The sequence below is a fragment of the Antechinus flavipes genome, chromosome 1 (genome assembly GCF_016432865.1).
Source record: "Antechinus flavipes isolate AdamAnt ecotype Samford, QLD, Australia chromosome 1, AdamAnt_v2, whole genome shotgun sequence".
NCBI classification, from domain to species: Eukaryota; Metazoa; Chordata; class Mammalia; order Dasyuromorphia; family Dasyuridae; genus Antechinus; species Antechinus flavipes.
The window spans coordinates 341,053,766-341,125,854 of NC_067398.1; the positions used below are offsets into that span (position 1 = coordinate 341,053,766).

Here is a 72,089-nt window from a genome sequence, read left to right on the forward strand (position 1 = left end):
TCAAAGTGCAGAATGATATACATGTATCTTTTCATATATGGCTACTGACTGTATTTGTTATAAGAGAGAGCAGAAAAATTAGTAAGATGTGATAGAATGCAAAAGGATGAAGGAGACCACAAAAAATATCCATTAAAAAACCAAGTTCACAAGGGCATGCAAATGATCACTATTACTTCTATGTCATATATAACATATTTTTAAAACAGGGAAAATTTGTCTTATGTGACTATACATGTTTGTAATAGATTTTGTTTTTCTTGCTCTCTCATTTTGATAGGGAAGAGAGAGAATTTGGAACTAAAGAGAATTACATGAAAAATTATGTAACAGTTCATGGTTTCATATGATACTCTTATTCTAAAGGTATTAGAATGTATTTGCTAATGATTGATTATTATAAAAAAGAAAGAAAATAAAAGGGGGAAAACAATTATGTGGTCTTCCCAAGGAAGCCTCTATTTTACCGGTCCCCATACAAGAATTTATGTTCCCTTGGGTTTGACATATCATGATTCCTACAGCTCCATCTCTGGGGAGATGGGAAAAGACAGGGCTTTATTCCAGGAAGGCCAAAGGTCAAGGAGAGGTCAATGTACTCTAAGTTTCCCCAAACTCAGTATGTTCTGACCCCTGTATAAGTGCACATGTGCACACATGCGCGCGCGCACACGCACACACACACACACAGTAACACTCATAAAGAGCTAAAAACAAAGAGATCATATTTCATAATGCCCACAGTAACAAAGAAAAAACGACACTGAAAGACTGCAAAATTCTGACCAATGAAGTAGTTGCAGGTCCAACAGTGATGAATGCTTCCCAGACAGTATCTATCTCTGCTGGGCTTAGAGTCAGAAAAGCTTGAGTTCAAGTATAGCCTCAAACACTTCCTAGCTGTGTGACCTGGATAAACCATTTGCCTGTTTCCTAATCTGTAAAATGGAGATACTATTACTATCTACTTCCTGGGGTTACTGAAAAATCTCAAATTAGATAACATTTATAAAGTGCTTAGCATAGTTCCTGGTCCACAGTATGAGCTACATTATTATGATTATTATCTTCCACTGACAGAGAGGTGGCATAAGATACACATCAGACATATTCTATCATTTTTGCTCAATTTCATTTCTTTGTTGCAAGGGTAGGTTTTATCTTTTTAAGAAATAAAGAATCTTTAGGACAATCTTCTCACTTGACAGATAAAGAAACTGAAGCCCCAAGAAGTTAAGGGATTTTCTTAATACTATATGGGGAAGGGGTCAAACCAAGATCTCCAATTGCAAATCATCCTACTGTGTGGAAAACATTCCACTGGAAGCAAGAGGACATACAAAAAAAATTATTATTCTTAGGATAAAGACTAAGAGACTTCACTAGGGCACATATTCACTACATATCAGAGACAGGACCTGAACCCCAGTATGTTTGCCTCTAGGGCCAACTTTCTATGCACTATACCATGTTATGCTCATTAGTAAATGATACCAAAGTAATTTCTATGGCACTTAAGAGTCAACTTTATGAATTAGGAACTGCAAGGATTATCATCATTTTTGGATGAGGCACTTTAGACACAAAGAATAATGGACTTGTCTGTTATAACATGGCCAATTTCAGTCTCTAGGCCAGACATCTCTCCAAGTGCAGGACTTTAAAAGCTGTACCATATTGCTCCTCGTGAAGTAAGACCTAATTGGAGTTCAGAACTGAAGAGTCTATGAACAGATGGAAAGTTGACCAGCCTCTTCTTGAGTGTTAACCCATATTCTTTTTGTTTCCTTTGCAGGACTAAAAATCTCATCTCTCTTTGCGCCTCTTATTCCTAAGACAGGCTGTACCATATGACACTGACTTTCTTTGAGCAGACTTCAACACATTTCATATTCCTGCAGATTAATTCTAATTTAGGGCCTGTTTTTTACAGGATATGGGAACTTCCCTCTGCTAAAGTCCTCAGGGAGTGTTGAGAGGCTTTCTTGGTCAATCCTCCTGAGGTATCTAGTTCTGTAACCTCCCTTCATTGAATTATGTCTCTGTCGGTCCCCAATCAACGCCAGAAAGCATCAATGACCTGTGATTTGACACTGGGCCAGGTTTTATCCTAGGGAGCTTTGTCTCATCGGGCACCAGCAAATTACCTGGATCTGTTCCCAGAAGCGTCACTCAGTCAGGTCAGCAATGACTGGGATGAAGGCTTAGATGGAATGTTTACCAGTTTTGTGGAAGGCATTCAGCTGAGAGGATTGGCTAATCCATTGCATGTCAGAATCAAGATCTTAAAATATCATAACAGACTAGAAGAATGGAATGAAATAAAAATATTTTAAAATCCACTGAATGGCAGGATGAAGGAAACTAAACAAAAAATTAATGTGGAAAAAGATCTTTTTTATTTTTTAGTGGCTTGTAAATTCATTAGAGGTCAATGCTGCAACATGGTAGATTAAAAACCTTCATGATACTATAGATTTAGAAACCATATTCAGAAAGGATATTACGATCCCAATTGTCCTCTGTTTAGGTCAGACTATACCTGAAGAATGTGTTCAGATCTGGTACCACATTTTAAGATATTAACAAGCTACAAGAAGATGGCCAGGATGACAAGGATACCTGAAACCAAGTCATATGAGGATACACTGAAGGAACTAGGGATGTTTAACATGGAAAAGAGAAGAGAAAGGGATATGATAGCTGGCTTCTTGTGTATGAAAGGTTGTCAAGTGGAAGAGAGATCAGGTAAATGTCTCCATTTTCAAAAGGAATGAGAATGGAGACTGCAAACTATAGGCTCTTGAGTTTGACTTTTGCTTTCTAAAAACAAAATTCCAAATAGTAGAAAAGGAAATGTTTATCACAAACAGCCTGGATTCAACAAGAGCATGTCATATATTTCTAATTATAAAAGTATAATCCAAGCATAACACCCAATGTCCCAGGAACACAATTTATGAGGGGAATTCAGAGTCAGAAACCTCAGAATCAACCAAGAAAAATTCCTCTGCCCTTCTTTTGGGAACAAAAGCAAAATAAAATGATAATAATAATCTTCCTGTAAGTCAGGGACCTTCTCCTATTGAAAGTGTCTGTTGGGGAAACAAACTTACAGAACCACATCAGGGAGATACATGCATAAAGAACTTATGATTGGGCTAATTCAATTTTTGACTCTGGGACATGTCTTTTATTGTCCTTGGGTTCTGCCCAAACAACAATTCACTTATGGGTGGGGGAGATCCACTCAGGCTATTCCTCTTTTGTACTAGTGTTACACACTTTCAGCAAAAGTAGAAACCTTAAGTGTGGAATCTGTAGAGCTTTTTTAGTTAGGATTCTTGACTGAGCTCTGAGAGATTTTACCTCTTAAGCAACAGATGGCAATGCAGAGAGAAAAGTAAAATTAACATCTTTTTTTCCTCTAGTAATCTCTTTCAAGCAGCAAAATCAAAATCTTTTCTTCCTATATCAAGTGACAGTACAAACTCTGGGCTTTCTATACAGTCCCAATTAGACATCTCTTCTGAGTCAGCTTTCCTTTGTGTTCTTCTCTGCCCTAAGCTCATCTATCTTATACCAAAGCAGGGTCTTTTCAATGAGATAATTCACCTCTATCTTCTAATGATAATCCAAAATCCACATTCTTGCCATTTATAACACAACTAAGCAATAGATATACACATGTGTGTGTATGTTCAAAATTACTAATAGTTCTAAAAATAAATTTCCCTACCTATATTAACTCTAAATCCTCATATCTATCATAGGCAAATTGAATACTAGGACGAATCATTTTTATGCTAAGTATCTTTTCTCTGAGAGCTTATTTTTTAAATGATTTCTCTCAAAACTATTCCTTTTTCTGCCCCCTTTCCATCAGCAAAACTACCCATATCTGAAAGGGATTCCTTCCTAAATGATGATATCATTAAAACTGTCCAAATACTTTGACTAGTGATCCCAATATTGTATACACACACACACACTTTTTATAGCAACACTTTGTGTTAGCAAGAAAAGAAAAGAAAATGGATGTTCACCAGTTGTTAAGTGGCTGAATTATAGTGTGCAATATAATATACCATAAGAAATGACAAATGAAAAATTCAGAGAAAAAATTGTGGACCATGCCTGGGATTTCATTGGTATAGAAGAAACTTCCAATAAAGAGATTCTCTCTTCAATACTCATTAGCACTTACTCTGTGACTTATAGTATTAGCATTGAAAATGACAACTATCAAAATACCAGAGAAACATGGGAAGAATTATATTCACAAAGTCCATAAGCAGAAAAAGGAGCATATATTCGACTATAATAATATAAACAAAGACAACACAAAAAGACATTGGAATTAAGATTACACTCTAGAAAACATACCATAAAATACTTCCCTTCTCTTACTCTCCAGAGAGTGGCCTGGAGCATTGAAAAGATTAATGGCTTGGACATGACCATAGCATGACAATATGTGTAAGATGAGACTTGAAAACAGGCTTCTTGATTCTTAAGGCTAGACTGTTATCCCATGTGTCATGCTATTTCATAAATGTAGTTCCAGTTTTGGCAGGATCCACAAAGGTCAGAGGTATATGGAACAAAAAAAAAACCCTGCTAGATAGGAAGTTACCTCAGACATCCAAGTTCCATTCATAGCCCTGACCTTAGAAGGAGGTTGGTGGGAAGGAAATGGAGAAGCTATTGAAAGAGAAGTCATTCAAAAGCAGCTGCTGAAAAATGAATCATGAGAACAAGTTAGAGGATCAGGCCAATATGAAACAAGTCCATAGCTGAAAAGACAAATACCCAGATGTTGGGGATGGGACTGATTTCCAGTGAAAGGAGGCGAGAAACCTGGTGGTTTCTTCTTTTCTGTTTATCCCCACTGCCATGCCCAAGGAAATTTCTTCTACCTTATTGAATAAGCTGCAAATTTCCTTTTCAGTTATCAGTGAAGATAGATCAGTATGAACAAACTTGTTCATATTGTTATTCCTTACTTGTTACTTTAAATTTAGATTTTATATGTTTAAAAGAATTACTCATGTTTAACCTATATTGGATTGCCTATCTTCTAGGAGAGGGGATAGAGGGAGAAAAATTTGGAATACAAGGTTTTACAAACTTGTTGAAATGCTGAATTGTTGAAAACTATCTTTGCATATATTTGAAAAAAATAAACTACGATTAAAATAAATACATTTAGATTTTAAAATTTTACTTACAAAATGCACTAGTCAGTGATTCTTATCCTGCCTGATTAGATAAACAACCTGGAAGGGACAGAGATCTAAATTACTGCTATTTTGTAAATAAGATCACAGTCAATCTGAGTCGGGTACTGCTATTGCAAACTGACTAGAGTTTTGAGCTATCATCACTTAATCGAGATAAGAATTTACTAAGTTGTTGTAACAAATGTCCTGAAAGAAAGAAAAATGGTTTCTCTGAGGAACATAACTATAAGAAACACAAGCCAGTATAGGTGCAGAGGCAGGAAAAACAATTGAGCTAGACATTTTCCTTCCCCCAGAAAGCAGAATACTTGGTTTTCCATAGAAGGGAAATGAGTTACGAGGGAAAACCAGTCACTTTGAAGGGAAAACAAGTGAGTACCTCCCCAGGTTCTCTGCTTCACAAGTGATTATAGTTGTCATCTTTGTCCACCAGTGCTACCTGGTGGTTGTGTGTAATAAACTGGATATGGATAAACTTAGCTTGGAAAAAAAAAAAGTACAAGATACAGTCAATGTATGAAAAATAAGTCTTGAGGTCTTGGAGAAATGTAATACTACAATTTAAAAAATTAATACAATCTTTTGTGAAAGAGCATCAAGAGACCATTCTGGCCACCAGCAGATACCATCAGCATGATTTCGATTTGTCCTCAAGTCCTCTAAGTACCACTTGTTATCTGGATGTAGGGATTATGTTAGCCAGACTATATGAGCTCTGCTTGAATGAGGCACTTACAGAATGTCCACTGGAGACTGGACAAAGATCTTTCAAAAGAAACAAGATAACAAGAGGAAAGACTAGAGCAGGGAAAAGAGGTGAAAAAAAATGAAAATGAAGCCAAGAGATTTCCCCTCACTAACTCATGTTAAAAAGACATTTCCCTTCCATTGTATTTAACTCATTTTAGAATTAACACAGCAGAAATGGCAGTGATGTCAGGACATGGAGATAGGGGTAGTTTGTTCATCTGTTCCCAAGTAAGAAGCCCATATACCTAAGGCAACAAAAGTCAACAATACCCCAAAAAGGAACTTCTGGTTCCTTTGCTAAGAAGTCCTTGAACCCAATACCACTTGCTGTGCACATGAATTCTAGCAACTTCTCATGGAGGAAGTGATATTTTTTTCTGGATGTTGAAGGTAGGATAGGAAGAAGAGAAGTAGATTTGGGACCTGGGATTTGGTGTTTTGGGAGTAAAAAGTATAGAGCGCATGCTGCAGGGTGTTAACTCTTTGTTATTTCCTTTGCCTTTTTTTAAAAAATCAACCATCTTTTACTTTATGTCATGTATTTCATTTGATGTTAATTGTGGTAAGTCAACAGAAATTCTTCTCCAGTGACCACTATCCTGTCCTGAGAACAGCCCAGAAACCTATTCAATCCCTGAGACAAGCCTATACAAGTTACATAGCAGTCCTGAAATAAAACTAATGTTGCCTTGAAGGAAGGAGAATTACATAGGTATTTATGTGATACATAAAAAGAAGATACAGTGTAACCTTGGAAAAAGGCAGGCACTCATTGCTGGGAGGAATGGGATGGCTAAGAGAGAGATCTGAAAAGTCTCCTGTAGAAATCAAGACCTGAACTTAATCTAGAAGAAAACCAGGATTTCCAGGAGGGGGAAACGAAGAGAGAGATAATTCCAGACTGAAGAACAACCAAAAGAAAGATATGGAGACAAGAGATGGGAGCAATGAGTAGCTAGATTGTGGAGGAAGTAGGTAATATGTTTAAAAAAAAAAGATTAGGAATTTAGGAAGGGGTCAGTTTTTAAAGAATTTAGGTTTCCCTAGTGCTAATAAGGAAGTTGGGGGCAGGAGAAACATCTTTTCTTTAGAAAAGTCACTTGGATAACTGTGTTTTGGATAGACTAGTGGAGAAAAGTTTAAGGCAAGGAGAACAACTAGGAGGTTATTGCAATAGCCTCCTGAGAACACATTCATGAAAGATACAGTGATTGAAATAACAAGGTTTGGCAATTGAACAAATATGTCAGTTACAGAGAGGAGTAATGGATGTCCCAAGTTTGCAAACCTAGGGACTACAAGGGGGATGATAACATAAAAAGAATTCTGTTTTGGATAGGTTGAGAGTGAAGGCCATCCAATTAAAGATGTCCAAAAAGCAACCAGTGATGCAGGATTGGAACCAACAGACCTTAGGCAGAAAGTTGTCCTGGGGGAAAGGCAGCAGGTACTCAGCAGGTAAGTCTGGGGCTATCACCTCAACCAACACATTCCCCTGGATCCAGGAGAGACAGTTCGGGATCCATGACCTAAGAGTCCTAGGAACTGCAGTGTCCCTTGATCACTTTTCCTGCTTTCTGTTCAGCTTTCACCACCAAAGGGGCAACTCTTGGGGGGGGGGGACAAGAATGTCTCAATACCTGCTGAGATGTAATACCTCTGAAGATCCAAAAAAGAAAGTTCTTGCCACCAAAGTCTGGAGCACTGGCAAAAAGTTTAATTTTATAAACAGATGTGGTTCATGTGCAAAAATGTTTGTGGCAGCCCTTTTTGTAGTGGTAAGAAACTGGAAAATGAGTGGATGCCCATCAATTGGAGAATGACTGAATAAGTTATTGAAGAAGGGACCCCAAAACTCTAAAACTTCTTGAAGGAGAAAATCATCTTTAACTTTGCCTCAGTGTAGCATCCTGCCCACCTGAAGGAAACAAGACAGTTTCATTCTGTTATCTAGGTAGGGCTGGTTCAGTTAAACAAACTCATTCTATTCAAATTCCAGCTCAAGCTGAAACCTAGCTAGTAGATGAGCCAACTTGGGACTCGCTCCCTTCAGCTTATAGCCAAAGCTCCTATTATAAAAGAGCCAATCTAGCCCTCTTTGTAATGGCCAGAAACTGGAAACTGAGTGGATGCCCCTCAATTGGAGAATGGCTGAATAAATTGTGGTATATGAATATTATGGAATATTATTGTTTTGTAAGAAATGACCAACAGGATGATTTCAGAAAGGCCTGGAGAGACTTACATGAACTGATGCTGAGTGAAATGAGCAGGACCAGAAGATCATTATTTACTTCAACAACAATACTATATGATGATCAATTCTGATAGACATGGCCCACTTCAACAATGAGATGAACCAAATCAGTATCAATAGAGCAGTAATGAACTAAATAAAGCAGGCTATACCCAGGGAAAGAACTCTGGGAAATGACTATGAACCACTACATAGAATTCCCAATCCCTCTATTTTTGTCCACCTGCATTTTTTATTTCCTTCATAAGCTAATTGTACACTCTTTCAAAGTCTGACACGCTTTAGACAGCAAAATAATTGTTTGGACATGTATACATATATTGTATTTAACTTAGACTTTAACATATTTAACATGTATTGGTCAATCTGCCATCTGGGGGAAGGGGTAAAGGGAAGGAAGGAAAAAGTTGGAACAAAAGGATTTGCAACTGTCAATGCTGAAAAATTACTTATGCAAATATTTGTAAATAAAAAGTTATAATAAAAAATGAGTCAATCTAAAATCCTCTCTTTGCAGAAGTTCTAAGCATGCCATGCTATGCCATGCCATGCCATGCCAAGGAGGCCTCTGCCCACTGGAATAATATTCTCTTCCACTGTTATTCTCTCTTTATCCTCACCTATTTCCCAAACAAGACTTTATGCCTCTCTGTTGGGGTTTCTAACATTTCTTCCCACTCTCTATAATAAACCTCTTTTATCAATCTAGGTCTTCAGGTCTGTAAATCCCTTTACAGAGAATCTCTGCACCACCAGAAGGGAGTTCTCCAAAACTTCCTACCCTTGCACCGAATCCCAAGGGAGTACAAGAGAGCCAAACCTCTCCATTTGGTTCCCTGAATCTTGAACTGGCCACTAGACCTTATCATTTAACTCCCTGACTACCAGAAACCTTAATCTCATTTTGGTTGCCTAAATCTAGACCTTATCATTTGGTTCCCTATGAAAGGAAACCCCAAAACCTAAACCTCATCATTATGGTATATGAATGTTATTATTCTGTAAGAAATGACCAACAGGATGATTTCAGAGAAAGTCTGGAGAAACTTACATGAACTGATGCTAAGTGAAATGAACAGAACCAGGAGATCATTGTACACGGCAAAAAGACTATACGATGATCGATTCTGATGGACATGGCTCTCTTCAACACTGAGATGATTCAAACCAGTTCCAATTATTGCTGATGAAGAGAGTCATCTACACTCAGAGAGAGGGCTGTGGGAACTGAGTGTAGTTCACAACATAGTATTTTTACTCTTTGTCCAGTGTAAGTAAACTTACATTTTATTTTGCTTCTCTTTATTTTCTTGTGTGGCACGATAATTGTATAAATATGTGCACATATATTGGATTTAACATATATTTCTATCATGTTTAACATAGATTGGACTACTTGCCATCTAGGGGAGAGCATGGGGGAAGGAGGGGAAATTGGAATACAGGGTTTTGCAAGGGCTAATGTTGAAGAATTGTCCACTGTTTTAAAAAATAAAAAGCTTTAATAATTTTTTTTAAAGTTTGACAAAATTTGCAAAAAAAAAAAATAGATGTGGTTTTATCAATGGAAAAGTATAGCAAATAATTTGTTACCACCTACTTTGCTTCTATACTCCCAAACTTCCTGTGCCTAATTGATTTATTTTTTTTAATAACTTTTTATTGACAGAGCATATGCATGGATAATTTTTTACAACATTATCCCTTGTACTCACTTCTGTTCTAACTTTTCCCTTCCCTCCCTCCACCCCTCCCCTAGATGGCAGGCAGTCTTAGACATGTTAAATGTTATAGCATATCTTAGATACAACATATGTGTACAGAACTATATATTTCTCTTGTTGTAAAAGAAGAACTGGATTCAGAAGGTAAAAATAACCTGAGAAGAAAAACAAAAATGCAAACAGTTTATACTCATTTCCCAGTATTCCTTCTCTGGATGTAGCTGATTCTGTCCATCACTGATCAACTGAAACTGAATTAGATCTTTTTTTTGTTGAAGATATCCACTTCCATCAGAATACATCCTCATATGGTATTATTGTTGAAGTGTATAATGATTTCCTGGTTCTGTTCATTTCACTCAGCATTAGTTCATGTAAATCTTTCCAAGCCTCTCTGTATTCATCCTGCTGGTCATTTCTTACAGAACAATAATATTCTATAACATTCATATACCACAATTTACCCAACCATTCTCCAATTGATGGGCATCCATTCATTTTCCAGTTTCTAGCCACTACAAAAAGGGCTGCCACAAATATTTTGTGTGCCTAATTGATTTAAAGCTGAAACTTCATTTGAACAAAAGGTTATATTCCCAGAACTTATTAAAGTGATTTGTTGAAGTAGGAACTTAATATTTTTCATTCATTCAAATAACTGGACAGCCATAGTGATGAGGTCCTAAGAAACTAGATGAGGTTGACAGAGAAAGCCTGAAGTACTTGATGGAATGACTCCCTCCAACAAGCCGGGAGAGCCACTGATGAGGATCAGTTCAATCTTATAGTCCCATCCTCTGAGGGGTCATGAGTAGACCAATCCTGCTATGTTCAGTCAAAAATCTGAATTATGTCAAACCCTAGAGGTTAAATTTCCCCTATAAATCTGTCATGAATATTTGCAGAACCACTTTTGGGTCATAGTTTGCCATGATACTCTGCCTCATGGTATCTTTCCTTTCCCTTTTCCCCATGCTACATGGTATCTTTCTTTTCATCCCTCAACATGCCTCTATTCTTTCTCCTTCTTATAGATAACTTTTTTAGGATGCTAAACTCCTCTAAAGATTTGCCTGCCAACTAAGAGCATATTCCAATCTCATGGTTAATTGTGAGTTCCAGTAGGGAACTTGTCTTTTCCGTCATTAATTGTTAAAACCACTTCCCTAGCTAACTATATGCTCTCCCAACTCTATTTCATATTTGCTACTCCTGGTATTGTCTATTGCATCTCCTAAATAAACCTACCTTTTGCCAAAGAGAATGGCCACTGTTAATTCTTCACATAACTGAACCCCAACACTTGATGCTATACCTCAAACATATCATTTGGAACCAGCAATTGCTCTCCCAATTCACATCATTGGGGAAAAGAGATTGTACCTATTCTGCTTACCTCTGGATGGCTGACCTAGGAGCCAGGAGTAGTTACCCATAGGTAAATTTTGACCTAGACTAAGAAAGAATTTCCCAAACTGATTTGGTTATGCAAAAGTAGGTTGCCTTAAGGGGATTGGAGGCAGGATTAATTAATTAGGAGTAAGTATAAGGAGAGTGAATGACTACTTCCTTGGGATGTTATCAATTGGATTCAAGGGCCAGATACAGGTTGCATCACTAGATGACCTATGTGATCCCCTTCAACCTGGAATATGTTCCACAATTCTAGGAAATAGTTATAGTACAAAATATACCTAGTCCTATAATGACTTTGCATATATTTTGTAATTCACTTATCTATGTACATATATTCTATACTTCTTTGCAAGAGAATGCAAAGTTCTCAAAGGCAGGGATAATTTTGCCTCTTACTTTTGTTTCCTCAGCATCCTGCTTATCGCAGAGCAGGTGCTGAATAAATATTTGTAGAATAAATACAGATTTATTTTTCAGGTATAACAAGGGAAGAATCACCTGTGAAATCATGAAAAAGTTAGAGGCAACAAGGAGGTGCTTTGGATGGAGAACTGGGCCTGGGGTCAGGAAGATCTGAGTTTAAATCTAGCTTCAGATTAAGAAGCTAGATTCAGATTAAGTCCTAGATATGTGACCCTAAGCAAGTTTTATAATCTCTGTTTGCTTTAGCTTCCTCTATAAAATGAAGATAATAACAGCACCTATTTCTGAGGGGTGTCGTGAGTCTCAAAGTAGATACTAAAAGTCCTAGCAAAGAAGCTATATAAATGCCAGCTATAATTATTATAAATTACTTATTCTTGCTAAATAAGAGATTTGTGAGGGTGGAAGGGTAGACCAGATTCAATGTTAATTCATTAAATGTTAATTAAGCAATGTGTACCACATAACATGCTAGGAATAGAAAGGTATTGGTAAATCTTGATTTGATATTGGCCCATACTCTGGACTCTCTCTTTCAACCCCTACGCAGATCAACAGACTGGATATTTACATTTAATATCAGGTTTTAGGGGGTAACCTCTGAGGAGTTTTGGAGTGACTTTTTAGTATTATTGCCATGCTTCTACCTAAAGTGTATAGGGTGTTCAGAGAAGACTACCACCTCTGGTATGAGTGCTTACCTCAGGGTTCCACATCCCTCTTTAGTGTCAACTTATCAGATAATGCAGCATGTGAAGTGGCCACCCTCTAAACTCTCTAGGCTGATGGACTAAAGCAGATTGAGAGTAACAAACAGGCCTTAGATCCACTGATGGTGTAAGGGAATATATATCTCAAGCAAGTGAAGTCCTAACCAAGTGGAATGGGCAGATGAGAACAATTTGTTCCAACAGTCATGAAGGTGGATGAAGCAGGCATTGAAGATGCTTAGAGCTTGGTCAGGCACTGAAGACATTGAAGGTCAATGACTGCCTATTGCATCTCAGGCCATTATACTCATCCTGACTTTTGCCTTCCTATGGGACTTTTTTGACTATAGAACTGACAGTAAGACTTGATACTTTGTGCAATTCTGCCTCACTTAAATCTAATCCATGCCCAAGTTAAGACATCACACAATGATGTCATTAATCCTCTTCCAAAATAAAGGAGGAACAACACACCATTGATTATTGGCTTAATTAAATTTGTATTTTAACTAAAAATAGATGTTTACTAAGTAGAATAAGGGCAGTTAGTATAAACACCTCATCTCACCCCAAACAAGGGCTATACTGCCACACAATAAGATCTGAGGAAAGTGGACTTAATCTTACAGAACATATGACAATGAGTTAACTCACAACTCTTGAAGGTTAGAAGACTTTTTCTTCCATTTGTGGAATCCACAGTAAGATCCTCTGAGGAAGGACGCACAGCTTTCTGCCAGGCTCCTTGTAAAGTTTTTTTCCCCAAAGAATCTAGTTTTTCCTCAGCTTCTGAGGAAGATACTAATAGCAACTGGTATTCCAGGAACACAGTTGGATACCTGAGAACTTCATGTCATCCAGCCTTTTGAAATTCAAAGAAAGGTAGAAAGAGACAGAGGCTTTTCCCAGACAAGCAATTCCCTCTTAGAGACTTACCAGGAACTCCTTGTATCCCTGAGCTAGACTGTAGTCAAATGCTCAAATCTGGCTAGCTCTTTTATGTAGACTCTAGTAAAAGCCACTTTGGCTAATCCCAAATACTTCTAGTTCAACATTTGATTTCACTCAATGACTTTCACTCCTTCCAAATTGCATAAGTACTTTGTTTACTTTAACACCTTTGGTTGACTGATTCAATAGAAGCAATTGGAACATAAGTAAAGTAGTTAACTTCAACTGATAGGGAAGTGACTGATCCAACCTCCACTCCACTCCCTAAAAATGGCTGAGTTAGAACTAGAAGGGACCAAGGTTCTGAAAACTCATAGTCTCCTCATAGGAAAGAAAAAGCCAAAGTTCTAAGGATTTCCCTTAACCTGATTACTGGGAACAGAAAGGACCTCTTTCTAAAAGAGCTGGACTATTTAGGCTTAAATTACAAGAGGAGCCAAGCCAGCTGTGCCAATTTTTTGTTTAAGAAGTGCATCTTAGTCCATCTAGGCTCCAGCTGGAATCAGTAAGTAAGCATGTCTATTAAGAGCCGGCTAAGAGTCTATATAAATCATAAACTCATTTCCAATTAACTCAACTGTGGTAGAAGCCACAAGCTAATCAGCAAAGTCAAGTGTAGTAATGCCTATCAACAGGGACTACACATCATGCTCAGAAACCCACCAAACCTTCCATACTTGGCAGAGATTGCATGCCTCACAATGCCAGTTGAGAGGAGGTCCAGCAGGAAAAGTGTTAGAACAGCACCAGAGAACATCAATAGTCCAAAAACTTGGTCCTGTATGTCCACTGGCCTCCGTGTGTCTATTCTTCCCAATCTTCATGTATATATTTGGGGGAGTGTGAATCAGATGTATGGAGAAAATGTTTTGGGTTTTTTGTTTGGATTTTTTCCCATGTAATTTCATTAAATGCCTTTGCTTTAAATTAGTTGTATGGCTGATTAGTAAACACACCAGTGAAGGCAGGAGAGTTATGATTCTGCATCTGCCTCAGAATAGATATAGACCTATAGAGTATCTTCGATGTGGAATACCAAGTTTGGGAGAACTTACTTAAGAAGTGGGAGGCACTACAAGATGATACCCAAAGACAGAAGGTGAAAAAACTCCTGACATCAAAAAGCTTACAATCTACTTGAGAAAAAGGTTGTGTTCTTAAATTGTGTGCATCTCTTCATGACCTCATTTGGGGCTTTGTTGGCAAAAGTGGAATGGTTCCTCATTTTCTTCTCCAGCTCCATCAGATGAGGAAACGGAGGCAGATAAGGTTAAATGACTTGCCCAGAGTCACACAGCTAATAAGCGTCTGAGACTGGGCAAGATGAGTCTTCCTGACTCAGAGTCCAATACTCTATTCACTGTGTCACCTAGCTGCCCCAGGGGAGATTGTGTCTACAAATAAGACAGATATAAAGTAGCCAATAATATAAGAGTAAAGGAATAACTCCAATTAAGCTGATATCAGAAAATTTGGGATACATCAATTAAGGCTTAATGGAAGAGGTGATTTGTGAGGTGAAGGAATAGATTCTGGCATATATAGAGAAAGATAAAATATATTCCAGTTATAGAGAAACAGCTTATGCTTATCTACATAGGGAACTGTAGTTATACTATGGACAATGGTTTGTATTTTATTGTATAGGCAACGGGGAGCCACAGATGTTTAAAAAAAAATTACCTCCAAGGTCTTTTCCAGCTCTAAAGGTCTATGACTTCCAAATGTGGGCATCAGAGGAAGTCTTCTTGGAGGAGACAGCATTGGAGCTGAGTCTTGAAAGACGATATGAGAAAGTTATTTATAAGGTCTCTTCCAATCTCTGAGATAAGACTGCTCAGTAGAAGTGTTCTACACCTTATGTAGCTTCTTAATAAATGCTGAATAGATGTGCCTTTTCAATCACCTAGGCGGAGGGTCCCCAGGCTAGTATTCTAATCTAATAAATTAAAAGACCCGGGTGCCCATAGGCGAGACCGAAGAGAGACCGTGGGGAGTCAGAGGAGCTGAATTCGAATGTGACTCAGCATCTCACAGCCCGGGTGACCTTGGGCAGGAGGCTTTGATCTCGCTGAGCCAGGGAGCCTCCACAGAGCAGAGGAAGGGATGCCTCCCAAGGTCCTTGGCAACTTCCAGGGCTACAAGCCTACAGTATAATTCTTAGGGCGAGTGGAAGGAGGAAGCCATGCCCGAGCTTTGTAGCCAGCACAGCCTGGCTCAGGCCTGGCCAGGCCAGTCCCGGGCTCTCGAAGCCTCGCCCCAGCCAGCTAGGGACTCCAGCGAAAAGGAGCTTACGCGACAAATTAGGAGGACCTCGACTTAAGCTCAAGCAGGAAGGCCGTACGAGGCTAGCCCACTAAATTCCTCCCCCGCCCAGGCCCCGGGTCCTTCGTTCTTGCCCCTCCCCCACCCTGTAGCCCGCCCCTCCCCCATTCCGTCTTGGCCCCTGCTGTCTCTTAGGGACTATCTACAATTCTCCTTCCGTCTGTCCGGCAAGAGCCGGAATTTTGTACCAAGCCCTCTCATTGGGTGAATCTGAGGTAAGCCCCGCCTATTCCTCAAAAATGACCAATCCGGAAAGGTTTCAGAGATTTCAGTGCTTTTGGGGGTCATATGGATACTGAGATGTTCACGTTGATCTGTAGGCCCCATTGCACTTTTCCCCGAGATCTTTGGTTTTATCTGACTAGGAGACCTCGGAGATTGACACTGTTGGTGTTCCCCTCCAAGCATCTGAAGAATCCTTGGGATTTCCTGCTCCCCCTTTTTGTTGTTCTTTCCACGCGTATCTTCAGATGAACGAACTCATTCCGAAAGGTAGTTTGCATATGGTCCCTAATATTAGGGACGCGGCTCCTTTAAGTGCACAGGTAGCTAAGTCCCTGCCTGTGGAAGAAATCGCTCCTCGGGGGTCCCTACGCCCGAAGTTCGTACCCCGTTGCACTCCCTGGGGAGGCGAACTGGTCCAGCTAGTGGGGCCAGTGGGACTGCGAAGGCACGGGCAAGAAGGGGAGGGGAAAGGGAAGCCGCGGGAGCAGCGGGGGTGGTGGCGGCGGCGGCGCGCGGGTGCAGGCGAGCGGCAGGGCAGCCCGCGGCTCCATCCCCCCTCCCCCCGCCCCGCCCCGCGCCGCGCCGCGCCGGGGTCCTGCCGTCTTGGGTCCGGCTGCGCGCGGAGCGGGCTCCGGAGGGAAAGTCCCGAGACAAAGGGAAGCGCCGCCGTAGCCACCGACCATCCGGGCATCTTCCGCCTCGATCCGGGACACTTGCCGGGGGCCGCGGCCGTGCTGAGGTGAGGCGACCCCCTCTGGGCCGGGTCGGGCCGAGCTGGGCCCGGCGGCGGCAGTGGCGGCGGCAGTAGCGGCGGCGGCGGCGGCGGCGGCAGCAGCAGCAGCAGCAGCAGCAGCAGCGCCGCTTCCCTCCTCCCTCTCCCTCCTCCTTTCTGTCGAGGCCGGGCTCGGCCCTGCTCCCTCCTCTTCTGGGTCCCCGCCTGAAGCTGCGGCCATCAGGCCGGACCATGGCCTGGAAAATGGAGCGGAGCTGATCGGGCTTCGCGGTCCGGGAGACCGGCTGGGAGCTAGGACGTTTTTCTCTCTGGGGACTGGGCCGGGCCACCTCGGCGCGTCCGTCCGCCCCTAAGGAGGCCGGGGTTGGGGGGGGGAGGGGAGGCAGTCCGGCCTCGGCTGCTCCATCCGTCTTTCCTGGGAAACTCCGAGACCCCCGACGGGCCCCCCAAAGTAGGTAGATGGGGAGGACATATCCCTCCCTTCATCTATGGAAACCCTCCCTTCATCTATGGAAAGGGAGAGTCATCCTCGGTGAGAGATCCACGATAGAAGGGGCCAAGAGTTCATCTCTTTCAAGGATCTCCTTTTAGCAAATAGGGAAACTGAGATTCGGGACGGTGGAAGCGACTTGTCCAAGGTCACTCATCCAGGTCGAGTCAGATCCATCCTTTGGCCTCCTGCTTCTTTGCATTAAATTCTGCTAATAGGGATTTGGAAGAGGGATTTCAGATATTTAGGGATTTTTTGGAACCGGGAAAGGCAGGTAAAAGTATCGCAGAGAACTGTCTTTATGAACATTGTGGCTTTCTTAAAAACAATATTAAAAGGCTTATCGAAATGTACGCCCTGAAATCTAGGTCTTTCAAAACACCCCTTTTCCCATCCCACCTTTTTTCATCAGTTTTGATTGATTAGACTTTGGAGTGATGGAACGGTTTATTGGCCCATTGCAGGGGTTGTGCACGATGCTGAGAAACTTTTAAGAATTGAGGTTTTTTCTCCCCAAGTCTGAACCCAGCTCAATGTACAATAATAGCAGTACAAACAAAATAATACCCATGTGAAACTTTAGTGAGAGGCTAAGGGATGGGTGAATTAAGTAGTCCAAAATTCCTCGTGATTTTACTGTTGTAACTTTTAAAATTATCTAGAGTTAAAAGAAAAACTTGAATTGGGCCACTTAGCTTCTCTATGCTAGCAGTGTAATTCTGACTGTTCTCTGTTTTTGCCCCACATCCGAAAAGAAAAAGTAACTATCCATCCAGGCTTTGAAAGGAATACACAACCAAAATGTGATTGGTTGGATTAAGAGAACATGGGACAGTATTTTTATTTTGGTTTTTGTTTTTTAACCATTCTTCTAATCTCTGGCTTGATTTTTATTGTCAACAACTCTTGGGTTTGCTAGACAAGTCTTGTCTGATATAGAGCAGAAATTGAGAAAAGTTAGCAAGAGGAAAAATTGGATTGCCATTTTGTCTCTTCAAAGTAAAATCCCATGTGGTGTATTGGCTACAAACCCTATCCTTTATACATTCATGCTTTTTTAAAAGTATGAACAATTAATATTTTCTACTTTTATCCTTGACTTCTTTTCACTTTTTAAAGAAAAATAACTATTCCTTCTTCCATTCTTGGCAGTTTTTCAGAGATGCCCTATCCCTTTAGGAAGAGTGAAAGGAAAGTCCAATTTTTCACTTGTGAGAGAAGACAAGTTGGCAAGAATACAAATATACAGTAACTCTACCAAAGAAATCTAAAATTATTTCTTTGGTTCATAGGCCCAGTTAGCATTTTTAAGCACACAGATAGAAGAATAAGCCTGAGTCTTTTTTTTTTTTTTTGGGGGGGGGGGGGTTGTTTTAGTGGTTTAAGATCAAAATAAAATACTGGATGATGGGACACATTAAATTTTTTTAAAATATTTTTTGCAGTATCACAGTTAATAGTATTACTTCTTATGGGAGTGATTGGAACAAAATTGCATTTAAAATGAGGTGAAATTAAAAAATCAGATCCATAATTTTAACTTTTCTTTTTTTAACTTAAGCTTTTATTGACTTAAAAAACATCTTAAATGTCTCATTACTAGGGATTGATATCAAAAAGGATGTTTCTAGAATTTAACTAAATTTTGAATTCATTACAAATTTATTTTGGTTCTGTTACAAAAATAGATCATGTCCCAGAGTCTAGAATGGTTAAGAAGTAGATGCTTTAGACTGGTTTCAGTTTCTAGTTCTGAATTGTTAAACAGTTGTACCAGAACTTAGTTTCACTAAGTGATGGATCTCAAAGTTACTATTATGTACCTGAGGATTATATAAGGTTTAATAAGAACATGAAGCATTTTAAGTGTGATTCATGCTATCAGGTAAGGCTCGAACTATTCATTCTAAGGGAGAAAAACTGAAACATTGCTATTTTGTAACTCAGCCTATGAATGAAGTATTTTTACCTTGTCTCTGAATGCTTGATAAGCTTATTATTTTTTCTTTAAGACTTAATGTTGTTGCTTTTAAACTACTAGGAACACTTGATTAGTCCATTAAGTGCTTAGTTTTAAAGCTAGATCTTGCTTTGGTGGTTACTTATAATCATAAAGTAATATCTAACATTTCCCTTGATAAATAGAGAATCCTAGAATTGGAAGAGATGTTCTAATTCTAACAGGTGTACATTTAAGCTCTCCTCAGTAGCATTTCTATAAAAGAAGGGGTGGGGGCAGGAAGCACTTTGTTTAGAGTCCAGTCAAATATATAACAGGGAATTTAAACTAAAACTAAGGATTGTAATTGACCTTGAGAGATTACTTTGTCCAGTAACCCCTAGCTTTCATTCAAGCTATAAATAATTTCTGGAAAAGCCATCACATAATTTGATTTTTTTGTATATAGGTATTTAGGTTTGTATTATAGAGCAGAAGTAGGCAGTTCTTGCTCAATATACCTGTGGAATAAATGACAGTTTTAACACTTCGATTCTCCTACTCCTCTTAAAAAATCATAGAATCTGTAGCAGAAAGGGACTTTAAAAATCATCTAATCCAGTGCTCTCATTTTACAGACAGTGAAATTGAGACCCGAACTGGTTGAGTGACTGGCTCAAAGTCCTTCAGGTAGTAAGCTGCAAAGCCTGGACTAAGCTCAGATCCTTTGATTTCAAAAGCCATTATTATTTGCCTTTTTCCTTTCTTTTCTCCATAATTATACTTTATACTTGCTTGTGGGTATTGCTTATTCCTATTATTAGTATTCAAAGCTATAAAGGATTGAATTCTATTCTACTGGATAAAACTGGTTTATGAATTAAAAGATCTGTTTTGATTTCAAGCTCTTGCTAGATGACCTTGAACATCACTTCAGTCTTTCTATATTTCATTATCTTTGAACTGGCTGTGTTGATTTTTTTTCTACCTCATCCCCTAGGGATGTTATAAAGATCATAGGAAATTTTTCTAAGATTATTGAACTCTTAGAGCTCTTGCAGGAGTTCATAGATCTAAGGTGGTTCAGGATTAATATTAAAACAGATGCTACTAAGTTGGAGGTTTTGTTTTTAATTGAGAACCCTCACTCATGGCCTTTCAAAAATAATGTGGTAAGTTCCTTGGTGATACTCCAACTGTATATTGCCTTCCTTAACTTTCTTTGAATCCAGTTATAAAAGACTAAATAATGATTTGTGAGAAAGGAGATAGGACAAAAAAAAAAAAAAATTGATCCATATGTGGGAAAGAAATGGACTGGCTGCAATTCTGAAGTAGTACTGTTTTTTTGATTTGTTGGGGCTTTTTTCTTAATAAACTTAATAAGCCTGTAATATATATAAAGCACTGTTAATTATTAAGGATGATCTAAAAATTACATGATTCTTTTCCTCAGTCTCTTTATCATTTAATTTTTATTTTTTCCTCAATTACTTACAAACAAAAATTTTAAACATTCATTTAAAAAAATTTTTAGTTTGAAATATTTTGATATAGATATATACATGTAGTCATGCAGAACATTTCCATATTAACAGAGTTTCGAAAGAAAATGAAGATCCAAAACAAAGAAAGGTTTAAATTGTGTGTGTGTGTGTGTGTGTGTGTGTGTGTGTGCACTTGCTACTTGCCTGTCTTAATCTGTATTTAAACTCCATCAATTCTTTCTCAGGAGGTTGATAGCTTTTTCCATCATGAGTCCTTAGAGTTTGTCTGGGATTATGATATTGATCAGAAGAGCTAAGTTATTCACAGCTGATCATCTTACAGTATTGCTGTTTCTGTGTACAGGGTTCCCCTGGTTCTGCTCACTTCATTTTTTGTATCAGTTCATGTACCAGTTTTTCTGAAACTATCCTCATCATTTCTTATAGTATTTTGTAACTCAGCCTATGAATGAAGGGTTTTTGGGTTTTTTTTTTTTTTTGACAAGGAAACTCTTTAAGTTTCATCCACAATTAATAGCCTTTTAAAGCTCTTCATCACAATCATATAGTACAACTTGTTCAGCCATTCCCCAATACATGAGCATCCTCTCAATAGCTTGAGTTCTTTGTCACCACAAAAAGTTGCTATAAATATTTTTATACTTACAAGTATGGAGGAGTACTGTTACCAAAAACGTTAATTCTGTTCAAGCTTGATGTTTTGTTATTTGAGTGCGTTTTTTAATGAAGAGGGAAAGATTAAAAATTAGCTTCAGGGTAAAGTTGTTCAGTCTATAATAAGCACACTAGCATATTCTTGAAATCTCCTTCTTTTGGTAATTTATTTGGAGATTTTTAATTGAAGGGTATTTTTTCCTCTGGTTTTTCTGGCCTAATGAGATGTATATATGAGTACCTTTCCTGCCACAAAATGGATATTGGACTATTTTGCTGTGTGTTAGCTGGGAGAGAGTGGTGAAATTCAAGAAATCATCATTGTTCTTTAAATAGCTCTTGTCAAGAGTAGATGGGAGGTGAGGGGGAGCTAGATGGCACAATGGATAGAGCACCAGCCCTGAATTGAGGAGAACCTGAGTTCAAATCTGGTCTCAGACACTTAACACTTAACTCAGACACTTGCTACCTGTGTGACCCTGGGCAAGTTATTTAACTCCAATTGCCTCAGGAAAAAAAAGTAGATGGAAGGGAGAGGGCTGGATCATAATTGGTTAGAGAGAAGTATTTAAGTCGCAAGGTGACAGTTTATAATATGTGAGTCTTTCACTTTTCTGTACTGAGCTTTCCTTCTGCTGTTAGTATTTATGCCCCAAATATCTGTAATTTACTCTAGCACTGATCTTAAAAAGATACATTGTGCTCTCCATGGGACACTTTTCACTTTCACGATGATGGGTGTTCTTTAACATTGCATGAAACTTAGAAGTAAGTAGACGATTGTACTAATTTACACTACAAAATTGACATTGCTACCTTTCTCTGAAGGAAACAACATATAATGCAAAAACTTGGACCATATTGCTAGGAATGTTCTTTTAATAGTACATCGAATACATAATACTACATTCTAGCTTTCAGTCTTTTAGGTAAAGGTTTGCATTGCCTTCCTAACCCTTGAGGCTATTACTTGGTAGATATTTGAATGTCTATCTGAGTAACTCTTTTATATATACCATAGAAACATCAACACCCTCTGAGATTGGTAGGGCTGATAGTTGTACTGTCTTATAGATAAGGAAAGTGGGGCGCGGGTTAAAAGTCACTTTTCTAAGTCAATCCATTTCTTTCCCCAACCACATCTCACAGAATATCTTTGTGGATTTGACAAATACACAAGAGTACAGAGGATGGTAGAAGCTTGAGTTTCATCTTTCCATTGTCTTTCCCACTTTGTAAAGTGATTAATGAGAAGGAAAAGGTCTGCCAGATGGGGGAAGAGAACAAGGTGTCTTGATAATCTAGTTAATTATAATTAGTGTTGCTATCTACTAACACAATTCTTTTTCATTCTCCTCCCCCACCTTTTTGGGGGGGAGGGGCAAGGGGACTCAAGTTTCATCCACAATTAATAGCCAAAAGCCCTTCATTCTTCGCTGTTTTTCATGCAGGATGTATATTTGAATTCTAAGCACCAGGACTGAGTTCACACACTCTTTTTGTTAACTATAAAATAAGCAGTTCTCCTTTCTGGAAATGAACTCCATAATGATATGGTTGGTATCAGAGCTATATAACTGCCAAAGTAGTTACTGACTAGCCTCAGCAACTTAAGAGCAAACACTGAAACCAGTGGCACAAGTTTTAAATTCATATGATCCCACAGGCCAACATCCATCTCTTCTATACTCTACCCTTCCCAACATCACTCCTTTGCTGTTTTGACCTTGTCATTATGGTATGATGGTGCTGCTGGCCAGCTTTAATTCTGATGGTTTAGATAGGGTTATATTTATTCAGTAATGATTTATTAAATTCTTACTATGTAGTAATGCCCTAGGCTCTGGGCTTAGAAGGACAAAAGTAAAAAAACAACTCCTGCCTTCAAGGAATTTACATCCCACTCATAAGGGCAAGATTCAGATTTGAGGAATAAGGGTAAGCATTATAACAGTACTTTTGTGCTTATGACCTTTTAGGGTAATAGGCATGGAGTGTGTGTGTGTAGAAGTAAGAGGATGGAATGAAAAGATCTGGAAATAATACTTAGAACTGATATCTTCATTCTTCTGTGAGGTCCTATTTTGGCCACTGGTAGTCTTGTCAACATAGTGAACACTAATTTCCTCCAAGTGTAGTGCAAACATCAAACACTGGGTGGCGTTATCTTGCCAGCACTACGGTCTCTTGAGTATTAATTTGATTCCTTTAATAATCTAATAATTATTTATATAAAAATATAAATCTGCTTGCTTGACGCAAAGAGTAATGGATGAGCATTGCCAGACTTCCACTGATTTCCTTTCCCCAAAAAATAAGTATTAGTAAGGAGTGGATAGAGAACCAAGTTAGTGTTTACAACAGAGTAGTCAGAAAAATGTTCTGACCTAACACTGTCTCTTTTGCATTTGTACTAGAGGGACTTTGAATATGTCTGGAATAGCCCTCAGCAGACTTGCACAGGAGAGGAAAGCTTGGAGAAAAGATCATCCTTTTGTAAGTATAATACAATTTCTGTGTAACAAGCAAAATGTGATTTAGCCTTTTCCCAACTGAATTACCAACTAGGAACAATTTATTCAGGTCTGACTATGGGCCAAACTGATTGATCTTTTTTTTTTTCCCCTAATATTCTTTTTTTTTTAAAATTTTTTTAATAAAGCTTTTTATTTTCAAAACATATGCATGGATAATTTTTCAACATTCATTCTTGCAAAACCTTGTGTTCCAAATTTTTCCCTCCTTCTCCCCACCCCCTCCTTTAGATGGCATGTAATCCAATATATTAAACATGTTAAAATGTATGTTAAATCCGAAATATGTATGCATATTTATGTAATTATCTTGATGCACAAGAAAAGTCATGTCAAAAAGAAAAAAGTGAGAAAGAAAACTGTGCAAGCAAACAGCAACAAAAAGAGTGAAAATGCTATGTTGTGATACACACTTAGTTCCCACAGTCCTCTCTCTGGGTGTAGATGGCTCTCTTCAGCACAAGATCATTAGAACTAGCCTCATTCATCTCATTGAGACTGATTGATCTTCTTAATAAGACTTATGTTTTCTGGAGTATTCTGAAGTAAGATCCTTCAGTTGATGCTTTTGTTTTTGTTTTTTAAACTTAGGGCTTTGTAGCAGTACCTACGAAAAATCCAGATGGCACAATGAATCTCATGAACTGGGAATGTGCCATTCCAGGAAAAAAAGGGGTAAGATTTCTCAGTAGCTTGCCATTTCCATAGGTCTCACAAGGTCAGCAGAAGCTGCATATAGGTCAGAATTGGTCTATGGAATGCAAACTAAGTGAAAACTTTCTGATATAAGCTTTTCCAAAACAAACTTGCTGCTTGTTTGTTTTCCCATTTGCTCATACTTTCAAGGTACTGCTAGTGTGCTGGTCCTACATCCACTTAAACTTCCAGATGTTTACATGTAAGTAGACCATCTTAGCTTTTGATTAGAATATAGGCACAGTAAGCTAGTTGAATGATTTTAATTCCTTTACTAGGCTAGAACACTATTGTTCCATTGCTAGAGACTGCACCTTTAATCCTATCAGCCATCTTCAAGATTGGTATAGATGGCTTGATATAATCCATTTTTGTGCTGGAAGTATAATACAAAATACATAATACAATGATCTAAGATTGCCATTGTCACATAGAATAGTGTTGGTAACCATGTCACTTTTTTTCTTTTATGGAAGTGAGTAGAAGGAGACACCATGGTATTCAACTGCTAATTTGTTTTCTTCAACAGAATTTCCAGAGTAAGGCCTTGGTGGATAATTTGGAGAGGAGCCTTATAAGTGAATAAAACAGTTCATCAGGACTTAGAAGGAAAGATTGCAAGAACTATTTAGCATGAAAAAACTCCAGGGATATAACAGTATTGGAATTTTTGTTTAAGTGTATTTACACACACACACACACACACACACACACACACACACACACACACACACTAAAAATTGGAGTACTTTTTAGCTTTTTAAAGATAAGACAAGGCAAAACATAAAGTACCAAAGAGACTTGTAAACTTTATCATCAGAAATAAGCAATAAGAACTTCTTTACTAGAAACTTTTGGAACTGGTACAAATTATGGTTTCTCTGGTCAAGTGGTAGATTTGTGGTAGATTTGAAGTGATATAATCCTCTGAATTCCATGAAGAGAATCAATCATGAGTAATCTCATTGACTTGCCGATATTTTGCTTCAGTCAATCAGCACACATTTATTAAATGCCTGTTCTGTGCCAGGTACCCATCTAGATGCTGGAGATACAAATTCAAAGCTTGAAAGAATTTGTGCTATCAGGGAACTTAAAGAAAGAAATCCTGTGATAACCAACATTTCTGACTCCTAAACTAAGGAATGTACTTACAAAAAAACTTTTTTGGCTAATCAAGAGTAGAATCAAGGCAGAAATCTTTGTTCAGGCATATAACATAAAGAAAATACTGCATTTCCCCCTAGTGAATTCAACCTTACCCCCCAAGTTATTTTGAATGGGATCTTCTTTGATTTGTCTTTCCAAAAAAGCAGCCTCTTATTCTTTTTGTGAATAATCATGAGAAAACTTCTATTTTAAAAATGTCTAATGCCTTTATTTTGACCTTTTAGCAGTCTGCCCTCCTCTGATACTGTTTACAAGATAAGGAAATGTATTTCCCAAAAAGCTGGCAAACTTTGTTGTATTTCATAAAGTAAAAAATGTAGTTGTGGGGTTTTTTTATACCAGAACCCTGAAATTCATCTGAATTGGAGCAAGAAGAACAGCTTCTGTTTTGACAGCCAAAAATCTCCTACTCACCTAAAATGAGCAACAAAAGAAACTGTATCTAATTGAAATCATGAAGAAAACTTGGCTAACAAAATGTATCCACATAGATTGTAATCTTTTATACTCCCTTACCTTTCTTTGCCAAAATACTCTGTGGTATTTATAACTATAAAGAACTTTCAAAGATGGTTTCACAGTCCAAGTTTTCTTTCATATTACTGCTTTTAGTGCTTTGCTTCTAGATAAATACAAAGCAGAGCACTCTAGATCCCAACATTTTCAAATCCTATCTATCCCCCCTCCCCCCGAAGTCTAAAACTCCTATAAAATCCAGTAACCTCCTATTAATTTCCAGGATCAAATATAAAATCCTTTGGTATTTAAACTTTTCATTACCTGTTCTGTTCCTCCCTTTTAACATCTTTTCATTCTACTTTATAATCCAGCCATATTGTCATTTGAATATCACTCTTAACTTGTACCTCCATGCCTAGAATTCATTCTTCCCAACTTCTGATTTCTAGAATCCCTAGATTCCTTCAAGCTTTAGTTCAGATATCACTTATTCTAGTAGACGTTTCTTGATTCCCTCCAATCACTGGTGCTATCTCCTCTAAGGTTACCTTCTATCTGCTCTGTATTTATTTTAGGTATGCTAATCAATATATGTTATCTTCCCTTGTTGGAATGTAAGCTTCAAGATCAGGGACTGTTTTTGGTTTACTTTTGTTTTGTATTCTTAGCCCTTAACACAGGACCTGGCACACAGTAAAGTGCCCTTAGTAAAGCCTATTGATTAATTGAAATTGTGGTCAGGTTACTGGCTACCTGTGTGTTTATTATGCTATTTTGTTTAAAGTGACTATGTGATAGACAGATCTGGAGTATAATAGACATTAGTAATTGCCCTCCCTTTTCCTACTTATCCTACACCAAAGGCAAATGACATGCCTAACTTTGGTTTAATTCCCTGGCAGACTCCATGGGAAGGAGGTTTATTTAAACTACGGATGCTTTTTAAGGATGATTATCCATCTTCACCACCAAAATGTAAGTACAGTAAAGTCCCAAGTAGGCAGATCTTCTTAATAGTTTCTACTATAGCAATAGCCAAAAGCTTCCTGAGAACACATGATTGCTGAAGCCCTGGAACTTACCAAAGGAGAATTATTTAGCCATTAAGAGAGGCTGATTGGATAATTGAGATGAATGTGACTAACTGGAGATTCACTCTGATTACTAGCTCATATACCTCATAGCCACAGTTTGAACCACAGAAGTTTATGTTCTGTGTTCACTAAGGCTGTCAAGTCTTAGCCTGAAAATAGCAGAGTAATACTTGTTCTAAATAGCCATTTTTTTGTGCCTGGAGGGGTTTCCACTAGCCAGATTGAGAAATTATTCTAAATTCAATGTAAAAATCTCATTTGTTGTCTTCTGTTGTTTGTGTCTTGGATAATGTACAGACTCCTAAACAGCAGGTAAGTTTGGGGGAAAATGCAACCACATTTGAATTCAGGATCCTTTAAAAAACCTCAGTATTTTGATGTAAAATTCATGGCAAATTTTTTTTAATAGCTTTTTATTTACGAGTTATATATATGGGTAATTTTGCAGCATTGACAATTGCCAAACCTTTTGTTCCAATTTTTCCCCTTCTTCCCCCCACCCCCTCCCCTAGATGGCAGGATGACCAGTAGATGTTAAATATATTAAAGTATAAATTATATACACAATAAGTATACATGACCAAACTGTTATTTTGCTGTACAAAAAGAATCAGATTCTGAAATATTGTACGATTAGCCTGTGAAGGAAATCCAAAATGCAGGCAGGCAAAAATATAGGGATTGGGAATTCAATGTAATTGTTCTTAATCATCTCCCCGAGTTCTTTTGCTGGGTGTAGCTGGTTCAGTTCATTACTGCTCCATTGGAACTGATTTGGTTCATCTCATTGCTAAAGATGGCCAGGTCCATCAAAATTGATCATCATATTGTATTGTTGTTGAAGTGTATATAATGATCTCCTGGCCCTGCTCATTTCACTCAGCATCAGTTCCTGTAAGTCTCTCCAGATGGCAAGTTGTTGATGTGAGTTTTCACATTTTCCTGAAATATTCTGGAAATATCCATAATTTTTATTCTAAATTGGTGTTACAATCCCCACCAGTTAAAAACCCAGACGATGTTTTTTTCATCAAAGAGATGGCCTTTAGATTATGGCCAAGTCCTATAAAGCCATTGTCAGTTCCATACTGCACTCTTAGTAATCACGGGAAATTTGAACTGAAAAAGGAAAGATCATCTAGTCCAGTCTTTTTCCAAAGATGAAGAAAATGAGAACAAAAGTGATATACCCCAAGGTAACACAAAATAGTAAATGGTAGAGCCAGGAGTTGAACATAGCCTGATTCCAAATCCATTATTATTTTTACCATACCCACACTTGGGGTCACCATGGTTTTTGGCTTCTTTGGGAAAGTATACCACATCTCAAAAAGTAGATTGTGGGAAGAGATGATCTGGGTTCCACTAATCCCCTTAGAAGAGAACAGATCAATGAGATTGCTAGTTTGTGTTGTCTTCTTTCCCAGAATCTCTGGACTACTTTCTAGCTTTGTTCTTCAAATTGGAAAAAAAATACAAAATTGGAAAATTTTTTCTCTTTTCCCTCTCTCTAGACCACAATTGTAGTTTGTAATTTTGTTAGCATTTTCCTCATAGTTTAGCAAGTCTTCTGGGAATTGACTGTTAGTGTTGAATTTCAGTTTTTATTTGGGGAATGGGGGGTTACTAAATCTCAAATAGAATCAAGATGTAGTTACCACTGGTAGGCCTTAGTTCTAGCACTAATATCTATTTCTTATAAAATGCAGTAGAACTCTACATTTTAATTTGGCTTGCCTTCCTTTCCCATCGTTAGGTAAATTTGAACCACCATTATTTCATCCAAATGTGTATCCTTCAGGCACAGTGTGCCTGTCCATCTTAGAAGAAGATAAAGATTGGAGGCCAGCAATCACAATTAAACAGGTAGGGAAATAATTTTTCCAATTGGAGAGTTGATAGAAAGAATTTGTAACAAACCATGTGAAGGTGCCTTTGTAAAAAACTACAGGGATTTTTTTTTTTTTTTTTTGAAAAGTCTTGATTCAACATTTTTTCTCTCTCACACAGATCTTGTTAGGAATACAAGAACTTCTAAATGAACCAAATATTCAAGACCCAGCTCAAGCAGAGGCTTACACAATTTACTGGTTAGTATTTCATTCTAACACTTGTTTTTATTACATGATTTGTTTATTTTGACTTCTGTGCTTTTAACAAAAAACTTGTTCCTTAAAATATGTGCCATATTTGGCAGGATTGACTATAGAGAGTTAGATTTTAGTGTAGTATGCTTGAAACAAAAATAAGCTATTTGAATTGATTACAAATTATTCTCCTTTTGGAGTTTTACTTTGAGACACTATAGAAACCTGGGAATAGGTGGGGCTTTGTTGGATGGTGGTGAATAATAGTAATACCAATCCTTTTGCTACTTCTGTAGCCTTCTTTAAATTTAGAGGGAAGGGGACTTGATTACTAAATGTATTGACCTGCAGACATGTCTACCATATCGTGTATAAGAGCCATTATATGCATAAGGGACTTTGATGAGGGCAGAGTAGCTATGTGACAAAAAGGTGCCTGCATAACTGTCATCTTTTTGTGGACATAGCAGCAGATGATGGCTATGCAACTTTAGTTCCTCACTCACTTTCATCTTCTTAACTTGCCAATTAATCTCCTTAGTCATCCTCCCCTTTGACTACATTATGTCAACTTTTAATTACAATTGGGTCAATTTTCCACCACCCTAAGTTTATAGAGCACTGGTATGATTTATTCAAAATCCTGAATAAGGTAATAAGCTTATTTTATCAAGCAAGATGAAAAGAAAAGCCCATCTTGTACAGAGAGGTAATCTGCTCAATCTCTGCCTGGATTGAGTGTCTCAATATCTTTCCAGTCGGCTTCTCTGTTTGCAGAAGTATTGCGTCTTCAGGCATTCTGGGGGGAGGCAGGTGATAAAAAATTTTTTTCTTAATTCTCAGCTTTTCGTGCCTTTTGGGTTTGAATATCCATCTGTCTTTTTCTCCTTCTCACAAGGCCATGTATAGAACTTATCTGGGTTTGAGAGGAAGCCAAAACAGGAGGAAGGGAACGAGTAATATAGAAAAAACAGCCAATTGTTTCAATCTTGATATGAGTGATTTAATAAATTGCCCCATCCCTTAAATGTTCTCCTTAGGAGGAGGCAAAGATGGGTTCATTCTCTGTGCTAAAATTAGATAAACGATATGCCCATACTTGTTACAATGTGAAGCCTTGTACATCCAGATTGAAATGGGATTGTCATTGATGAGTAATGTGATATATTAATTTCCCCCTCCCCCAAATTGGAAGAAAAAAAAGACTTCTGTGCCAGTAGCCTAACTCTTAGGGCAGTGGGGTAGAGCAGATAAAGTTTGTTTAGAATTCATTTTTTGGAGGTAAAGAGGCAATTTGAGAGTTGAGATTGATAAGCTGGAGTTATTTATAAATATTAATAGGATTTGGAAATCTAACACAAAAATTCTTGGGTAAAGGGAGTCATGTGAAGGAAGAAAAGTAAATCTTTCTAAAATGGGTCATGGTTCACATTTGGGAATCAGGTATAGGTGTACCCCTCAACCAAATATATTAAGGTATTTTTGGAGCTATAAAAATGATTGGACAATGAGGTTACTTATGTAATTTTGCAAGAATATTCACCATGAGATTTCTTTAAAAAATAAGCTCCCTTTTTGTATTTACTCAATTTAAAGAATTTAAAATTCAAGAGGTATATCTTTAAGGTAGTATTTCAATAGAGTTATGACTCTATTCTAGGGAGAGGCTATAAATACTGAAGTAGAGCCAGATGAACACATGACCTTTTATACGCATGGAACAGGTGAGCTGGGGTAGAATTAGTGCTGGCACATCACAAAATGTTGTTCATTCAACTTGGCAAGGGTGTGTCTTCTTTTGAAAAATCAACTTTGTTGAAAACAGAAACATGTTTTTATTTGGAAGCTAAACTTAAGCTCGGGCTCTTAGATTTTATTTAAAAGTTATTAATTTGGAAAATCTGGCCCCCTTGTTACTCTTTCATGAAAAGCTAAACTTAACTGTGATTAGTTCTAAGTCGTGGGCATTACCCAGATAATTTTGTATCTCTTAAAACAGCCTCTTGAAGGGCTAGTACAGCAGCCTGCCAAGTTTCTAGGATCCAAAAGACATTGTGAACAAGTCAGCACCCCAAGGAGCATTTTTGTGTCCTTTGGGTTGACAAGAGATGCAGGTTTGGGGGTAAGGTTTTATGTAAAAGAATAAAGACCCTAATTGAGGATTGGATACTAATTGTTAAAGAAGTAGCATTCAGCATTCTAAAAATAATTCTTAGGTGATACAGTGTGCTTAGGAAGATATTTTGGTTTTGGTTTGAATTGAATAGTTCTTCACTAGAAAAGTTGGATGGTAGTTCATATTTCCTCTCTAATCTAGGAAGGAGTATGACCAGTCTGGTTGGGACAGACATTCTGAGAAATCCACCTCTGTTTTTGTGGGATTTTGGGGTGTTTTTTGTTTTTGTTTTTTGTTTTTTGTTTTTTTTTGTTTTGTTTTGTTTTTGCTCAGGTCCCTTTTGTCAAGAAATCTCTATAGTAGGAGAGAGGGAGGAAAATGTTTTTTACATATATTTATACATATTGAGCTAGCCAAGTAATGGAAAATTGTTGGCATAAGGTAATTCTGCCAGGTAATAGTGATGCAAGCTTTTTAATATTTGTAATGGTGAGATCAGGAAAATAATTCTATAAATATTACATTTTTCATTTAGTTCCTTGCATCAATCTCTTCCTCAAACAAATAAAAAATTGTCCATCCTCACTGGATTGCCATATTTATAAAGTAGTTCGGACCACAAGATTATAGAGTTAGAACTGGAATTACCTTTTTTTAGAGGTTCTTTAGTCCAATACCCTCATTTAATAATGAGGAAATAAGGAAATTGAGGTCTAGAGAAATGAAATGACTTTTCCAAAGTAATACAGGCAGTGAGTGTGAATGATGGGATTCAAATTCAAGTCATATGATTCCAACGTCAACCCCTTTTCAACTATATTGTACCTGTTATTTCCATTTAACTAGGAAAACAAGATTTTTTTTGTCTGTTAGTGGTTGTGTGAGTGCAGACATGACTTTTCCTTTTGAAAGTTAGCCCTGTCTGTCTCTCCCAGGTTAGCATATCCTTAAAGGACAGGTAAATACAATCTCAAAGGGTTAAATTCATCTTGAAAAAAAGGAACAAAGTGATACATTAGAAATAAAAGAAATCAAGCTATTTGTGCTTGTCTAAAGAATTGGAAATTATTTTTTTAAAAAAATAGAAATTAAAGGAGAAATCTAAAATGTTTGAATGTTTCAAGAATGAAATTTTCAATGTCAACCAGAATTTTGCTCATCCTTTCCAATTATATATCATTTTTACTCTATAATTAATGGTTTTAACTCTTCGTTTCTAAGCCAATGTATATTATTCTAGATGGTTGTGTTTTGTAATGAAAACCAAGAGATTTGAATGAATTAAAACGTGTGTGTGTGTATGTATGTGTGTAAAAGAAAGATAGAATTGGAAAGGAGGGTGTGTGTAATTTTATAGGTATAGGAAGTGTTGTCAGGTGCTGGCAATATTTCTTCTGCTTTCTTTCCCATCCTCCCTTTTGCATATGCTCCTGAGAAGGCTTTGTAGAATGGATTGTTTTTCCTCCTGCCTCTCAGCTGTTAATTTGGTGTTCTCCTCCATTGTTAACCTACTCATTGAGCAGAGTTCATTTGATAGTTTCTTTCCAAATCATGCCTTGCCTTTCCTGTAAAAATGATTCATCTCTCTCGCCCTCTTTTTCACTCCTATCCTCAGGATTTACTAATGTCCATTTATGATTGACTATTGCCCTGCCTTTGTCTTAGCTTTTCTTCATATAATAGCTGGCTTTGGAGTTGGAGGACCTACTTCAGATCCTGCTTCTGTCATTAAATAACTCATGGGCAGGTCACAACCTCTCTGCACCTTATACTCCTTCTCTATAAAACAAGGAGGTTAGATTAGATGACTTTTCATGTCCCTTCCAGCTCTATGGTTTTATAATTCTTGTAACTCAAGAGTTCTATCAGGGTATTTAGTATTTCTAAAACAATCTTCATCTAACTTGGCTATTTTCCTCTGGATTCTTTCATTGCCTTGGGCTGAATATTCCTTCGTGAATTCTGTGTACAAGTGTACAAGTTGTCTGAGATATACTATGCAAAGCCAAAAACTTTCAGGGTAGTAGGAGCTGGTTTATCTAACGTGCTTTTCTTTCTTTCTTTCTCTCTCTCTCTCTCTCTTTTTTTTTTTTAAACCTTAGCCAAAACAGAGTGGAATATGAGAAAAGGGTTCGAGCACAAGCCAAGAAGTTTGCACCCTCATAAACATCGATCTTGTGGCATCTTAAAAAGGAAGGGATTGGTTTGGCAAGAACTTGTTTACAAAATTTTTGCAAAATCTAATGTTGCTATGTACAATGACTATTCACTTAGGGGAGGGGGTTGTGTGTGTGCCATTTTCCATTTTCGCCACTTGTATACAGTTCTGAATTCGCTGAATTGCCCCCAGTTTTTTCATACAGGGTCTCTTCCTTCAGTCTTTTGTATTTTTGATTGTTATGTAAAACTTGCTTTTATTTTAATATTGATGTCAGTATTTCAACTGCTGTAAAATTATAAACTTTTATACTTCTATAAATTCCCTAGTATCTAGTTTCATTTGCTCTCTGATGCAGGCATGCTTACAAATGTTTAGAACTCTATTTAGCCTCTAGCTGGCTGTATGAAAAAGGAAATTCATAATCTTTCCCTTTCCCTACCCTTAATTTGTTTTTCTATCTTTCAGAGACTAGGTTATATTGCTTACAAGCCCCAGAGATCCAAAGTCAGCCAGCATCTTGTTTCTGCATCACTTCCTTGTGTTTATATGGCGTTTTGTCTGTGTTGCTGTTTAGAGTAAATAAACTGTTTATATAAAGGTTTTTGTTTCATTATCTTCTTCATTAAAATGAGTGCAAAGAGGAGGCTTCTAGTTTAGACTGTCTTCAAACTAACATAGCCACCCTTCTGTTGCCTACTCTGTAAAAACCTCTGTGTATAGACTTTTCTCACTAGCCCTCTATACTAGGGCCAGCTTGGGAGCATTCCAATTGTTTGTTTGGCTTCTTGGTGACCTAGGAAGCCTTGATTGGCTCTTAGACCTTGTCCTTATCCTTTTGTAAATACTGCTATGTTAAAAATATATATATATCTGTATGTATAAGGGTTTTTGTTGTTATTGTTGGGGTTGATTTTTTTTTTGTTGTTGTTCTTTTCCTCCCTACCTTTGGGGCTATTCACTACTGGACATATTTTAAACCTGGTTAATCAGAATTGGTTTGTACTCTCCCTAACATCCAACTAAGAGATTGGTGAGTACATGGCCCGTTGCTCTGCTGAAATGCAGAGCTTCAGTGGATCCAAGAGGCATTTTGATAACTAAGTCTAAGTATTAAATGCCAGACCAAAACTAAAACCAAACTTAAGATTTAAAAGATTTAGAAGACTGGATATAAAGCAATAACTGAGCAAGCCAGTCTGGAAGCTGGGTATACCTGGCTAGGGACTCAAACCTAGATTAACCAGATGATAATACACTTGTGCTGTGTAGTTTTACTCACTGGTAACAAATGAGCTTTCCTCTTACTGAAAATAGCATCCTTCTACTCCAAAGAGATCTGTTGTGTCAGTGGGATGGAGTTGATGACTTGGATACCACTCCCTTTTTAATATATTCGTAAAAGAATCTCAACTCTTGGAAGTGAGCACCATAGGGTGGAAATCACTGCTTTGTTAAAGGAATGACCTTGTTCTTCATCTCTGTAGGAAAGATCTGGGGAGAAATTAACTCACTAATAGTGCCCTCTCACAGTAACCATACTCTTCCTGTTTCTTTGTTTGAAAATGTATTGAATGGCTTTGCAAACAGGTTGGAGGTTTGATCCTAAGTCACATGCTTCTGGTATCGATGGCTGTCTTAGAATCACTTGCATGTTCCTTATTGCGTGCTCTTGTAGGCATCTTTTCAGATTCCCCTAGAGTAGGCTTTTAAACCATGTAGGTCACAGGCATTCACTCCAGCTGCACGCTTTGCCTCCAGTGGTTCAGTCCACAAGTGAAAGTCTGCACATGTGTCCAACACATAGCTGTGGAGTGCAGACAGATGCTTTTCCAGCAGGCAGTTAGCTTTCTATGTATCTAGGGAATAACACTTGTATGCACTTAGTGGTTTCTGTTGCATGAGATTCCAATTGGGCACCTGAATAATGTTTCTGGCACATGCCCTGTAACCCCAGTTGTATACTGAGAATGTAGTGAATCATAGTCAATAAGCATCTAAAAGGCCTTTTCATTTGGCTCTTAAGCTTCCTGAAATTGTTTTCTATTAAATAAGGTCATTCTAATTTTTAAATTACCTTTAATTTATTGGAACAGGAGACTTGCGAGGAAGGGAGGCCCTTTTTTGCCCTCTTCACCTCCCTCAAGCCCAGCTGCAGAGTATGACTTGGGGAGGTAAGGATGAGGGATGGAAGGGAACTGCCAAAGCAGTCTCTGCTCCAGACTTTCAGTAGCTGGTTTGCTGAGCCTTTGTCAGTCATGAAAAATGACTCACAGCTATTCCATGCACAGATGTGTGATGATTGAATTAAGGACTGATATTTGAGGTGGGCCTTAAAAGAAACATAACTTGAAGGCATCTCAGCAGCTTGGAGTCAAGTCTCACTTTAGCTTTGCCTGTCAGATTCCGCCAGTTTTGGCAAAAATATGTATTGGAAGTAGATAGGAATTAAGAGGTGGTAGGGAGCATCCAGTGTTCATTAAAAACAAACAAAAAACATTCCTCCCTGAAAATGGGAATGTAGGGATCTTAGTGTTTTAAGTTTTCAAGAGCATCAGATGGTGGAATTGACTGGACCTTTTATCAGAGCTGTGAGGATGGAAAGTAACTGATTCCAAGTTAGAGCAACCACTTTTAAGAATTATGTTAAATCCATTGCTCCTTATGGAAATAGACCTTTCTTAGATCAGGGTTCTCACATTTAAATAAGCTAGAAACTGAATCTGGCTCTCTAAACCCTCTGATCACCATAATGATATAAAATTGAGCTGCCTGGTGTCCATAGTCAAGGGAGTCATTCATCTGAAACATTGTCAGGCTGGCTCCAAAGGGACTAACCAGACCAGTGTCTAACACACATAATATTACTGACTTCCCGTATGGAGAATCCATTCATTAGGAAAAATTAATGGGAAGGAAGATGCATGGGTTTCATGCCTTTTCCATAAGGAAAAGATTGCTTCTGCCCCAAATTAAACAAGATAAGGTATGATATTTTTATTTTCAAAAACAATGGTAGGAGATTTCCCATCTCAAAACCCTAGGCTAGATGCCTTCTAGCATGTTGTCATCTAGAACTTGGTTCAATTCAAGGTTAATTTTTAAGACTTAGGATTTTCATTCACTTCCAACTCCATTTGAGGTACGAGTGCCTTGTTTGCTTGCTTAATATATTTTGTATTGTTCACTAGTTCCTCAGTTTGATATTTGCAATTTATTTATAATGCAAAGAATATGACATGGGTAATTCAGCTGGATTGTATATTTGTAGCCTGCTCCCAGAATGTCTTATTTTGTAATGACTGAACTAAATCTAGTAATAGTTAAACATGTATATGGTTAATATATATGGAAATACAATATATTTTATAGTTAAAGTATTCTAAAGTAATTGATGTTTCTAGCAAATTGTAGTGATTTAAGGCTAATGAAATGTTTCTTTTGTACCACAATTCTTGACTTAACAAAGATGTGAATCTTGTAATGCGAGGACTATGAAATTTGATCATCCTGTTTTTAAATGTAAGGAAAAAGATTGTGTTCCCAGCATGAGAATCCTATAGTAAGGAATTGTGGGAAATAGGTAACCACTGTATCTGAGAATCCTCTCATTAAAAAATTTCCATAAAATTGACATGTAGGATGTTTCCTTTTCATGCACTGCCCTTGTCGTTCTCCTGGGTGGTAATGAACTTTGGAAGGTTGAGACTGGTGTTGGTATCTTTGGCCCCAGTAGGCTTTCTCTCATCCATTTCCCCTTAGGTTTTTAAATTCTGTACTTCTGCACTTTCTGAACACCATGCTGAGAAGAGGTTTGCTTGTGAAGATAACAACTCCTCGGTGTCTTAGGGACATCAGCTAAATTAATGCCTCCCTTTTAGATTAATGCCTCAGTCTCCTTAGGTAGCTTCATAACCTGGGATTAAGTACTTATGGTAAACACATTTATTTGCCTTGGTAGGGTTTTGCAAAGTATTTAAAGGTTTGTTAAATATCACCTCTCTAGGGGAAAGAAAAAATTGGGCAGAGCTAACGAATACTAGCCCTTCCTTTTTAGGTTAGGACCATAAAATAGTAGAATTAGAACTGAAAAAGACCTTAGAAGTCATTGAATCCAACTCCTATATTTTACAGACAGGAAATTAAATTTCGAAGGAAAGTGAGTTGCAGAGGGTCACACATAGTAATAAGCACTTGAATTAGGATTTGAATTCCGTTTTGCTGTCTCCAGGGCTATTATCTTATCAAGAGCAAAGTTTTGAGGTGTTAGGCTGTTTCTTGCTCCTGGACTTGGTTTTTCCTAATGCCCTTGAAAGAAGATAGAAGGAGCTTTTAGAGACCTACTGCTGGTCTTAGTGTTTTAATTGTCTTTTGGCCCTGTTCTATATGAACAAAGTTCATAAACGTATGTGTAATTTAGACACTAATGATGCCCATCTCAACTCAACGCTTAAGAGTTGTATCAGAAGTCAGTCCCATTTTGTAAGAACTAAGTGACATCCTTTATATATTCCAGTCAGGTTCAGGTTCTCCCTAAAGAATGGATTTTGCTTTTCAAGTTCCCACTGAATCTTTTCTGGTAAATGATGTAAACCCTTACACACCAAGTTCTAACCAACACTTTTGCCTTAGATCTGGTTAAATTTCAAGTACTGTTTTTGGTTCAACTTTATCAAGGCAGTATAGTTAAGTAAAAGAATACTGAATTTGGAGTTAAAGGACCCCAGTTCACATTCCAGCTCTGCCACTTGTTGTCTATATGACCTTGGGCAAGACTTAATTTTTCAGGCCTAGTTTGCTCATCTGTAAAATGAAGGAGTTGGGATTGATGGCTTCCGAGTTACTTCTGACTTGATTTATTATCCTAAGATCCATTTCTTGTCATGCTTCAACCTCTAGACCTCTATAACTCCTTTCCTTTCCAAATTCGATAGCAATATTTTGCTAAGAACCTATATTGGTTCTTATAGCTATTTGGAGGTTCCTTTCCACTACAGTTAAGTATCAAAATAACATCGAGTGGTGTGGGATGTGGCCTAATTTGATTTCTCTTTGACTAATGTGGAAGGGGTTTTGAGCATAGTTTGATTGGAAGAGAATCCTTCATCCTAACATAAAACCTTACTCATAAGTGTTCAGTAAATGTTAATTGATCCTTGAACTCCTTTTCTGATAGAACTTGGTAGCTTAAAAATGGAAACTTAAGAATAAGCAGCCTGAGAAATGGATGTCCTTACAGTCATCCTTGTAGGCTGAGAATGCATAAATTCACATTTGGGGATGATTGCAGATGCCCGAGGAGCTTAAAAAGGCTTCCTTGGATCTCATTTAAGGAGGAATAGGAGAGACACCAAACTGGTTTATAACATTTGTTGCTTCTTAAAAGCTGCTCAATGAATTATTGGTGATAATCACTGATCAGCTGAAGGTGAAGTACCTGAATAAAGGCTACTTGCCATATGTTAGGGATTTTTTGTTTCATTTTTTTTTTTGCATCTGTTTGGAGGAGGGAGTGGGGAATTGTTTCTGATAAATGATCAAAATCTAGGTCCCCCTAGATGCTACCTGTTGAACTGAGATCTGGCTTGCAGTAGAAGGTAAAGGAGCCAAGAATAGTGAAACTAAAAGAAATCCTCTCTGGATGCAGGGCCCCTTGATGTGCTCTGTTTACACATCTGTTTCAGCCTGGCACATGATAGGCACAATGTATCTCTTGCTGGGGATGGAAGAGAGGGAGATGGGGAGAATAATGTTTACAACATGGCATCAGAACCCAGTCTTCTCTGATAGCCTTTGTCCCCCCAAAGACACCCCACAGTGACAGACCACAAGAAAGATCATTTCTGACCCTTTGCATTTCAGAACTTGGTTTCTGAGTGCCCTAGTAAAGACTAAAGTCTATGTGTAATATCCTTTCATCTGAACTCTTGTAAAGACCAAAAGCTGATTTAGGAGAGGGATGGATTTAAAGTGTCCCATTCAAATCTGTCTTTCTAACTCTTTTTAGAAGTGCCAGGCTCAGTTTCAACTCTTCAGTCTTAATAATCTTAAAGTTCATTTGGAATTCCAATCTAATTATGCAGATATCCTCATTGCAGGATGAGACAAAATATTATTCAGAGAAAATGGGCAACCTTTGGGTTTGTTCATCAGCCTCTTTGTATCTGGCACTTCCCAAATGCCCCTAAACCTGATTCTCCACTTGCACAGTGCCTCCAATTCCAGGGTTGTATTTCCTGCCTTTGCTAAAGGTTATCTGATTTCAGAAGAAGAGAAGCTGAAAGCATGCACCCCTTTTCCCCCCAGCCCACTCCAAACAACTCTTTTGTTATAATTCAAAAGGCAGGAGTGCCAATCCTGAAATTTTGGGGGAGGATCAGAACAGATACTAGCTGCTGCCCTCCTCTGGGACCAGGCTTGGTCCTTTACCTGAAACATGGCGGCCTGTAGCGGATGCCAGAAAAGCTAGTCACGTGTGGCACCAGCAGTGCGGCTAGCTTGGGGTTGCCATGGCGATGGGCTCAGTGATTTGGAGACAGCAAAGCTGATTCTGACCAGTTCGTTCTACCAAGTATGAGAACAGCAGCTGGTGCTTAGTTGCTGTTCCTCTTGCCTTGCAAGTTGATGCCCACCTACATGCCTGAGGTGAGTACTGTTTTTCCTTCAATGTGTTGAGAAGAATTTTAGACTCTTGGAGCTATAAGGGACATCCAGTTTGCTACCGAGTGTGAGGAACCTCCCGTCCTCCCACCCCAGACAAGTGTTCAGTTTGTTTCAATTCTTTCAATAACAGGAAACTTCTTAGTCAAAGTGGACTGTCCCATTTTAGGTTCAGTCCTTCTGGTGATGGAATCCAGGCTTTATTTACTGCTAAATAGCTATTTGCTCTTCTTCTGTACCAGTTTCCTCATTTTGAGTAGATTACTCATACAAGTTCTTTCTAAGTACTGTGATCGTGACTCTCTTTGAAGCTGACCTTTCTAAAGAGTTTGCTTCTTGGGTGACTGCATTTGTGCCTGTATACACATATATACACAGTCCCAAGATTATCTTGAATGAAGATTCTAAGGGATAATCTGAATGAGGATCTGGAAATTTCCCTCCATGACATCAGTTTGGTTTAGAATGCCTCCAATCCTCAAATAAAAAAAAAACACCAGATGGGTAAACGTTTTGGGCATTTTAAAAATGCTATTTAAAATCTTGCAGTGGCGGACAAGGGAAAGGTACCGTGCTGGAGACCATATGACCTGGCTGTTAACCATGGCCACATCTGGCAACTTTGACTTCCCCTTTCCTAGCAAATGGGTCTGATAGAACAATACATGTTTTGATAGAACAGACTCAACCATTCGAAGTAGCTAAAACATCTTTGTCTACATTCAAAGAGAAATACTGTCAATATCCTGGCCTTCAAATTCACCTTTGCCCCTTCTCTTCCTGCAGCAAGTCTTCTCATAGGGTGCCAATGAGCAGAATTTGAAGTACACTAAAAGAAGGGATTGTAGATTTCAAGCTGGGAAAGGCCTCCTTTTACAGATGTGGAAACTGCGTCCTGAGGAGGTATAGAATTTACCCAAAATAACCTAGACACGGCAAAACCAGGATTCACATTCTTATCCTCTGATTCTAAGCCTAGTCCAACATTTGCATAATGCTTTTCCTCAAAATTGTAAGTCCCAGGAAGTCTGGGTTCTGCTCCTGACTGTCTCAGGCAGGTTTCATATGACTCTGAGCAAGGGAACTTCCTTTTCTGGACCTCAGTCTCCTCCTCTATAAAATGGAAGAGTTGGACTAGAGCAGGGCTTGTTAAATATTTTCTACTCGTGACCCTTTTTCAAACTGAGAAATTTTTTTTATGTGCCACAGGTATATAGGCATATATAATAGGTAAATAAATCAAACATTTACTGTTCATAAATCATAATTTTGCAACACACACGTTTAGTAACAAGACTCCATATGAGGTCAAAAACCACAGTTTAAGAAGCTGAGGTCTAGGTGACCTCTAAAAGTTACTTCTAGTTCTTTGTTCTATGATACTCCCTTTCTGAAAATGCCAGCCCTAAAGAGCAGAGACAAGATTTTGGGAACTTATACACAATAATCAGTACATCCTCTTCCCAGTCAAATTATTGGACAATTATATTACTATCCTGAGATTTGTTAGGCAGTAAGGATACAACTTCAAAACAGTTACAGTTGTCACAAAGTTTACATCCTATTAGGAGAGACGATTTGTAGACATATAAGTAAATAAATACAAGGTTTAATTTAGGGATTCGCCAGCAACTGGAGGCTCAGGAACTCCTTAAATTGAGATTTGAAAGAAGCCAGGAAGTCTTAAAAGGCAGAGGTGAGGGAAGAGTGCTTTAAGGAATAGGAGATAGACTCTGCAAAAGTCTAGAGATGAACAATGGAATGTATGTATGGAGAAGGGCAAGAAGACCAGTTTGACTGGACCAAGAGTATGTGAAGGGTAGTAGTAATGAGCAATAAGCCTGCAAGTAGATTTGAACTAGCTTGTGAATTGCTTTAAATGCCAAATAGTGTAGTTTATATTTGCTCCAAAGTCTAATTTTTGATCAAATATTTGATATGGAGCTATGTGGAAGAGAATATTGAGTCCCTCCTGTCATGTAGCACTTCATCTGAAAAATAAAGGAACTGGACTAGATTACTACTAGATTACTAGATTCTTTCAAGCTTTAACAATCCATGATTGATGAAATACAGCATTCAAGGAAGAAAACCTGCTTTCGGCTAGTTTCTGAGAGCAGTTTTCCGCTATAAAACTGATTTCTTTGTTAACTGGTTTGCAAATGAGCCTAATATTTATTGCTAGGACCCCCAGCTGCTTGCACTAACCTTGCCTTACCTGGTTCTGATACCCTGTGACCCCAAAGGATTGTAAATAGGGCTTAGTGGAAAGTGATAATAAGGCACTAGGGAAGACTAGGCAGTTAATAAAGGGGGCCTCCAGAATAGTGTACCTTCACAGTTAAGACATTTCTTAAACTAAGTAAAGTATTTTCTGGCTTCTTCAAAAACCCACCCCATATATTGAACCAAGTATGATCAAAGTGATGCTTGGACAAAGCAGGAGGAGAGGAGGGAGCAACGAGATGATTGAAAAATAGTTGTGGCAACCCACTGTTGTCTCCAGTGCTCCTCAAAAAAGGGGGGGGGTAATTATAAGTCTGAAGATGGGCTTTGATATTTTTTCCAACTCTTGACCCAATTTGAGGTTTTCTTGGCAAAGATACTGGAGTGATTTCCCATTTCCTTCTCCAGATCATCTTACACAGGTTGAAACTGAGGCAGACAAGGTAAGGTGACTTATGCAGAGTCTTCTTGACTTCAGATCTGGACTCTGCCTTATGGCACCACTTAGCTGTCCTTATAGATAGGGGCACCTGGCCATAAATGATTAATTTCTTCTGTGCTTTTTTTGCATGGACTGATGAGCATAGCCTCCAGTAATCCTTGAGGACATATGAGAGCTTTCTATCCTGAGGGACTCCCTAGAGAATTTCTGAAGTTTTATGACTCCATGAGCCCAGGTTCTGGTCAATTCTCTCCAAGGATACTGTTAGAAGGAATAAGAGCCCACATTCAGAGGCTTTATGGTTTCTAGAGCACTTTCCCTACAACATGGATAGAAGATTATTATCCCCATTTTAACAGATAAGGAAACTGAGACTTGGGGGGAGGAGGGACACAATATTCTTACAGGTTTGTCATCTGAATTAGAATGACTTCTACAGTATTTCTCCACTAAAGAAGGCCTCATTACCTTCCTGAGCAACAACTTTTTTCCATTGCTCTGAGTGCTTTTCTGGATCAGAGAAAACAAAATAATAGCTAGTATTTACATAGTGTACATGTGTGCCAAGCACTGTGCTAAGTGCTTTACTGTTTGCTCTGATTCTATTACTTTTTCCCTATAATATCTCTGGAAATAGGCAAATAACAGTTATTCCCCCTGAAGTCCTGAGTTCCTTCAGCTGATTCCCAAATAGACATGGTCCTTTCACCAGAATCATGAGCACTCTCATATGCATCCCAGATTACTAATATACTTTGTAAAATGTACTCAAACCTGATGATCACAGCTAAGTACAGAAAAACAAGAAAAGAAACAAGCATTTATTAAGTGCCTACTGTGTGCCAGGAACTTATGATGAGTATTGCAAATTTTATCATCTCACTTAAAACTCAGCACAAAGTGACTTGCCCAAGATAGAACAATATCTTCCTGATTCCAGGCTCAGTGACCTATGCCCTGAACCACTCAGCAAGCCTTTGAATGTCTTTATCTGGATACTATGTCTCTAGATTGTAGTCTAGAATAACATCCTTTTGGCTGAAGAGTCCATACAGTCTATATGGTAAATTTGTAATCCGCTAAAATGCCTAGATTTTTCTTGAGTAATTGTTAATTCATTTTAATCCAAAGGTAGGATTTTGTATTTATGTCAAACTTTCTAATAAATTTGACCCAGGCTTCTAGTCTGTTAGAATCACTGGTTCTGCCATCACATCTTAGTTAAACTATCACAGCTTTCTCCCATTTTCAAATATAAGCATGCCATCTGGGCCAGCATTTAACTCGTTGATTAAATGTTGAACCTGAGAGCCAGCAACATGTCCTAGACACAAGTGCCATATCCAGGACCTGAATCCAGCACTTCTGATCCACTATGACATGTTGCCTCTTATCTGCAGAATGGGCGGAACCCTTGCCTTGACCATCTACCTTATATTAGAAATTGAACAACCTCTCCCTTTTTAACTGCTATTCTCCCTATTCCTGCCACTGACATCAGAGTGGGGGCTGAGTCACCCTTTTGGGCTGCTTGATTTTTCTGTCATGCTAATGCCTGAATTCTTCTGGGCACATACTGATCCTCCTGGCTATGAGTACAACCCAAATCCTCAGGATCTAACCGCTGTTCCTGGTGCATCTACCATTTCTGTCCCTAATTCTTGTATCTCTCCCTCCCTGTCTAGGGACATAGAGCACTCAGACTCCAGTGGATCCTATCTCATGAACTCTCTGAAACTCTATAGTCTACAGCTTCTAAACCTCAACCATTCCCTGTATGCAAGTACCCTCAAGCCCCTCAAACTACTTCCATCCAGCTCAGGTACAGAACATATTCTTGCTACCATTTGGGAAGTCTCTAATAAATGGCCCAGATTGGGGAAAGAAACTTGGCCACATCCTTATTGATTATATTTTTTCCCCTTGTCTGCCCTTCAAGTCTGAGGACAAAAGACTTAGTATTTGTTCTCTGAGCTGGATCAGTAGAAGAGTGAGAGACAATGGCCCTTAGTATGTAGAGAAGTGGCCAGCTGTGGCTGGTCATTGTTATGAATCTAGCAACTCTCCAGGAAAGTTCAGATTTTAAAGAAAAGAAAGGCACTGTTTAGTAATTTTTTGCAAAGGCAATAATTTTTGCCAGATCCAAAGGATCTTGGAAGGGGTGGAGGTGGAGGGGGGAATCTAATCATTAAAAGGAGAGAATATTGGAGTGTAAAGAAAAGAATCTAGAGAAAGCAGAGTCCAGCATCAACTGGTGAAGGAGTTCAAGGACATGATTAAATCCTAGGTGTGGAATCACAGTAATGATCACTGACTCATGTTATAAGGTTTGCAAAATTGTTTATATATTCTATCCATCTTATTTGGTCTTCACAGCAACTCTGTAAGGTAAGTGTTGCAGTTATCCAGTTCTACAAAGGAGAAAACAGACTGAGACACTTACTTGGGGTCACAGCGATTTAGCATCTCCAGGTAGGATCCAAACTCTGGTCTTCTGACCAGCATCTTAAAGAGATGTCAAACTCTTGGTCTGAACCCCTCCCTCCCTCCAGTGCATTCTGAACCAGATTAAAATAATTAGGAAGTGTGTAACAAAACAAATGTACAGCACAACAATGTTAATTTGTGGTTTTTTAAATCACTGTATAGGCAACAGATCTCTTTCTATTTTGAGTCAGAAATGGCACTGTTAAGATCTTTCTGAAAAGAACATCAAATGTGTCAGCTAATATCAGTTTGTAGGCTTAGATTTAGGGCTTGAAAGGACCATGAAGACCATTAAGGATAGCTCCCTCATATTGTATATGAAGAGGCAGACTCAGAAAGGCAGACTTATCCAAGATTACTTAACTAGTTTTAAAAAAGGTCCAATTTGCATTCCCATGTTCCCTTAACTCCAGGTTTTCAGAACTCTTATTTTCTACTCTAGTTAACTGCTTTTCTGGGAATGTGGGAAAATAGGTACACTAATGCATTGTTGGTGGAGATGTGAACTATGAAGTCATTTTGGAAAACAATTTGGAACTATGTCCTAAGGTCGATAAAATTGTATACCCTCTGACCTAGCAATGGCATTACTATGTCTGTCTCCCACAGAAATCAAAGAAAAGGGAAAAGGACTTTTTGTACCCCAAAAAATATTTATACCAACTCCTTTTGTAGTGGCAAAAACTAGGATACTTATTGATTGGAAAATGGTGATATATGATTTTTTTTTCTCAGTAATTTATTTTTCTAAATACATGTAAAGATAGTTTTCACCATTCGTTTTTGTAATAGTGTTCCAAATTTTTCTCCTCCTCTCTTCCCCCTCCCCAAGATAGCAAGCAATCTGATATAAATTAAATATAACGCAATCCTTTTAAGCATATTTCCATATTTATCAGTGATATATGATCGTGATAGAATATTATTGTGCTATAAGAAATGAATGATCAACTACAGCCTACTTAACCTGTGGGTTATGACTCCATCTAGGGTCTTGTAACTGAATGTGGGGATCACAAAATTATGATTCATTATCAATAAATGTTTGGTTTGTATACTTTTGTACTCAGGGTCATATAAAAATTTCTCAGATGGGAAAAAGTTTAAGAAACTGCTCTATAGTACCTTGTACATGACTGGGAACAATATGGCTGTTTCATAAATGATTGTTGAATGAAACTGTTCAGTTGTTTTCTCTCTCCATTGATTGGTGAGTTTTCACTTTATCCACTCCTGTTCTCAGTTATATCACCACTTTCCAGCAATTTCTAACTATATGTGTTTTCTTCCTCTATTAGAATGTAAGGGATTGCCTTGTTTATTTGTTTTTGTATCACCAGGGTGCATGATAGTGCCTGGCAAATTGTAAACTCTTAATAAATGCTCTCTGATTCATTCATTCAGTTGATTTTAGTTCCTAGATATCAGAGACCATATGTCATACTTCTACATTTCTCATAGTACCTAAGCAAGATTTGGACACAAAGTAATTACTTGATGAATAAATTTATTGAATTAAAAAGAAAGAAAGAAAAAATTGATGAGCAGGATAGTCTTAGAAAAACCTGAAAAGACTTAAATGAACTGATGTAAAATGAAGTGAGCAGAACTAGAAGAACATTGTACATAGTAGCAGCAACATAGTATGTTGTAGTTAACTATGAAATACTTAGATGCTCTGATCAAGACAGTTCCCAAGGACTCATGATAGAAAATGCTGTCTGTCTCCAGAGGAAGAAATGATGGACTCAGAGTGTAGGCTAAAGTTTACTTTTCTTTTTTTTCCCCCTTCAATATGGTTACCAAGGAAATTTAAAAAAGAAAAGCAAATGCCCCTCTGTTACTATTTGTGATCTAAAACAAGGTACTTTTCTTTACTCTTTGGGACTTCTGTCAACAAAAAATGGAATGGGTTGGATTAGAGGAACTCAACATCCTTTCCAGCTCAGGAGCCTTGGTGAGCCAGAGGAGCCATATCAATGGAGTGGAGTTTAACTGGAGGCCCCAGAGGAATGAGTGTGAATCCCAGACCTGATCACCTAGAAATGATGGGGAGGGGGGTAGGAAGAGGTATTAAACCATTTATGGGCTGCTTTTTCATTTTGCATTGGCTATTCATTTCTATTTGTAATAAAAACACTTTTGACATCTTTTTTGTGGGTTGAGTTTTCAGTAAAGAAGTTTTTCCAGGACTCCAAATAAAGAATTTAACTGGTAAGCAGAGAAAATCCCATAATACACCTGCAATTCAGGTAAATTGCCACCAGATGGATTTCTGCCTTCTCTACTTATGCCAAACTACTGTAGATGTATATTCAGAGAATGATTAGAGAAATTAAAGGAATCAGTTAAAGCATTAATGGAATTTAGAAAATCATCTATTCCAATTTTCTCATTTCACAGTTGAAAAAACAGGCTCAGATGGAGATAGGAACATGTCATACTGATAACAAATGATATGCTATGATTCTATCATTTTATCATTGTCTTGGCTTGCTCTACCACTTCCTTTCCCTACCACATTGAAAAGAAAATTATAATAGTAATAAATGAATTCCAATAATAAAATTATGGGCTCCACGCATCTTATAATACTTTATGGATGACATAATATTTTCCAACAGCCCTGGTAAGTAAATAGACTATAACATTATCCTATTGGATACTTGAGGAAACTGAGGCTTGAATTTTATTTGCCCATAGCAACAAGGCAAGACTGGATCTTTTGAACACAGGTCTTTCAATGTTCTTTCTGAAGTAACAAGATTTCTTCAGGGCTTAGAATCCTCAGGACTGGGTTCAAAAAAATTGCTTTGACACTCCTAACTATGTGATCATTCTAGAACTATTTCTTCAGCTATAAAATGGAGAAATAATATTTGCAATAACTTGCCCTGCAGAATTGTAAAGAAAGCATTTAGTAAACCTTAAAATGTTAAAGAAATAGAGGAATTCATCTTGATCTCACCCTCTCCCTCAATGCACCTTCCTGGTTCCTTCCAGGTTGTGGTATTCCATCTCTCAGGAATTAGTATCTGAAGGTGTGAGGCCGGATGCTTTGAGGACTGAAGAACCAGCAAGAGTCCAGATTACTGTCCTAAACCTTAACCTTAAAAGAGTCACTCACCTACATCCAGACTCAGTTTCCCCATCTTTGAAATGAGGGTGTTGGATAAGCTAGTGTCTACGGATCCTTCTGATTCTGACAATCTGTCTTACGATCTTTGGGCTGCTGTGGCCTCCTGGCCCTCCCCCAGCTCAGACTAGGTCTGCAATGTCCCTCAGGATTTCTCCTTTCTCTCCTCCTCCAGCCTCAGGCCTATTTTAGGCCTCTGCATAATCTCCTCATCTCTTTCCCCCCAACGCCATTCCCTTCACCATGGCAACCAGGGACTTGTTTGTTTAAGCAGGTTAGTAGAACCTGCTTTGCAGCACAGGGTTTGTGTTTGGGAGGAAGGCAGATGGGAGGAGATGGAGAAGGCTTCATCCTCCAAGGTCGAAAGAAATAGGAGCAAAGATTATTTATTCCTCTTCCCTGTTCCTTAACCAGTCCCATGGGGAGAGGGGCCTGGTGTTTTGGGAGGAGATATCTTTTCACTTGAACCCACTGTTCCCTGTGAATGTGCAGTGAATAGGAGGTGGAGGTCAATAAAGATGGGTGCCAATTAGACCCTTAAAGAAGCCCCAACATGTTGCAGGATCACGATTAAACATCCATAACCGTAAGATTCCCAAAGGCCATGTCCCACCTCTTGAGTCAGGAAAACTTGGGTTTGAGTCTGTTCTCTGATTCACTGGCTATATAATTCTCTAGATGCCCATTTAACCTTTCAGTACCCGATACATCTCCCTAGAATAGGGCCTTGATTTTTTTTTATGTTGTGGACCCTTTTGGCAAATCTAATAAAGTATTTGGACCCCTTCTCAGAACAATAGTAAAAAATTAAAATGGATAAGTTAATAGATTAAAAAATACATAAGATCATAAAGGAAATCCAATTATACTGAAATAAAGATGTCATTTTTTCCCCATCTCATTGGGGGCCACAGACCCCCAAGTTAAGATCCCTAAGGATATAAATTGCAAAGAATGCAATTCTTCACTGGAAACTAAGGACACTAATGGAATTGCAAGTTGGTCAAAAAGAAAACATTTTTGGTCAACTGAGAAACATTGACTATGATCACCTAGGTTCTCTGGTAGTATGGGAAGGACAGATTTAGTCCCTGCCCTTAAGAGATTCACAGTCTACTTGAAAGAGGCATATAGAGAAAGATAAAAAGAGATAGAGACTAGACCTGTGTTCTCATTGGCATTAGGAATTCCCTAGAAAGGAAGCTCCCTCTACCAACACAGGTTGCCACCATATAGTTGCATAGAGCAGTAATGTCCAGCTCAAATAGAAATGAGCAACCGAACCACATAAGGAGTCCCACGGGTCACATATTGACATTATGTTCTATTTTGTTTTTATTTTGTTTGATATTTTCCAATTGGTTACACAGCCAATATAAGTCAGAGGTCAAATGTTTCTTAGTTCCAACAGTGCCGGGCCTCTCCTCACCTTTGAAAGTTGCCTTTCGGATAATGTTGTAAAAAAATTACCCTGGCATGGATTCTGTCAATATAAAGTAATTATTAAATAAAAATTTAAAAAAAAAGTTGCCTTTCATAAGATAAGAGATAATACCAAGAAGTGGAGTAATATCTATCTTTCCTGGAGGCTCAACATTACACTTCAGACTCCCTTGGGCTCTTATCACATCTACAATTCACTTCAACAGACATTTATTAGGGCAGTTTATCATGTGGCAAGGAATTATGCGAAGCCCTGGGGAGACAAGGACAGATGCCACAAAGACACCGTCCTCAAGGAATTAAAACCTTCTGTTTTATCCTAGGGTACATTGGTGTGCTTTACATCCCATTGCCAGACTGACCGTCATGAGAACAGGGACTGGGTTTTATTCACTTCTCTTACCTCCCCCATTCTTCAGGGATTTCCATCTTACAGATGTGTTGCAGAAGGTATTGAATGGAACTAGATTGCAAGGTTGAATCCCAGAAGAGGATGTAGTCACTGTTGGTCAGAGGGATCAATCTAGTTTTGGAAGGGGGGCCTGCCTAAGGTGAAGATGTGACTTTGGGGACCTGATTCTTTTTCCACTTCTTGCTCTCCCTGTCTTTCCAAAAGCATATCAGTGGTGCTAGTAACCACTCAGTTAAGACTGGTTTCTTAACTTTGCTGTAAAGATAAAAATGAAACAGTCCTTGCCCTCAAGTAGCTTAAATTTTTTCAAGGATTCAACGGAACATATTTTTAAGTACTATGTGCCAGGGACTGTGCTAAATGTTGGATATAAAATATAAGCAAACTAGATGATCCCTGACCTCAAGGAGCTTCCATTCTAATAAAGGAAGATAAGGGGAACTGAAAAACAGGTGCAGCCAGCAGGAGAGGGTGCCCTTCTGGGGACAAGCTGCTGCTAAGGAGATGAGGAAGTCCACTGAGTGAGATGAGCTAGAGATAAAGAGAGCATGACTGAAGCCTCTGATTAATAAATACAAAATATAGACAGTAATTTGGTGGGGAAGGCATTAGGTGCGAGGAGAGCCGAAAAGGATAAAAAGGAAAAAAACCATGAGAAAGCAAAAGCAAACCAAAAAAGGTGAAAATAATATGCTTCATCCACATTCAGTCTCTATAGTTATATGGATGCTGATGGTATTTTCCATCCCAAGTCTACTGAAATTTAAATACATTTTATATCTTTTTTCGCATCCCTCTCCTTTATGTATATAGCTGATATCTGAAGGAGATAGTACTTGAGCTTTGAAAAAAGATGATTCTCAAAAACCAAGAGAGGGCAGGAATTTCAGTAGAGGAACCCCCTTCTATCTTCTGGTCTGAGATAGCAGTCTTCTTGGGGAGCCCATTTAAGCTGGGTACTCTTGAAGGCTGAAAGAGCTTTGACATTTCTCAAGTTTGTGACCTTGGGTAAATGGTTTGAAATGGAGATGATAATTCATCTCCTTCACAGAATTATTGGGAGGGAAGCCTTTATAAACCTTCAAGGACTGTATAAAGTAGAGTTAATGTGTATGATTAGGAGAGGCACTGAATCTTTTCTTTATGGCTTTGAACTCTGTCTTGAGTAAGTCAGGGGATCAGCTAATTTTGCTCTGGAGGATAGAATATAAAATTGAGAGGCACTATCCTCATCACGTGACTATTTGGGATAGTAGACACCTTTATTCCCCCCCCCCCTCAATTTTGTTTTTTGTTTTTCCAATTACATGTAAAGATAGTTTTCAATATTCATTTTTGTAAGGTTTTGAGTTCCCTCCCTTCCCCCACCCCAAGACAACAAGAAGTTTGATATAAGGTTATACATTACAATCCTTTTAAACATATTTTCATATTTGTCATGTACGAGAAAAATTGGGCCAAAAGGGAAAAAAAACATGAGAAAGAAAAAGCAGACAAAAAAAGGTGACAATAGTATGCTTCAATCTACATTCAGTCTGCATAGTTCTCTGGATGTGAATGGCATTTTCTATCCCAAATCTATTGGAATTTAGACACATTTTGTATCTTTTTCTGCACCCCTCACCTTCATGTCCAAGCATTTGGTTTATCTTTGTGCTGTCTCTTATCTGCCCCTTTATCCCTTTCATCTATCCCTTTTTCTACCCCTCCATTGAAGGTAGACAGCAAAATGTGAATAGAGTTCTGGATCTGGACTCAAGAAGACCTGAGTTGAAATCTCACCTTAGAGACTTAGCAAGTGTTTGAAATTGGCAAATCACTTTAACCTCTGCTTGCCTTAGTTTTCTCATCTGTAAAAAAGGGAATAATAATAATAAAAAAAATTTCCCAGAGTTGTTGTAAGGATAACAATGAAGTCACATTTATAAAGTGCTTTGTAAATCTTAAAGTGCCATGTAAATGCTGTCTGCTATTATTAAATGTTAAATTAAGTTTGAAGGGAAACAGTGACAGATTTGGGGGAACACAAAGCAGAAATCCTAAGAGGGTTCTCCTTAGATTGGGAGACTTGAGAGGCAGGATTCTAAGTATAGCTTTTGTGGGTTTTTGTTTTTTGGTCAGTGCTATTAGGTTTAAGTGACTTGCCCAGGATCACACAGCTAGGAAGTGTTAAGTGAGACTGGATTTGAATTCAGGTCCAGTGCTCTATCCATTCCTAACCCCAGGGCCAGTGCTCTATCCACTGTGCCATCTAGCTGTCCCTGATTCTTGTAAAATGTAGGAAGAACATAGACATTAGAATCAAAAGACCTGGGTTCAAATCGTGATCCATTTGCTTGCAAGCTGATATGATCCTAGTTAAGTCACTTCATTTTTTGGACCTGTTTACTTGTCTATAAAATGAGGAGGTTTGTCTAGAGATCTCTGATATGCCTTGAATGCTAGTCCTTACTCTGCCACAACCAATTTTATGTCCTTGGAAAAGATACTTCTCTTGGTCTGCAAGCCACTTCCAGGATAATAAGATAATAGTGGCCAGAGTGCTTAAAAATAGATGAAAGGCATTATTGTTCTCTAGTAGCATGGGACAGGCCTATTTCCACACTAGGGAAACCTGTTCCTTTCCTTCCTTTCTGGGCCATATCCACTGGCTCCCATCACCCTTGTGCTCTCTACAAGAGCCTTGTCTTTCATGATTTTCTGAAAAAGGAAGAGACACCTTCCTACCTTAGAAGAAAGTTACTGATCAAGGCTTTGATAAAATAATCTATGCTTAGGGGAAAATTCCATCCCTTGATAGACTTCCATCAGTGAGCTCCATGTCATAATTCACTCATTATATAATGGGCCATTAATTTGGGTTAAAGTATTAAAATGTAAATATTGGGGCCTGGGGAAGGAAGCATTATGAGTGGGGTATCAGCACACTGATCTGGTACCATCATGTTGTATAGAAAGGGTCCCGGGGAGGACTGAGAAAAGTTTCTAACTGAAGATATAACTTCAGAGATATCACTGACCTTCTCCAGACCTCAAGTCCAGAATATCCCGAGAATTTGTTAGGGAAATACTTCTTTATGGGATTTTTTTTAATGCTACAATTGTATAATAATTATTGTTTTTTAATCTTCCATGATGACCACCATATAAGGCCCCATGTAGCCTTGCTGTGCACTCTTCCCAAACAAAATTATGTGTTGCCCCTCTTTCTCCCATCTGTCCCCAATCTAAACTGTGCTACTGTGGTTGAAGTCTGTGGACACCACCCCACCCTATTGCCCTTCCATTGGAAAGTATTTGACATCTTTTGATGGGTACTAGAAATTCCTAATAGGGGGGCTCTTTCCATGGATGTCTATTGCCCATTTTGTTACTTATAGTCTTAAGAGAGTTGCCTTGATCACCTGTTCTTTTCTTGATAAAAAAAAATGTAGATTATTTTTATTCATTCATGAGATCATTGAAAGCTTAGAGATATAGTCCAATCTCTCACAAATATGTACAGAAAACCATCAATTACAGATTGAAGTCCAGTCCCTTTGGGGCTGACCCAAGGTCACATAATTAGTAAATGACAGAGTTGAGACAAGAATCCTGGTCCTATGACTTCTAATGCAGTAAAACTGTTTTTATTTGTCTTGGTAATCTAATATTAGTTGATGAGTTGGGGGAATTTGTTAGGGAAAAGATTGAATTGAAATAGTGCTACTAAAGATGTAAAAATTCCATATAGTATATCTCAAAATATTCATAGCAGCACTTTCTTGGTAGCAAAAAAAAAAATGAAAACAATACTGATGTTCATCAGTCTCACTGATGACAATCTGTAACACATTAATGTCAATGCAATATTGTTTTTCCATAAGACAGGGGCCATATGAAAGGAATTTGTAGAAAAATTTTAAAATTTACATGAACTGATATAGAGCAAAGAAAGTAGAACTAAGAAAGTCATGTACACAAATGATTATAATAATAAAAATGAAAATACTCATTGTAGGTTGGGCAGCTATTTCTTCCAGCATTAACCTTTACTTCATCAGCGGCCACAGCTACTAAAAACTGGGAAAAGAAAGAACTGTTACTAAGGCTTTTCCATCTGACCTAAGGCTGAGTCCTCTATTATATATATTGTCTCCCCCTATTAGAATTGAGATCCTTCAGAAGAGAAATGATCCCCTTTTCCTAATTGTATCCTAGGGCATAGCACAGTATTTGGTTTACAGTAAGTGCTTAATAAATGCTTTTTCATTCATTCTGAACATAGCCTTATGTCAAGTTTCATTCCCCTAAAATCTGCTTCTCTTTCAACATTCACTGTCTATAAGTAACCTTACTTCATATCCAATCTTCTTTGATCATTTTTTTTGCTCTTCAAAAATTCTTTACTCTCTTTCCCTCATCTGTCATATTCTTCTATCATAATCCACACATTCTATCCTTCTAATATCCCTTGACTCTGTCTTCTTTTTAGTCCCATTGCCACCACCCCATATATCAGCCTTTATTATTACCCATCTGGACCATCTTAAGAGCCTCTTAATAAATCTTATGGCATCCAGAACCATCCTTCATATTACCAGTATATTTGTCATCCTTATACATCTCCAGGTTGCTTCTCCATTCAGAACTCATCAATTGCCTGTTTTTCCCCCTCAGTAGTATTTTATTTTTCCAATAACATGTAAAGATAGTTTCCAACATTCATTTTTAAGACTTTGTGTTCCAAATTTTTCTCTCTCCCTTCCTTACCTCCCTACTCCCCAACACAGCAAGCAATCTGATACACATACAATAATTTTAAACATTTCCATATTTGTCATATTGCGAAAGAAAAATCAGATCAAAAAGGGAAAAACACGAGAAAGAAAAGGCAAACAAAGAGGTAAATATAGTATACTTTCATCCATATTCAGTCTCCATAGTTCTCTTTCTGTATACAGATGGCATTTTCTAACCCAAGTCTTTTGGAATTGTCCTGGATCACTGTATTTCTGGAAGAAGCTAAGTCCATCATAGTCGATCATCACACAATCTTATCCAGCCCTGTCTTACTCCCTTCCATCTATTTCACAACAAATTGAGGGGGTTAGACCAGACAAGGATACCTTTCAGCCCCAATTTTATGATCTGTAAACTTCAGCCAAACTAAACTACTCATTATCCAATAAACATGCTGTGCAATTTAATTTCCTTCTTCTTCATCTTTACTCAAAAATTGTTCTCAATCTCTCTTCTCTTGCCTATATTCTGCCTTCCCCTTCTCTTTCCCCTGATCTTACACCTTATTTGTGATATAGTTTTCTATGATAGTTATTTATACTACTTTCTGTATTTCCTTTCTAGGCTGGCTGTACACTTCATGAGGGCAAGAAATGTGTTTTATTTGAACTTTTTATTTCCCCCTCAATCAAACAGCAAGCATTTATAAAGAGCCTTTTATGTGCCAGGTTCTAGGGGCACAAAGACAAAAGGAACAAAGAAACTTTACCTTGAAGGAACTAACTTTCTATTAGGGGAGAGAATATGCCCAGATCAAAATATAGGAAGTTAATATGTTGTCATTGGGAGAAAGAGGAAGCATTAACATCTGGGAAATCAAAGAAGGCTACATGCAAAGAGTTGGGGAAATGAGGAATTGTATTCCAGCCAGTGGGGACATCAGGGAAAAGGTACAAAGATGAGAGATTGTGGTGTATGATAGGAAGAAAGCCAAGATAACTGGATCACAGAGTATTTGAAGGGAAATAGTGCAGCCCAGCACATAGCCTAGCCCAGTGTTCTCTGCGCAGCCATCATCTCATATACGAATTGAATAATGTGCTTCTCATCCCTATACCAGCCTACCTGACTCCTTTGCCTTTCTACCATACCTTTGCAAGAAGTCCTCTTCTCCTCTCCAACCATGTGTGTCACGGCCTTCAAAACCCAGGTATAAAATTTGCCTCTGCCAAGAAGTCTTTAATGATAAGGGGATCCCAGCTGTTGAGTTTTTACCTCAATGGCTTCCAGCTCACTTCTATACAAAGAGCTCCAGCACTGAGTCCTGGGACATGAGTCGGAATTCTGTTTCTTGTCACTATGTTGGATAACTCACTGTAGTTCTCTGGGTCTCAATTTGCTCATCTGTAAAAAAAGAGGGGGCTAAACTAATGACCTCTAAGATCCCTTCCAGCTCTTGATCCATAATCCTGTTATGTATTACATAATACTGATATGTGTTTATTTGTAGACTGCTTTGTCTCCCTAGATACATGTCTAGGTCCTATCTAAATGGCATTCTCCTCAAGTACAGGGGCCACACTGCTACACGTTCTAATATAAAGCTTGTAGCTCAGCCCGAGCTGCTGATATTCATGATGGCATCTGAGCACAGTGTGGATGGTATCAGCAACCCATAATCTTTGCTCCCTCACTTATCTCCTCCTCTGTTGGAATCCTGGGCTGATCAGGTCCAACCTCTCCAGGAGCAGCTCCATGATAACCAGGCATAGGTACAGAGCTACCAGCAAACTTGTTATGACCCATACTAGGAGCAACTCTGCAAGGAGATGAAAACTTTAGAACCACTTTATACTTCCGCTAAGTGAGTAGACACATAGGACTCAGAAGACTTAGGTGCTGGTCTTAGGACATAAATCATTTTTGGACCAGAGAACACCGGGCTAGGCTATGTGCTGGGCTGTATTATTTCCTTTCAAATACTCTACAATCCCGTTAACCTGGCTTTCTCACTATCACACACCACTTCTGCCTCATTTTCCTACTCTGTAAAATGAATCAGATTTGGAATCGAAAATAATCTGAAAATATTTAGAATACCACCTTCATTTTACAAATGAGAAAACCAAGGCTCATTCAATCAAGATGTATTTGTTAAGGGCCTACTATGTGTCGAGTGATATGCTAAAAGAGCCCATCATTATCAATATAATCTCCCCTGAAAATGAAGGCACTTTATACAACTGGTGAATGCTTATTTACACTTAGTACTACGGCTGAATACGTATTTCATTGTCTTCTCCCAGACCTGCACCATTTGAGAATCTTACAACTATCCAGTTTTGGCTTTTTAATTCTTTCCCAGTTTAGGATGATGTTCTCCATAGTCACCTTCTTCTCTAATAAAAAATGTAGGTGGAGAAAGAAGCACCCACTAAGCACCAAGAACCCTAGGAAGTGAGACATGATCCCAGCAACTCTCCAACTTAAAAGAAACATCCTTCTCCCAGTGTTGGAATCTTTACAAACTGCTAACTCATTAGAGCTGATAGATTATTGATCTGATCTTACAAGATGTTTTGGGCCAGAACCTGAAACAAGGTACTAAGTAGAACTAATTGATACAATGCTTGTGCTTGCACCTTTACTCATTGGAGTTCATATGTTTGGGAAATTTCAGGGTTTAGTATGAGATATCTGAATTCACACTTTCCTTGAAGCTCTTAGGGCCAGAGAGCACGATGGGAGAAAGCCCATAATCCCATTCTCTCAGAAAAGTCATATATAAGCCCAGTGAAGAAAGATTCATTAGAATATTTTCCACTTGGCTGGCTGGTGGAGGAAGAAGAGTTTTCAGAGGAAGAAGCTAGAAGTCGAGAGTTCAGTGAAGATTGAGAAGGCTCTCTCAGAGGCACAACCAGATTCATCTTCATCTCACACCACTGTGGTGGCTGGACAGCATGCACCACTGAGACTAAGCTGGTCTGAAAGATTCATCAGAAAGCTAGCCGAGCCCCAAGTGAAGGAGACGAGATTCATTCCATCTTTGTGCTGGCTGGAGGCTGAAGAAAGCAGAGGCAGAGGCTGAAGGACAAAACCTTTGGATTTGGAGACATTCGGAGGGCTCTAAGCTAACCGGGCTATATTAGAGACAATAAAAGATCTGAACTTTTATCACCTGGCTGCGTTTTGGGTGATTATTACTTTCAACTGCAACTAAGACTGCCTCCAAGAAAACCTCCCCGAGAAACCTGCTCTCTCCCCCAGAGACAACTATTCTACTTATTTTAAAAGAAGATCACCACATCCCAGGATTATTAGTTGTTGTTCATAAAGTTGCAGTCAAGGAAGAAATATAAAGGCAGGACAGTGCAGCCAAAGACAAAGCTGGAGGAGTGGTAACATACCATGGCAGAAAAAGGCACTGGATATGGAATTAGTTTAATTCCTGCTTTGGCTGCTACCTGCTTGTGTGAACTTCAATTTGCTTCTTTGAGCCTCTATTTCCTTATCTATTAAATGGGAATACAAGATCTAAAAACTGAATCAAATACTCTCTAAGCCACTTCTAGCTTTGATTCTATGATTCTATAACATACACTGGCGTTTAGAACCTAGCAGGTTTTCCCTAACTCCGTGGATTCTCATTTCAAGCTCCTGGAGAGTTTGGATTCTCAAACCTAACTGGCCGTTTTTACACCCAAGGAGAACAACTCCTCAGTTCAATTGTGTATATGGGGCGAGGGTTAGTGTTATCAGAGGTTGGGGGACACATTAGCTAACCAGTTCTGGACTGGGGGATTGGACAAAGCTAGGGGAGGAATTTACCCATCCCCACTTGGTGGCTTGCTATTTTAACTAGTTTTCTTTACTAACTAGGTGCTATGTTCCATCATTTCTATGTTACTATTGTTTGTCCTTTGTTTTCCAAGAGGATCATGGCATCAGGGAGACGACATGCAAGTAAATTGGATTTAAATTAGGCCGGGATGTACAAAGTGACCAATCTTACTCTTCCCTCTGGACCCATCTAGGTTCAATGGCAAGCTATAAATCAGGTTGACTAGAGATAGCTCTGGATGAATGGGTGACCTTGGGCTTTTTAAGCTTTCCCAGGTTTCAGTTTGTCTGAGGCAATGCCCACTCAGCGATGCTGGCCAAGTAAGAAATGAAGCAAAGAATGCCGTCTTACCTAGTCAAATCAATCTGGGAAGTGAGGACCCTCAGGGTTTCTGGTCAGAATAGAAACAACTCATCTGAACCATCACAGCTGAAACAATGCCCAGCTTTGGGCTGGGACCTATTGTTGGACAATCAATGAGAGCCAGCATGGTTTGGTTTAAAGCATGGTCCTAGCCTATAAACTCCCAAGATATCTTGGGAGGTTTCAGCTATCAAAATTTATCTTTCTTTGGGCAGAGCACCTGCAGATAAGAGTATGATTCCCTATGTGGATAGAGGAAGGAAGAAAAAGTGGGAAGGAGAGATGGAAGGATGGAGAAAAGGAAGAAGAAAAGGAGGGAAGAGAGGAAGAAGGCAGGAAGGAAGAAAGAAGGGAAGGAGAAAAGGAGAGAAATAGGGAAGGGAGAAGAAGTAGGGAGGAAAAAAGGAAGTAGGGAAAGAATATAAGTGTTGATAGCCCCTCTATTTTTTTTGTAGCCTGAGTACTAAATCCCCAGACACCCTGGTTAGGCTCTGTTCACACTCCCACTTAAGCATACCCAGTGGGCTTGATTCTATTTCCTGAAGTCCTGGGTCCCTCTAGATCAGGACCACAGTTTACTGGGAGCTCTGAGACCCAGAAATATAACCCTACTGGTGTGGAATCGCTCCATTTTTTCCCAAGAATACTTCCCTGTTCAACGTTTTCTAACACCAGTCAGACCAAATCCTGCCCTTATATTGGTATAAAATCTTTTTAATTAATATAATAAAATTATCTATTTTTAATTTCATAATGTTCTCTAGTTCTTTGGCCCTAAATTCCTTCCTTCTCCACAGATTTGAGAGGTAGATTATTCTATCCTACCCTTATGTCTAAGACTAGCACAAGTTTTATCTCCTGCAGAAAAACTATCCCAACCAGCCTGTCTGCAGACCCTTCTCTTTCCTTCCTTTAAAAAAAAAAAATCAAAGCCCCGTATTACAATTGCACAATCTCACACTTGACATAAGCTGTTGTTTTTTTTCTTTTCCCCTCTGCAACAATTTTGCATGCAAGTGCTATCTCCTTGCCAGACTATCAGCTCCCCTAGGTTTGTTCTTCCTCTGACTCCCTCCTACTGTAAACTCTCTGAAGGTAAAACTTGGGGGCTGCTCATCCTGGCTTCTCTATTGTGAGCTCCTTTTCTGTCTCCCCTTCTTCCATCCAGCCCCTCCTGACAGCACAACCTCTAGCCCAGAGGAGCCCAGGTCTGGACAGAGTTATTCATCAAGATGTAATTAGTTACATGATTGACATTCTCCTCTCTCTCATTATGGTACCCTGGTTTAAATTTCAGATTATTAGTGCTGAAAAGGAACTTAGAGATCACCTAGTCCAACCTTTATTTTTACAATTGAGACTCAGAAAGGGAACACAGCTTATATAAAATTACACAGCAAGTCACTGACAAAAGCTGGGATTAAAACCCAGGTTTCTTGATTTGAGTCCAGTCCTTTTCTACCTTGCTGCTCTGTGGTCTCCCCTTCTCGCATGACTAGGTTTAGGCTGCTTGTGATAGTGGGAGCCAGATTTTCTTACAGCCACCGAGTAATCTCTCCAATAGCTAACGGATCTTCCATAATTTGTTTGTTTACATTCTGTCCTTCAACATTTCCTGATGGACAACCAGATTTGAAGTGTCATGTACCATGTGCAGAGAGCAGGACATCTTTTACAAGCCCCAAGCCCAGCCCTGACAGCTGAGGGTCTGAGGGAGGGTAGTCTCTACAAAAGAGAGGATGAGGGCCAGGGAATTATGGGTGAGGGGATGGTGTGTGCCTGTATGGGAGAAGATTAGCATTCTTCTATTGTTACAGCTATTTATCTGATGATTCAGCCTTATGAGACACTAAATCGTAGATCACTATCCCCCCACCCCCTAGAGGACCATGTTTAAATAGATAATCATTGGGTCCTGCCCTTCCAGCCTTTCGGGCCACATGGTTCCAGTCTCTGGGACCACTCAGAACCCTGGGGGCTGTTGGCTACACCTGGAAGCACAGGGGCCATCCCCAGACCAGACTGACAGGCTAGGCAAATGAGGGCTTTGGGAATCCTGTCTGTCTCTGCCTCCCCTCCCCCTGAGAGGGAAACTAGGATTGGGCAGCTCTGTCTCCCTGTGGTATAAACCTGCCTCTCTCCCAAGGACCTCCACAATCTGCAACAGGTGCCAGGACTCAGCCCCCAGGGAGCCAGACTGCAGCAGACAGAGGGAAGAGGAGAGAAAAGGAGAGAGAAGAAGGGAGAAAAAAAGAAAAGGAGGAGAGAAGAGAGGGGAGAGGAGCTGAGCCGGCACAAGCACAGCTGGCAGCCTCTGCATCCAGCCTACCCGCCCTCCCAAAGGCTAGACACCCACTGTGTTTTCCTTGTGCACTGAGGAGTGGCGAAAAGTCATCTCAGAAGGAAGGATTCTTGGCAACTGGCTGGCTGGCCTCTGGCTGCCGACATCTCTGCAGTAATTCATTACCCTGAAGTGCGCGTCTCTCTGCTCAAAGAGCCCTCCCCCTTCCCTAGACTCACTTTATAGACTTGGCATTTGCCTGAAGCCTATCACTGCTTGGATCGACTGGGCACCGAAGCCCTTTGAGGGAGATCAGCAGCAGACCCACTTTAGAGTCCAGGAGACTGAGGCCGGGAGAGGGGCAACAGCTGACACAGGGGTAAGTGTGCAGACATCCACGGGACCGAGCTCAGTTCAGCCTCAGCCTAACCCCTGGGGGAGGGGAGGGTGGGAATGCGGCCCCTTGGCCCTGGCTCCCCTCAACAGCATCGTCGTCCCCCCACGCGGGGCTACTCTGCGCAGTCTAATCAAGGAGGCCAGATCCTTCCTGCCAGCCCCCTTCTGGGCTTCAGAAGGTGGATAGGTGGTGAGCAAATGTATCTAACTGGCAGGGAGGAAACAGGTGGGCAGTGTTTAATTCTGAGAGGTTCTACCAGGACGGGCATAAGGGACGGGGATCCTGGGTCTGGACCACCATTCACGGACATTGCTGTCCCTTGGGGAAACCAAGCCTAAGCTGCTTTCGGGTTAAAGGCTTGGACTGCCATCCTGGATCTAAAAATAGGTGTTTCCCTTCATTACTGGGGAAGAATCCACTGGGATAATTCCAGGAAATGAGTCCCACAGAGTGATCAATTCCAACCAATGAGAAATGAACATTGATGGGATCTGTCCCTGAATGATGTCCTGGGGCCCGGCTAAAGGGAGCAATAATCCACCCAGCTGGGCTGGTATCCTGACCGGTAAACCCCAGCTAGGTTTTTCTCCAGCCCCTAATGACCCCAGGCAAGGCCTGAGAGCTGGGGGACACCCACCTGAGAGAGGGTGGGAGGGGAGGGGACCAGTCCTTTCGGGTAATTTCCAACCTCCAAGCACTGGATTTTCAGTCATTAGTGGTGTCAGATGCCCCTCCAACCTGTACCAACCAGTGGCACTTTCCAACATCATCTTCACTATTCTCCACTCTTCCCCAAAGGCCCCTTGGTTCTGGGAGACAGAGCCACTCCTGGGCTGGGGTTATTGTCCTTTGTATATAAGCAGCCCCACCCAGGTGATCCCGAGATCCAGGTCTCATTAAAGCAATTGGAGAAGAGATCTACCTCACCTGTGCCCAAATATGCAGCTAGAGGTTCAACCGCTGGAAACCTCTCCTCCTTTCCCACTTGGCACAGAGGTGCAGATGGTTGTTGGATGATGGGGAGTGGGAAGGTCAGGAAGAAAATACCAGCTCTAATGCGGACAAAAAGCGGTTTCCAGGTTAGCCGTCCAAGCGCAGGGAAGGTAATCCTCAGCATCACAGGACTTGGAACTGGAAGGAATCTTAGAGATTCTCCAGTCCAACTCTCCTTTACAGATGAAGAAACGGGTCCTGAGGGGGAAGGGGTACCTTGCCTGGGTCATAGAGCTGGTAAGTGTCTGAGGTGTAAAACACGGCTGCCTCAATCCAAAGGATGCGGTGCAGTCCAAATCCGAGGAACATTTATTGATGACCTACTATGTGCGAGTTCCTGAACCAAACGTTCAGGAGTCTGTGTAATGGGCCAGTGATCTGGACAGGAAGGGGAAAAGGTAGGGAGTCTCTTACCCTTCCAACTCACAGATCGTCGTGGAACCTGCAGCAGCTAAATACCTACGTAACACCTGAAAGGGCACAAAGCACGGGCGGGGGGAGAGAGGAGCCGCGAGAAGAGGGAAAGATGTTATCTTTACCCCATCTTAAAAAAGGGAAAACTGAGGATTCTTCGAGGTTTAGGAGAGCCAATAAAACGTAGCAAAAATGCCTTCTTCGTCCTTTCCAACTACGGAGGGGAAACTGAGGCCCCACTGTGTTACGTCTAAGTTCCAACTTGTCCGCACCCGGGCAAGGCACGGGACCACCTCAGGAGAGGTGGGGAGTCCGAGAAGCTCCCCTACCCCACTTAACACTCCTCCCCGCCCTCGGATCGCAGCCGAGACCCCGCCCTCCACCAGCACCGCCCCTTCGTGGGCTCTTGAAGAGCAGGGCGCCCCTCCTTGCTGTTTTTCCCTCCTCCCTTACCGGGGAGCTGGAGCTAGAGCAATCCCGGGCTCCAGAGCTAGCGAGGCGGCGGCGCCAAGCCTAGGGGACCGCGACTTTGTCTGGTGAGTGGGGCTGCCTGCATGAGCCGGCGAGGGGCTGCCGGAGGCGGGGGGACAAGCTCCGAAATCCCAGCCCTGGGAACTCGGGGCTCTGGATCCCCTCCCTTAGACCCAGAGTACAGGGAAGCCACCTGAGGCACAGAAGTGACATGCATCAGAAGTGCTGGCCCCCTGCTGCCCTTCCCTCCGCCTGGTAGTTAGGGGAAGGTGGGAAAGGACTGGGGCTGAGACCCCCATTTCTTCCTCTTTTAGAGTCAGAGGACCAGGGTTCTAATCTGGCCTCCAAGACTTGCTCTGTGATCCAAGGCGAGCCATCCCCTCTGAGACCTAGTAGTCTAATCTGTGAAACTAGACTGTTGAACGAGATCTTGGGTCGGGTGCAGGCAAGAAGGAATCACAATTAAATGGGGGGGGGGGGTTCACTTGTCTCATCCGGGAGGGGAACAGGCACTCAGATTCCTCTGACCCTTAGTGAAGGGGGGGGAATCATTACGCGATATGACAGTGGCTAGAACCAAGGCTTCCAGTCCCCTTCTCCCCCTGCCTCACCTTCCCCCTCCCCATGTAAGGGGATCCCAGACCAAAAATCACACCCTCATTCATCCTAACTAGCTGTCTGAAATTCCCTTATTAATGCCGCATCCCTTTGTGCTAGGCTCTGTCCACCCCGGCTCCTCTTGTTAAAACGCAAACCTGTCCTAGGAGGAAAAAAGCACGGCCTGACAAGAGGAAGCTTATTCTCTGGGACAGGTGGTACAGGGTCAGAAGGAGACTGGGGACTTGAAGGGGAAAGGGAACTGAAAAGAATATTTTTCTACTAGATTAGGAGGTGGGGGTGGGGGTAATGGAGAGCACTAGTGAAGCAACAGGTTAACCTCTTAGGTAGCAGATGATGATTGGGGAGGAAAGGCTCTAGTCTCTAAAATTCCCCCATCCCTACAAGCTTCCTGAGTTACATCATCCACATCCCTCTCTCTGCTTGCAGAAGGAAGTAACCTCTGACCCTTCCATCACTCCCAGGTCTCTGCCCATTACGAACCTTCTGCTCCTGAAAGCCTCTGGTAGCAGGTAAAGCAGAGCTTTAGAAATTTGGTGGAGTTGAATGGAAGTGGGACTGACAGAAAAACAATACTGTGGGGTTTCCTAGGAAGCTCAGAACTGGAAAGGTCAACTGGACCCTCCCCAGCTTCATTTCTAGGAAAGATTCTATCTACCCTTAAAATGAGCCTAATTAAAGGAATTTTCTCCCCTTTTTGAGGTTCTTAAGGGAGGATGGGGCCAAATTGGGAGGGCCTTGAATGCCAGGCTGAGTTTGAACCTAGGGTTTTCCCAGTTCACATCAGAAATGGCACCATTCTAGATACACTGTAATTTGTTTCCATTGTATTTTCCTTAACACCCTGGACTTCTGGTGGCTTTCCTAGATTAGATTCTTTAGTATCTCTCAGCTGCCTCTGAATTTATGTAGAGTCAAGTATCGTTGGGCCCACAATCAAGAGTTTAAAGATAGGTTCCCAGAGAATCATAGATCATTGGAATGACAAGGGACTTCATATTATCCACTTTGGCCTCTTCTATAAATGGAGAGAATAAAGCATTTATATAATATGCTAGACACACAACAAGTGCTTTTCTTTTAATTATATTTCTTTAATTGAATAATAATCCCCCCATACATGCAAAGATATAGTTTTTACCATTCAACTTTATAAAACCTTTATGTTCAGAATTCCCCTTTTCTACACAGCAAGCACTTCTTGATCCTCATAACAACCCTGGGAAGTAAATGCTGTTATTTCCCCACATTTTATAGTTTGGGAAACTAAGTCAAACAGGTTAAATGACCTACCTAGGACCACATAGTAAATGTCTGAGGCTATAGTTGAATTCAGGTCTTCCTGATTCCAAGAACGCACATTCCATCCATTATACCATCAGTTGCCTGGTAGCAAAATTAAGGCTCAGAAAAGAGTTTGGGGACACGGAGGGAGTGCCTTTGTTAGTCATATCCAACTCTTCATGGCCTGGTGTGTCTTTTTGATAAAGATACTAGAATGGCTTGCCACTTCCTTCACCAGTGGATTAAGACAAACAGAGATTAAGGATTTGCTCAGGATCACACTGGAAAGTAGCTGAGGACACATTTGAATTCAGTTCCTTCTAACTTCAGGCCCAGCACTCTAGCCACTGAGCCACCCAGTTGCTTTGGGGTCCAGCCTTTAGTCACATAATGAGTTAGGGGCATAGTTGGGATAGGACTTTAGGTCTTACCTCTTCTCTCAGTGCATTTTAACTTGGACTGTGCTGTCCTTAGATTTTTCTCTTACCAATGCCTCCCTAACTCACCTCTTTTGCTTCTAATTCAATTCCATCAATGTTTTCTGGGTGTTGTCTCTGTATAAGAGCCTGTGGTAGGCACCAAGCAAACCTTAAGAGAAGTATGATTTAATCTCGGCTCTCGTGGAGCTCACATCCTCATAGGAGAATTACAAGAGATGGGGAATTAGTGGAGTGGAGAAAGCTCAACATCTAGAGGAGAAAGTCCTGGTTCTGCCCCTTATTAATGCTATGTGTTGGCCAAGATCCTTTTCCTTTCTGGGTCTTAGTTTACTCCTCCATAAAATGTGTTAACTAGACAATATCCTAAATCTGTACAGCTATATCATTCAGTGGTTCTCTGGCAGACACACATAGGTGGGTTGTTAGAGTCTATGGCTTGTATTCCTTCAGTTTTTAACTCCCCCAGGGTCCCGCCACCTCCCAAGTATTATAGATACTCCCTGGAGGCAGCTGGTGTGTTCTAGTTAAATTCTTTTTCAATTTCTGAACTGGGACTAGTATACCATTTGAAAGTAACATTGGAGACATGGGAGAGAGCCATTTGCAATCCAGGGAGAAGACTGGGGATTGAATGTGGAACATAACATAGTATTTTCACCTTTGTTGTTATTTGCTTGCTTGTTTTTTCCAACCTTCCCCTCTCCCTTTTGATCTGATTTTTTTTTTTGTGCAACATCAAAAATGTGAAAATAAGTTTAGAAGAATTGTACATGTTTAACCTATATTGGATTTTTTTGGGGGGAAGGGAGGGAGAAAAATATGGAATACAAGATTTTGCAAGGGTGAATGTTGAAAGCTATTTCTGCATGTATTTTGAAAGATAAAAAGCTACTATATATATATATGAAAGCAAACATTGGACAGCTTACACTTCCTAACCTGGCTTCACTTAGTCCAGTTAAAACTGTTGAATGAATGAGCTTTTGCGAACAAAGGAAGTAGATTTGGAGTTGGAGAAGCTGAGATTGCAACCAAGATTTACCCACTATATAAGTGGAAAAGCTAAGTCCTCCTCTTTCAAATGAGAGGACTAGATAACTATCCAACTCTAAAGTCCCTTTATCCCCAAGCCTTGAAGGGTTGTGTCTAAGGCCTTGGAACAATCATAACTAGCATTTATAATTTCCCTTAAAGGTTTGCAAAAGGTTTAACATGTAAATCATTTGATCCTCACACCTACCTTGTGAGGTAGTTGCTATTATAACCCCAATTTTACTGTTGAGGAAACTAAGGTCCAGGCTCACCCAGCTAGTGTCTTGAAGCAGCCTTTGAATCCATACTTTTATCTACTTAGCAGTAGACTAAAAAAAGACCTTCCCTCAAATCTTATCCTTCTCAGCTTTCACCAACTCTTTCTTCTCCATCCCTACTTAAGTAATGAAATAAGGGCTTTTTCATTCCTGATGCCATTAGATTAAGGTGCCCTTTAAAGAAGGTTCTCTTTTCCATTTCAGCCATGGTCTGAAATTGGCAAACCCAATGCTGTCGTGTTTCACTAACTAATGTGGGAGAGAGAGAGAACGAACTAATTAGCAACAGATAAATCTGGTTTTCTGCCGAAGCTAAGCTGTCCAGAAGCTTCAGCCAATTGGTTGGTCCATTTGGAGCTGCTCAGAAGGCTGTTAGCCCATTTCCTTTTCTTTCATTTCCCTCTGGACTAGATAGCTTTTTAAGGGAGAGGCCCTGCCTGTCTTTTCTCCCTGGGACCTGGGGAGGGGAGGGTAACTTTCAGGGATTATGCAGTATGAAATTTAGTGCCTGAGACTTTGAGAAAGCAACTGTCCTGTACGCTTGACAGAAAGCAATAGACTGAAGCCTCTCGCCTTACCTGGTCCTGTGCTCACTCAGAATGTATCCTTCTCTGGATCATCCATTATCTTCCCTGGAGCCCTGCCTTCCCAAGCTGTAAAATAGGTTAAGTGACTTGCCAAGGGTCACACAACTAGGAAGTCTCTGAAGCCTTATGAGGAAAGGTTTTCCTCTCTGGGAGCCTTTTTTTGCTCTGAGAAATAAGGGAATTAAGCTAGATGATCCCTAAGGCCCCTGTTCTATCTAATGACTTATGAATCAGACTGGCTGATTCACTTTACCAAAAAAAGTTGAAGGCAAGAATTTACATAAATTGATAGGCATTGTTACTGGAAAAGATGGGGAGTCCATTTCCTTTGGCTCTATTCACCCCACTTTGACTTTGATCTCCCTAGCCACTATGCGTTGTCTCTCCCATTAGATTAGAACTTAAGCTCTTTGAGGGAGGGACTGTCTCATTTTCATATTTGTTTGGCTAGTGCTGATCACATTGCTTGGAATACAGAAAGCCCTTAATAAATGCTTTTTCATTCATCCATGTGCCTTATCTTTGTAGGAAAGACACTGTAGAAATGTCTATAGGCAATGTAGTCATAATTACTGATATTTTATGTTAAAAACAGACTTGAATCTAAAGGAATCTTTCACTGATGTCTCATCTTGGTTCTTGAAGACTGTGCCAGCAAAGCAATCTGTCTGATCAGAACAAGATAGAAAGGACCACACTATGAGCCATAGAGTCTCCTCACCAAAAGCTGGTCACACAGTAACTCACTCTCAAGGAAGAGTTATAGTAATTCCTTCACACAACCATAGAGAACTCCTTGGTTGCAGATCAAAGACCACCCTGAGAAAATCACAGATTTCTTGAGGTATGAGCAGGGATATAAGCTTTTGCTAGAAGAGGGGATAGATCAGAACCCAGGATACAACAACAGGCTTAATAATAATAATAATAATAAATATTGACTAATTGTGTGAATTTTTGCACCATGATGTAATAGAAAAAACATTGAACTTGGAATTAGAAGTCTCCCAGGTTCAACTCATGACTTCCTTACTTAACTCCAAACTTGGGCAGACATTTTTGCTAAGTCTCAATTTTCCTCATTTGTAAATGAGGCTACCTTACAAAGCTGTTAAGGATAAAGTGTTTAGAAATTCAAGCTATAGTTATATGTTTGCTTATTTTAAAGAATCCTAGAATTTTGAGATGGGAAAGACCATGGAAAAATGAATGAGTATTTACAAAAATATAAATCTCCCAGATTAACAGAAAAGGAAATAGCGTATTTAAATTGCTTTATCTTAGAAAAAGAAATTGAACCAGCCATCAACAAGCTCCCTAAGAAAAAATTCCCATAGATTCACAAATAAATTCTATCAAACATTTAAAGAACAATTATACTATATAAACTTTTTGGGAAAGACTATCGAGATCACTCAGTCCGACCCCATTTAATTTATAGATGAGTGTCGAAGGGACCCAAGGTCACAGATCTACAGTTAATGAGTAGCTGAACCAGGATTTGAGACTTGGTGCTATATATTCTGAAGACTTCATCATGGTGTGAAAGTAATTCTGAGTTCTTGAAGTCTATACCAGCAGAGTGAAAACCCCCAGGTTCTACCATACTTTGACTACAGTACTGGTAATCCTAGACTGGCTCATCATAATAAACTTGATCTTTAGGTGATGAATTCTTTAGCTATGACACTTGTGATATAAGGAAAATTACAAATGACTCTCAGTCTTGGGGGCTTTTCCCACCTCTGCATTGACAGTGACAGTAATAGTGGCAGTGTGATTAAAAAAATAAAAAAGTGTGAGAAAAATGCTAAGAATCACACAGCTCATAGACCATCTATAAGCATTAATTATTGGTACTTTATAAATAAGACATTCTTGTTAAATGATGAAGAAATTGTCATGCTCCTGATGGAACTGAATCTTATCAACCTTGTCATTCTTGCTATAAATGAAATAAGAAGACAAAAGAAAGTTGCAGATAAATGGAGGGATGGCTCACAGGCTTTCCTTGAGAGACAAATAAAGAACTTGACATATCATGTTTCCAAGGGCAACAGGAACTATCTTTTTTTATGGGACACTTGGCCATTATGATTTGCAGTGCTCAAGATGAGCATTTGTTAAAAAAAAAATCCTATCATGAAAACAATTGGACTTAATAGTCTGTTGTAAAGGATAAAAATGTAGGAAAATTCCACAAAGTAGTTAGAACCAGGAAGAACTGATTCAAGTCCTTTCTTTGACACATACTAGGTATTTTACTTTGGGCAAATTAATTTTTCTATAGTTTAGGAACAATCTAATACAGATGCAGAGAAGGTGTGGACTTAATTAGTAGAGGGAATTTCATTATTGATTAATCCCTGATAAGAATGAAATCATAGGACCAGTCTTTACCCCCTATTCCCCACTCTCTGTAAGTAAAATCAGTATACACTTTAATACTTGGTGAATTCTGTACAAAAGTAGGGATAGGGAAGAACACTGAAAAATTTATTTTATGTATTTAGAATAAGCTCATAGATGTAGAATTGAAAGGAACATAGAAACCATCTATTCTAGTCCCTTCATTTTATAATTATAACAAGGTCTAGGAAGGTGAAGTCATATAATTAGGAGACTGAGATGGAATTTGAAACCAGATCCTTTGATGAAAGGGAAAAGACCAAAAGATAATATACTTTATGGAAGATCCATACTTATATAGATAATGAATATTATCTTCAAGATGAGAGTTGGGAGATACTGTATATAATGAGTGCTAAATAATATCAGAAAATTGGCTATATATTAACAACTGGATTTCTATATTAGAGCCATTTCCAGATCAACTGTCCAAATCAAAACATCACCTTGTTAGAACAAAGATCCAAATTACAGAAAAAGTAAAAGTGAGAAGAAATATGCAGTTAAAGCAGCTTGAATATGATTTACTTAAAAGTGTTCTTGAGGGACAGCTAGGTAGCACAGTGGATAAAGCACCAGCCCTGAAGTCAGGAGGACCTGAGTTCAAATCTGTCCTCAGACACTTAATACTTTCTAGCTGTGTGACACTGGGCAAGTCAACCCCAATTGCCTCAGAAAAGAAAAGTGTTCTTGATACCAAAAAATGAGAAATGGACCCCCCAAAAAAAAAGACAGCAGCATAGACTAACACCCTTTTCTAAGAACATTTAACTGATATAAATCAGTTGCTACAACAAGAGACTGTAAACTACCTCACCCAGAACATATTAGCTCTCCTAATATGAGTTATTAAGAGGAGTTGTGGCAAGTTGTGGCAACCAAGAGCATTACTAGTTTAGAAAATAGAATCATTTGTAAATAATTTAGAGACAGTTGGTGGAAGATTAGAAATAATATCACCTCACAAAATAGAGGTGGTAGAGGGAAAAAACCAAATTTGTACAAAGCAGGATATGAGAGGCCCAATGAAAACAAATTATCCTGAGTGGATTTTAAAGTGAAATTGAAAGGAGGGCAAGAAATGGAGAAGTTTGCCAAGATTTCTATATCAAATTTTTTTTCCATTGATGAGAATGGAATTTTCATATTTCAACTCTAATATCACCATCTCTAATGTTATATATGGGGAAGCATAAATGGTGCTGGAGACAACAAACATGCAAAGAGCAGTAGAACTAAATCAAGTGTAATCAGAGGACTTTCATACTGAAGGGACGTATTTGAGGGAAGATCAGTTCTACAGGAATCTGAAGAAAAGAAAATCAAATAAATTCTTGATAAAAATCAAAGAGAGAATGATGGCTAGAAAAAAAAATGATTAAAAATATCAATAACTACTGAACCCATATGTTTACTTTCTTATCCCTAAAATATTTTTTACAAAAATCTATATTTTTGGAGAATATTATTAATAAAGGCATAAAAAGGAAG

The 72,089-nt window shown here is 39.3% G+C and overlaps 1 protein-coding gene across 2 annotated transcripts; it reads left to right on the top strand.

Annotated features, from left to right (window-relative positions):
- Window positions 1-16,605: 16,605 nt before the first annotated feature.
- Window positions 16,606-37,296, top strand: UBE2I (ubiquitin conjugating enzyme E2 I). 2 transcript variants are annotated; one of them, XM_051969400.1, is made up of 7 exons: window positions 16,606-16,763; window positions 23,766-23,844; window positions 24,474-24,557; window positions 27,110-27,182; window positions 29,058-29,167; window positions 29,312-29,391; window positions 33,607-37,296. In XM_051969400.1, the coding sequence occupies exons 2-7, from the start codon at window positions 23,779-23,781 to the stop codon at window positions 33,668-33,670; spliced, it is 477 nt and encodes a 158-aa protein (XP_051825360.1). In that variant the 5' UTR covers window positions 16,606-16,763; window positions 23,766-23,778; the 3' UTR covers window positions 33,671-37,296. The 2 variants fall into 2 exon arrangements, with proteins under 2 accessions (XP_051825360.1, XP_051825359.1); XM_051969399.1 differs by lacking the exon at window positions 33,607-37,296 and adding an exon at window positions 31,049-31,076 and having other exon boundaries at window positions 16,672-16,763.
- The last annotated feature ends 34,793 nt before the right edge of the window (window positions 37,297-72,089 follow it).

Bases quoted from the DNA above. Each gene is read 5' to 3' on its own strand.
- UBE2I (XM_051969400.1), top strand. From the start codon at position 23,779: ATGTCTGGAATAGCCCTCAGCAGACTTGCACAGGAGAGGAAAGCTTGG. The intron at 23,845-24,473 runs GTAAGTATAATA...TTTTAAACTTAG, and splicing joins GGAGAAAAGATCATCCTTTT to GGCTTTGTAGCAGTACCTAC. The intron at 29,392-33,606 runs GTTAGTATTTCA...TTTAAACCTTAG, and splicing joins GAGGCTTACACAATTTACTG to CCAAAACAGAGTGGAATATG.